The 65793-nt window shown below is 37.4% G+C and overlaps 3 protein-coding genes across 14 annotated transcripts in view; 1 reads left to right on the forward strand and 2 right to left on the reverse strand.

Moving 5' to 3' along the window:
• The window catches only part of LOC106159807 (rho GTPase-activating protein 21), a 95262-nt gene extending 77734 nt beyond the window's left edge, over positions 1–17528 (reverse strand). For 5 of the 12 annotated variants that reach the window (XM_087013405.1, XM_087013404.1, XM_087013402.1 and 2 more), the window contains exon 1: positions 31–815. In XM_087013405.1, coding sequence (XP_086869531.1) covers positions 31–210 — 180 coding nt within the window. In that variant the 5' untranslated portion in view covers positions 211–815. Of the gene's footprint in view, positions 1–30; positions 826–7507; positions 7610–17336 lie in introns of those variants that run through there. The other 7 variants (XM_087013396.1, XM_087013395.1, XM_087013393.1 and 4 more) reach the window with 4 other exon arrangements.
• A 15990-nt stretch (positions 17529–33518) lies between these two features.
• LOC106159818 (protein disulfide-isomerase A4) lies at positions 33519–40689 on the forward strand. The gene is made up of 11 exons (XM_013536223.2): positions 33519–33698; positions 34513–34639; positions 35182–35304; positions 35445–35527; positions 35872–36010; positions 36435–36640; positions 36928–37083; positions 37490–37638; positions 38292–38448; positions 39258–39494; positions 39901–40689. Exons 1-11 carry the CDS (start codon positions 33605–33607, stop codon positions 40311–40313), a joined length of 1884 nt encoding a protein of 627 aa, XP_013391677.2. The 5' UTR covers positions 33519–33604; the 3' UTR covers positions 40314–40689.
• A 2120-nt stretch (positions 40690–42809) lies between these two features.
• On the reverse strand, positions 42810–45392 carry LOC106176975 (lewis-type alpha-(1,3)-fucosyltransferase-like). Its single transcript, XM_013559580.3, has one exon. The coding sequence runs from the start codon at positions 44997–44999 to the stop codon at positions 43818–43820; it is 1182 nt and encodes a 393-aa protein (XP_013415034.2). The 5' UTR covers positions 45000–45392; the 3' UTR covers positions 42810–43817.
• Positions 45393–65793: the final 20401 nt, after the last annotated feature.

Here is a 65793-nt window from a genome sequence, read left to right on the forward strand (position 1 = left end):
TGTGATAAGGCTCTCTGTCTCCACACCCACCTTATCCTCCTCTATCTGCTTGCATATGGCAGGTACCTTTTCCCTACGAAGACAGCGATCACACTTGCACTCGTACGCGTACCACGGTTTAAAGAAGCCGCGTAGGAACTTGAGTCGCATTTTGATGCGTGGTAATCTACAGCTACATAATACAGCAATGCTACATCCACACTTAGTCATATGGAGACACACACATGTGAGTAACCAGAACTGTGTATGACAGGAACTCTCCGTAAAACACAACAGAAATTTTAACGCCTTCTGGTGTAAAACAGTGTCAAGGTTCTACATTATTCCAAGTGTTGGTATATGTCAACGCTTTCAACTCCTGAAAACTGATACTGAGGCACAGTGGTGCTTCCAACCAATTTCTTCAATTTTCTTTCATGTCATTCTGTTCTTTATGTGATGAAAACTCCAAACAGTCCTTACACTGCACACAAAGTGAACTAAAACAGATCAATGTTAAAAGACGAGATGTAGTTGTCCTCTCTTATATCTCTTTTTATTCTAACCTTTCACATCTTTCGGTGTATTGTAGATATGTAAATAAAACTAGTGCAAAAATAAAACACTCCAAAAAAACACAAACAAAGAAAACAATCCAGTAGCACTGTTCCCAGCTGTCAGAAGTGTGAAGTTACAAACATGAAGTCCCAAGCGGACCAAGCTGCTAAACCTGTTCCCTTGAATTCTTGTGATATTAACCAGGGTTAAGAAACTTTCCGGCAGTTCAACAATTCAGAGCAGCTCCACTGGCAAGCAGCTCCAATCTCTCTGGTTATGTTAGGATTGGGATGGTGGGCAGTGCAGATATTAGGACCTACACCTAGGCCAGACAAATGAGAGAAGGGTTTCTAAGGGTGCCTCACTATGAAACCATATTACCAGTCAGTACAAATCAACTCTCGGGGACTCTTGCTGAATGCAGTCAGATTACAGGATAACCCCCCCCCTCCTTCAAGCAATTAAAATACAGAAAAGCTGTTGGTTAATAATACAAGTAAGTTAGAAATCAGAGGAGGCACTTGTTAACCTTTTTATCTGAAGCAGTAATATATAACTAATATTGAAGCACTAATTTAAGGCAATGCAGGTCTAGCAATACAATTTTGCCCTTTTTCTAATTTGGTTATGTTAAATTGTTGCAAATTAAATAAGTGTTTAGGCTCTTAACATTAAGTTGCCTATCTTAATTCAGCTTAATGTCTTCGAAAAAAAATGATAAAAAAAAAAATTCAGTAAATCCAGGTAGTTTTAGCTCAACCTTGTAAAACAGATGTATTTTTTTCTTTGTCCTAATTGTGTGAAATTAGACTCATCTTGTATTGATGTCCAAACCTTCTGTTGCCAGTATTTATCTTGGCAATTTCACCACACTTTCCCTACAATCCAGAGTCAGGTTAATAAGGTCTGGTACAATGGCCAGGAACATGGATATGTATAACTCACTGAGCAAATACACATCTTTTTGGTCTCTGTTTGTTTACCATGTGGCCCTGACCCTGGATTATAAAGAAAATTGCCAGGGGGACAAACGGAAAGAATTAATTTCATCTCTTTGCGTTATGTACAAAGTTATCACAATGACAACTGTATGTAGTGCACCTGATCTTAGGGAAAGTGTGGAAGAAAGCAGTTACCACTCCAGGAATTTTTTTTTTTTTTTCAGAAAAATATCTTAAGGAAACTGTAACGATTATGCACACTGACCTGAATACTTTTAAGACTTTACAGAAGTAAATAGTTTGTAAAATAATTTTATACACTTAAAATAAATCATGGCCTAATTACTCATTAAACATTGGGGAAATAATTCCAAAATAAACAAGACTAAAATAATTTTTCTTTTTTTATCTGACATAAGTACCCAGTGCACCATAAAAACACTGAAAGAATTCTGGATGCTACAACAAAAGCAGCTCAAATGTAAAAATACCTAGAATTCTACTGTGAATGTTGTAAGAGAAGAGGCCCTCTCCCAGCCACTCTGTGGTATATTCCTGGTATTTCTGTAGTAAAAGGTTGGAGATCACTGAGAACTAAAAGTTGAGCAGTTCACCGGGAGTTCTCCAATATCTTGCCGTAGATTTCATTCGTAATCACTGTGCCATCCCAGTAAGTGAATTCTTACTTCATTTTTCCTTTGCTTTTTATTTATTTATTTATTTATTTATTTATTTATTTATTTTGGGGGGGGGTGTAACAGTTTTCACGACAATTGAAATCTAACTGTGCAATAAATTAATGTGTCTAGGGTTAAAAATGGCATAAATCCTACAGCAAAACAGCAGCATTGTGTTAGGTGAGACACCCAGCTCAGCCTCTCCAATATCTGCCTGTAAGCTGTATGTAGCATTCCCACACATCTCTGTGTATAGCCAGTGTATCAGGTAAAGTATCTATAACTCCTGACCCCACCCCCACACTGGGTGTCAAGTCTTGACACAGCTGCCCAAACATCTACTAAAACAGACATAATAAAGTCAGGAATGGCATTCAGGGCGTGTTCACAAATAGGCACAGCTTAAACCACGCAACTAAACTGCATCATCAGCTGTCAATGTGTTCAGTTCACACCTGAGGCAAACTTACAACAAGGAGTGGGTTTTTTTTCAACTGATCAGAACCAAAATTTTGTTTTAAAAGTTCAGGTCAATTTCTGGCTAATTTCTTTAACAGTAACCCTGTGTCTGTTGTGGAGGGCATTGTCTCACCAACCACCTTGTCATGTTAGCTAAGAAAAAAACACTCTTCACCTCTGTCACATACACAGAGTACACGGGGTACACAGAGTACACGGGGGATTCCAACACATTCCTCTCACACAGGAGCTGGTGACTTGACTTGTAACCTTCTGATAACATAAAACTTCCAGTAGAGTTGGTACTCTGTGTATAATGTTGTCATAAATCTTTCTACACAAGATTAGCAGAGCTACTACAATCACAATGTGAGTCAATGTGTATCTTGGGAGAATTCATGTCTGAATGACAGCAAGAAAAACACACATATCAAGGTGGATATTTTACCTGAATGTGACTGTGTCAGTTATCACAAGTCAGATCTTACAAGTCAGATTATCACGTAAATAAATTATATTATATAAGTAATGACAAAAATGCTACTTACTCAAATATCTCATACATGTATGCCTGATTTTTTTCAACATTCTTTTTTTTCCCAAAGATTCTTCATTCTCTGTTACACACAAAAATACATTTTTATACATGAATCGATACCACTTTTATCTAATAACTGATTAAATATCAATTATATTTAGTATTATTTAATATTTATTTCCAAACACTTTCTTCAGAAATAACTATCATCACAATTCTGGGAAATATTAAATTAATCAATTCTGTTCCACTCTGGTGACTAATTACCAGTATTGTAATGTCCTGCCAGAGTACACAGTGTAAGAGTACTAGAACATGTCTATATCAAGTCATGAACCAACTCTGTGACATGTTTGGTAACAGCAGGTAGTGTGTACTGAACGACCTTGTCATCTGTTGTACCAACACAGCTCTCAGCAGTCACAGTGACAACATCACCAGCTTATTACATCTTAACAGCCCTTATAAATATAACTCAGACATTTTAAAGTAATTGTATCTGACTGACTCCAACTTTACAAGTGTCTGTAGACAAGTCAAAGAAAACCCACTCAGAGTGCACTTAAGATGATGTAAAAGATACCCCTAGATGTAAGAAATTCTAAAACCAATACCATATTTTTTCAGTGTAAGAAAAATACAACACCAGACCACATTTTTACCACTATGATAACAATATTGCCAAGGTTACAATTTTACCAAGGTCACAATATATGCTAAGGAAACAATACAGACCAAGGTAACAATATCAGTACAGTAACAATATTGCCAAGGTAACAACATCACTATGGTAACAATAGGATAACAATACTGCTCTGTCACAGTCCAGCACACCTGTCACTCCAATATGACACAGGTGAGAGACCCCGGCACATGAAGTGACCCACAGCCAGGATCTGACCTGGGAACCGACCCACAAACAGAAGACTCCTAGAGTAGAAATAGACGGAGATATGCCACATGACATCAACTGAATGGCTACAATACACAGAGCAAATCCTTTCAGCATCAGTCTCAGTTTCAGTGGCCTTTACTATCTTGCACCTGTGGGAGAGTGGTGAAGTGTGATGACTTTTATTATTCAACTTAATTCAGCTTCCAGTGAGAGTTTATCATGTAAGTGAACGACTCTGCACACCAAGAAAACTGCATGCAAAAGCTCAGGTGTCAATACTAGGGTTGGTGACAACTCTGACTCACTTTTAATAACAATTTCATGGCATATTTTATATATCCCCACTCCCACCAGATATCCAAATATTTCCCTTCTCTGCACATTCATACAGTTAATTTACCTATCATGCTAGAAGAGGCTTTGATTTTTAGCTCTGAAACTATTTTCAGATATTAGCTCCAAGACAAGATTTACTTTCTCCTGAGATGACCTCGGAGACACGAAATCTTTTCATTCAGATATTTCCAATTACATGTTAAGTTCCAGTAACTATGTGTGAAGGCTAGAGTCAACAGGGGCGGAGGGTTTAGTTCAATACACAGCTCCAGAACTGTACTGTGCACACAATGGGACATGTTGCTAATTACTGCTGGACTGATACTGGGACATGTTTGACTATGGGGGGGGGGGGGGGGGGGGGGGGGGGGGGCAAGGAAGGGGGAGGGAGGGAGGGTAAGGGGGAGAGTGAGAGTGATAACACTATTACTTTTTGGTTCAATGGCGAAACAATATAATGAGAGAAAACATGTAACTGTGATCTTTACAAGAATGTCATGCCTTCATAAAATTCAAACTGCTTGCTACCTCATGACAGTTCAACTTCACAGTACCTCCCTTCCCCACCCCCACCCCTAGCCCCACCCCTGACTGGTTGTAACACCTGAAGATGAAGAAGTGGTGTCCTTCACCTGGATAGCAGTTCCATGGCACAGTTCAACAACATCAAAGATGATGATTACACTTGACTGTACTCACGCTTTGCCTTCAACATGCAATATATCCATCTAAAATATCTCAGAGGTTGTACACAATACATCTATCCACAGTATCTCCTGAACTGAATGCCTGGATTGTGTGCCAGACAATTCTCAGACATGAGCCAAGGTTTCAAAAAAAAAAAAAAAAAATCCACCCCAACCCCTCCCCCTCCAGACTTTATTGCAGATCTTGATGAATCTCAGGAACAATCTGAACTAAATTAAAAATGTGGAATTCCGCTTTTCTGTGGAAAAAGCTCATGTCTACATTCTGAACACCTGACATCCTTGGTCATAAGTCCCTCGTGTCCAATATAACAATATCACATTGGAAGCAGGTCTTGCCATATTGGCTCTCTGCAGAGCCAAATTCTTATAATTCTAAATACTGGATCAAAGCAGAAACGCTGACCAATCGCTGCATTCAGAACAGTGGACTGACTAGTCTGGGTATCAAATATGGCGACCCACTAAAAAGTTTGCAGTCTAATCTGCTAAGAGACACTAAATAGAATAGGGAGGTATTCAAATGGGTCGGCCATATTTGATCTGCAGACTAGTTAGTTCACTGCTGTGAATGCGGCCATTGACAGGATAATTATATAACAAGGCAGCAAAGCTGTCAAATGTACAGACAAAAAGCAGGAAATAACAAAATAGGCTACTGTCAATTCTGATGCAAAAGTACATTATGTTAAACTGCAAATTCAACATCAAATTTTAATTATGCTCAACAGGTAATACCAATGTAAGTAAAATGTGAAACAAGCATAAAGCTTCAGGCCCATGGGAGTTCAAGTTCACACTTTGAAAATGTAAAACTTCCAGAAAAAGAAGTCAATTAGACTGCTTTTCCAACTCAGACTGCATTTCAGTCCTGTATTTCTTTTTTGAAAGTTCAGCAATCATAAGTAACATGGTTTTCCCATAATGGTCATCATGGCAGCAGCACCCAAAATTGTGTTTTCTTCTATTCTGATGCAATATTACATAATGGTTAACAGCATAATGACAATCAATTTTTAATAACAAAATATATGTATCATGGATTTTCAGAAAATGTGACCAGCCTGGGTCTTCAAGCCTGTGGAACTTCAAAGTCACACCTTGAAAATGCCAATATGTGAAAAATTAAATTTTCACAAAAAAAAAAACTGTTTATCTGGCAGATTGCATTGCCTACTGAAGCTGTATTTTAGTCCCATGTTTCTTTCCTGTAAGTTTGAAAACAGTAAGTGACATGGTTTTTCTTAAAAGGTAATCATGGGAGCAGTGCCCAAAATAGTTTTTTTTTCAAATTTTGATGCAATGTTACATAATGTTTAACAGCATAATGACCATCAATTTTTAATAATAAAATATTAGTATCATGGATATTCAGAAAATGTGACTAGCAAAGGTCTTCAGGCCCTCGGAACTTCAAAGTCACAACTTGAAAATGCCAAAATGTAAACAAGACAGCACTGTTCTGAAATGTTTTTTCCCCATTTTTAACAATTTTTAACATAAAACAAAATTAACAGTTTACTGCCATTTTTACATGATCAACTAAGAAAATTGATGAGATGAGAAAAGTATCAACAGAGCAGTGTTAAATGTCCAATTTCTTCCATTCTGAGATTCTGAACATAGTGAATGATTGAATCTGACAAATTGCAATGATATGAGTTTATTTCCATTTTTGAAACTTTATTACACAATACACAATAACATGTTTACCATCATTTTTACAAAATCAACTAACAATGTTGTAAAGATGCAGGAAATGTCAAACAAACACTTTCACGTATCTTATTAGTTTAATAATGAGACTGTTAACATGCCTAAAAATTGAATCTGAGGAAATGTGAAAAAACAGCATACCTTCTAAAATAATGGCCCGATCATGCCGATTTTCGAACTTGACCTGCGTTTTAGTAAGATTGATTACTCCTGTGAGTTTCATGACAACAGGTCTATCGGTTTTCCTTGAAATGTGTTAACAAAGTTGCATATATGCTGAAAAGTGAAAAAACAGCATAACTACTAAAATAGTGGCCCGATCATGCCGATTTTCGAACTTGATCTGCGTTTTAGTAAGACTGATTACTCCTGTGAGTTTCATGACAACAGGCCTATCGGTTTTCCTTGAAATGTGTTAACAGTGTTGCATATATGCTAAAAAGTGAAAAAACAGCATAAATTCTACAATAATGGCCCGATCATGCTGATTTTCGAACTTGACCTGCGTTTTATGAATATTAGTCAGCTCTGTAAATATAAAGCCAAAAAGTAAAACTGTCTTCCACTTATGGTGTTAACGCTGAAAGTGCACGGCAACGGCGACGGCGACATGATCGGCGACGGCGACGACAGACGCAGGTGATGGCAATATGTACAGACACATCTGTGTCTGTACATAAAAATTTTAATACCAGTCTTACCTGTCTGCCTGCAGTTCCTGTAAATTTCTCATCTCTAGCTGCAGCCATGTCTTCTTGCTCCTCACCACTGTCTTTATTTCACCATACCTGCCTGCAGACCCCCTAGAAAACAATAACAACAGGAATTAGGTCATTGTGACCTACTAAATCACCCTCACCACTGTCTTTATTTCACCATAGCTGCCTGCAGACCCCTGGAATACAACAACAGTAATTAGGTCACGATGACCTACTTAAACATCCTCACCACAAGGGTCTATTGGAGCAGTGGGTATGTCCCAAAACATATATCATGACGATTTCAAATGACAAAGTTTTGTCTGTTTTAGGTCTAAGTTAAACACATTTTTTCCCACTTTAAGGCAAAGTGAATGTCACATGTCAGTTCATCATGAAACTAAAAACCAAGACAATTACATCAGAGTTCAATCAGCCACCTTACTGTATCTACTTAATATCCATATGATGTGCAAAACCAGAAATAAAAGAAGAATCCCCTCTTTCAATGTTTCAACTTAACTAAAAAGTATGTATTCTATACAACGCACATTATCAATGTATATAGATGTAGTGCTAATCACCATGCTAATAAGTTCTGCTGTCCCTTGCGGCCACATTCCAGAGATGAGGAATGTTACCAGAGGAGAAAGACAGGGGTCAGGTATGTGACCAAGGTTTTGATACCTGTGTACCTCTCTACACCTGTCACTTCTTAACTTACCTGGACACCAGGTGTCATGGCTATGTCAGGATCTGGATAAGAACAATGACTTGGACGATTTCTAATTTTTTTTTGATTTTTTAAATCAATGATAAAAACCAGTTTTTAATCCAACATAAGTTCATTTTTTCCCCTATGAAATACATATTTTATTTTTTCCTTTGCTGAGCTGACACCCCTTCATCATGACCAAAGTGAAGTCAGCTGCCAAACCAGAAAGTGTAAATGAATAATTCTTGTCAGACTTCATGTACTGGAAATTACATCAACCTGTACTTTTCCTTTACACCTCTCCAATTTCAAGTGTCAGGTGATCCAGGTGATCTCAATAAAGAGCCAATCTTTAGTATAAAAGAGATAATATTAACTAGACTAAAGAGAGAATCAATATCATTTCACATTAGTTCTCTAGTTAGTAGGGGGATGGGGGGAGAGTTAGAAGTTAGAAGGGGTATAGGTGGGAAGACACAACAACATCCACAATCTCTTACAATAACTAAAACCACATATTCCAAGTCTCCCACACTATCACTACAAGCTACCATACCAAGAGAATGCAGCATTGGTTAATTAGGTCAGTCAAATAGCTTAATTAGGTCAATCAGCTGTCTGTCAACTTAATGTGACCAATTCATCATGTTAATTAACACTTAGTGGAGGTGTATCAGAGATAATCTTACAGTACAATCAGGAGCAGGTGCTGTGAATACACTTCCTAGGTCTATTCCAATTATCTTGTCATCATCATCATCAAACCTGGCACTTAACATATAAAGGAGGCTTTGCCTGGTTTACAGAGAAATACTGCTTATCTTTTTGTTTTAGCTGGATCCTATAGTTGGCAAATCATCACAATTTGAATTGTACTGAAATGTGTAAATGTCACATATTTTAATTTTTATTTAAGCTCAGGACAGTTTGGAATCTTGCACAAAAAAGGCCACCTGAAAGGTTCTTTTCTCTCTTCTGATTCCCATCTTTTGAATGCTTTCCTTTCTTTCTATTTAGACTTAAATGTTTTGTTCCTTTTTAGCCTTGGTTAAAAGAAAAGTTGCTTATCAAAGTTTGAACATAAACCTCCTTAACCCTGCACATAAGGCTGGCAGTTTTCAGAGTAAACCTGGGATTTCAGTTGTCCTGCAATGGGGACAGGTTTACTCTGCGGGTGTTACTTCTTTAAGTGGAGGACAAAAAATGTCAGTCCATTCATCACACTGGCTGTAAGACAAGTCATTTTTTAAAACTTCCCGAATCAACACCACCTAATGCTTGTCCTAACACCCTTATGTGGCAGAGAGTTCTGGATCACTGCCATCTCACTGAAAATGAACACTAATGCTCCCCATTATATACCTATGAGGAGTTCAAGAAAAGTGTATCCCCCTATATTAACTAAAATTACTAACCACATGACAAATGGCAACTGGACATGAAAAGTTTAGAGAGAAAGAACTGATTTCAGAAATGTTCTTATTGGGGTGATATCAATACACACACAACAGACACGAATACTCTAGATCTGAATTCCACACTTACTAGTACACAGCCAGAATACAAATCTAGTTCTCTCAATCAGTGTTTGACATGGAATGGAAAAGAATGTGGCTTAATTCCTTGGATTCAGGATTTGCTGTGAAGACAGGTACTGACAAGTGTCTTTGGCCAGGCTCTAGTGATGTGGTTCTCCAGTGAGCTTACTAGTAGTTAATTCATTATTGATATAAGCTGGCAAGGTACAAAACACCCTCAAGGCCTGGTTACCTTAGGAAAATAAAGAGCTAAATTGATTCCTATCTAATTATCACTGATATAGTAAAAGATGCTAAATGGGCCAAAAACTAAAAGAACCAGTTTCTCTTGGACTTTATTTCCAGAAAACGAAGAAGAAACACAGGAGAAAAAGAACTAACACTGACAAATCAAAGATCAAATTTTAAATTCTGCTGGTAGGTGTACAAATTATTCTGCTGATAGGTGTAAAAACACCTGTCTGTCTCTGTACACCTGTGCCCCCCCCCCCCCCCCACCACTCTAGACACAAGTTTAACAGGTCTTGTTCCCTTTCACCTGACTCTATTGGTTTATAACTGATGTTATGTAACTGTTGGAACTAGACTTGGTTAGTTTGTGAAAATAGCTGGGGAATTGCGCTGTCCAGAATATAAACCAACTGTAACTACTCCATGAATAGAAAGTATATCAGAATTAAATACCTGGTCCCATTGTAGTCCACTCTATATCAGGAGATATCACATGAAAGTGTAAAGACCAGATTTAATAGTCAAGAAGAGAAATCCACTGATATTGTGTCATCAAGACTAGGCTTACACTGGGAGATTACATTCACCTTTGAGCCAAGAAGTTTTACATAAAATAGTGATGTCAACACCCCATTAAATATACCTGTCACTGTGTAAATATGCCATTTCTATACTGCTGTGACAACTGGCAGTATTGACAAAGTGTCACCTTATGGGGTCTGGTATGGCGTGGGTGGTGGTACATGGGGGGAGATATGGAGTAATATAAACAATGTGTCACCTTATGGGGTCTGGTATGGCGTAGGTGGTGGTGCGTGGGGGGAGGGGGGAGGCGAGGGGTGAGGGGAGGGGGAGATATGGAGCAATATAAACAATGTGTCACATTGGGTTCAGTTTGTATGGAGGGGGAGGGGGGGAGAAATGGAGCAGTTACTATTATTGCTGGATAATTCTAATTTTTTGTTCATATTATACCAGATGTTTTAGGTGATAAGATCAATAGGACTTTACCTAACCTAAATAGTGTGTGTGTATGTGTGTGTGTGTGTGTATGTGTGTGTCACAGTGTGTATGTGTGATGGGGGGGGGGGGGGGGGGGGAGGGTCCATGACCCTAGCATCTTAACCACTTAATCACATCCATAAATATCCAAGTAGTGTGTTTTGCATCCCTGGGTATCAGATCCTATCTCCAGGCCAACTCTGACTATATTATCCATCTTCACCACATCTCACTGATACATCTCCAGATAACTGCCTCGTTACCTCATGATTCACGACACTCATCACGCCTACAGGGTCTTAATCCAGCCTGATTTATCACACTGTTATTACTGCTAAATAACACCAAATACATTCAAACTGATTGAATTTCTTATCATACTATTTCTCACATCTCACTGTTATGTCTATAAACTGTTGAAGTTCATGTGATTCATTTTCATATACTACACTAAAAGGCAGCGGTCAGTTTTTCAATCAGATGGTCTAGGGAAAAGGGTCACACTGAGTGAGAAGGACCTACCCATCTCCTATGTAAAAAAGACTTCAGCAATGACCCCATCTTTTTATTTTCACTTGGGGTCTGAAATCAGTTGAAAAGCTAGCACTAACCATGAATACCAGATTGTGTACGATAAAGTCACTTAACCTAGATATGACGGCAGCAGATATGATTTGTAAACTTCATTTCAATTTCATTGCCTATGTGTCCCTGACAAAATCACATTACAGTAAAGTTATTGACAGCTAGTTCTTCAGACTGGTATAAAATCAAGGGTGCCATGTCTACTGGGTAGGGTTATGTATATATCATGTGTAACTGAATGCTATGGTTATAACATCAAAGAGGGGAAATCTATTTCATGTCCAGACTACCATGGTGTATCATCAACTTGTGTAAGTTATTGATTGATGAAGATAATAAATATATATATAATACTGTCATAAGACCCTTTGTAGTGTCACACCTGAAGTGGGCAGATGAAGGTAGATGGTACAGACACTGTAATTACCTCAGGGGGAAAAGGGGGGACGCAGGAGAGATGGCAGGGAAAACATGGGGGGGGGGGGGGAGGGGCACAGGCATACCCGCCCAATCCATACCTTGTTGCTCTAAGACTTCCATTGCTTGCCAGAAACAGGAAATACGCTGATTTTATTCAGTTATAACTTTTTCTTTATTCAATCATTTATTTATTTATTTATTTATTTATTTATTTATTTATTATTTGTCTCCAGTGCAAACATATCTGCCTCTGCTCATTCCTACTTCTTTACATTCTAACATATGTTTATAATAAAACACCTCCGTACTACATAATTTAATCTGAAAATGTGGGAGGGAAATATTGGAAATGTCTGTTTTATTGACCCATGTATCTGTAGATTGATTCAATAAATCAATAATTCAGATACTCCTACATATCTTAATCTATTACTAGTACTATCATTTTTTTATCTTGCTGTACAAAACATTTCAACCAGAAAGAGATAAAAATATTGAATGACCATAGGATGATTCATGGTCCCTCCTTTCATTACAGTCCATCCTTTCTCTCTCCCCCCCCCCCCCCCCTCCTCCTCTCTCTCTCCAGCAAAAATCATTCACCTTCCACAAGAGACTACTGGGGCTGCAGGCTATCCATGTTGATGTCTACCACCACATAGCTCTTCCCTCCACAGGGAAAATGTACTCAATCCACAGCAGCTCACTTCACTAGCATTACCACTGGGTGCTCAGTCTTAAAATACCACAACTTATGTAATTATATAAACCCAATCAAATGACAGAAATTATCATATACATCTAAATCAACATATCTGCAGGAATCGTTGCTCAAGGTTTACCTTCATGAAGTAATTTGCAAATAAGAAATGAATGCCCAGCAGTTCAATTTTATTAAGCCAAGCAAAGAAAACATTGTACATAGAGGTTAAGATTTGTATGATTAGGTTACAGGACAGTTGGCAAATGCAAGAAAATTGTTGAGGACCCTGAAAAATTATAAATAGTATTTTTTTTTCTTTTTTCACATCAAAAGCCTGTGATAAGCTAGCCTATTTTGAGCTATTTTCAGGAAGTGGAATTCTGACCAAAAAAGAGAAATATCTCACCACTTATCTCTACCCTATCGACTACAAGTAAACATTGTGGCCAGTCTATTTGAAGTCTATAAGTGCCTACAGTTGTATGAAGGTTCTTCCTGTTTTTTACAGTCTATTAAGGAAGTGTGTGCATTCCATGGCTATCAGGTCATTATGTCCAGGAAGACAGCAGTACAGGGCAGTGAGAGGGTCAGCACGGTAGAACACATCTTAACAGGAACCACACTGAGAATTTTGGGAGTAAGATGGGTCAGTGTTTGGAAATGTCATCCAAGAAGTTATAATGAGAAGGAGTAGAAACGGGACATCAATTATCTCTCTCGTCCAATCAGATCGCAGCATTCTTTTCAAAGCGGCGTCCTTTGAAATTCGATCCTCGTAACTGGTCTAATCCTCCGCTCGCCTCCGCGTGACTCAAGACGGAGAAGCTGAACCAGTGCGTATACGTCTTGATTTATTCATGTTTAATGCGAATATTTGGAAGTTATACTTAGAAAAACGCCAAGTCGAGCGATATAAAGGTGAGTGAGAGTTGATAATCTGCTTTGAGCATTGTTTTATGTTCATACGGTGGCTGTCAGTCAAATTTGTCAGTGCAGAAAGCAGCGTTAGTTCGAAGATCTGAGGCCGATTCAGCGGGACCTCCATGTTTAGGACTTTTTTCTTCTTAAGTGCGTGATGTATGCACATAATTTATGTTTTTCTGGTTAGTTAAGCACGTGCATCATTACAATACATCCCTTTAGTATTAAATGAGTCAATCCTTTAGATGAAAAACATCGTTTCAAATAGACAACTTTTCATCCTATTTTTTCAAAATGGCGGGTCCCTAAATTGGTTAGAGACAGTTGGGTGACAGTTTGGGACAATTTTTGGTAATTTAAACGTGGTGTATGCAGATAATTTATGTTTTTCTGGTTAGTTAAGCACGTGCACCATTACAATACATCATAGTGATATTAAATGAGTCAATCCTTTAGATGAAAAACATCGTTTCAAATAGACAACTTTTCATCCGACTTTTTCAAAATGGCGGGTCCCTAAATTGGTTAGAGACAGTTGGGTGACAGTTTGGGACAATTTTTGCTAATTTTAACGTGGTGTAAGCACATAATTTATGTTTTTCTGGTTAGTTAAGCACGTGCACCATTACAATATAACATTGTGATATTAAATGAATCAATCCTTTAGATGAAAAACATCATTTCAAATAAACAACTTTTCATGGGACTTTTTCAAAATGGTGGGTCCAAAATTTGATGACAGGGAACTCTCGGAATTTTTTTCAATTTTTCATTGCAATATGATGTTTGCAGAGTTTCGTTTAGGATATAGAGTTATATTTTGTAATGAATTCCGCACTTACTCATTTCAGGTTGAAGAGAATGCAGGTGAAAGATCTTTAGTTTTGCTGGCAGATGTACATGTAGCCATAATTGAACAGTCAAAATGATTGTTTCCAGCAGCAACTTGATGAGGCACAAGGCTCTGTTTTCTTACCACCACTAATATTAAACTATAGTGCACAAGAGGTGCAAGTTTTAAAAGGGAATTTAGTGGTCCAAGTTTTAAAAGGGAATTTAGTGGTCCAAGTTTTAAAAGGGAATTTAGTGTTCACTGGCTAATTGTCTAAAGTATAAAATAAAATAATCACCACATCAAAATAAAAACTAACCATTTTTGTATTGCTTTAATCACTGTTGGGTGTAACAATATTGATATATTTTCATTGCTGGTACTTTGTTTTAGATAATATACAAGTTGCTCGAATGTTGAAATAAAGCAATATCAATCAATAAAAATATTTCTTTGTTTTTTTCTTCTAATGAATTTAAACTATCAGTCTACTATTAGTTGGCCTCATGTAATAGACAAAGATATAAACAAAAATATGTATTGATGAAATTTCATTTAGAATCATACTAAGTGCAATAACTTATTTACATTTCCCCAATTTTCCTGTTTAAGCTCTACCTGGTATATAAGCAATAATGTGCCAAAAAAGAAAGAAACGAGGCTGGCATACGGAAATTGCAAGTACTACTGTTTTGTGTACACGGCTGTGAATTGAATGTGTCATTCCTAGATGAAGGTAAATTTCCTTTACACGCCTTTACACGACAAAAATAATTTAAAATAAATATGAGACTTCTACAGGTGCAAATTTTAGCGTTGAAGGTGGGTTTGTGAAATTGTTCTCATACATTCTTGATGTGAAACTAAATTTTGTATAACTGATCGGCTCTAGATCAAATGAAGGTGTATCTTGCATAATTTGAGTTTTATTTCCCGAAATGGTTGCATCCAGGCTTGAAATCTCTCTACACCTTTCTGTAATCCCACCATGTTTTCTCTGTGAGATTATTAGAGACTTCGCGAGGCTTTATCCCAATTGGCTGAAGCAACCCACGTGAATGGTCTTTTGAATATGTATTAGGCACAAGCTCTCCCTAAGACCACAAGCTGGGTAATTATTAGGATTAAGCCCGTTACGAGGATAGGATGAAAGGAAACCCCTTGTTTCTACTCCTTCTCATTATAACTTCTTGTGTCATCTCAGGGGGAGGAGTTTGGAGAATTGGGCTGGGACCAAGGCTTTTCCCAGCAACCATCCAACATCAATTGGATGGCGGCCGCCATCAACAGTTGGCCAATATTTTTAAAAACGTCTGGACAGTTTATGGATATTTTTTGAAAAATGATGGCCTGGACTCTTTGAAATTTATGTAGCAAATTACAGGTGATAAATTTGGACGGCCTATACCCTGAAACCTGAGAAAAGCCCTAGCTAGGATATCTAATGTGAAAAACTTATGTATTACCTGTAAGCTAAAGCTTATAATACTAATACCATTATCTCTAGTGAAAGGCATCTATCTTATACCAGAACCATTTGCCTGCTAAATAAGGTCATGATTAAACTCTTCCCATACAACAAGGTATATCAAAAGTGGAAGAGCTATGATATCATCAAGTTTCTCTATAAGTCCACAATACTTTATCCTTAATTCTCAGTTTCTCTACCCTCCCCTCCAATCTCTACTTTAACACCACACCTGTCCTATACCTGAGTGGTCAACCTACCTGGTGGTCTCAGTCTACCTGTCCTATGTCTCAGGTGTTCTATATCAAAGTGACTATAACACTGTTATTGAAGACCAAAGAAAGAATTACATAACACTGGGAAATAAGACTCTATATGAAGTAGGAGAGACATGGACACTACAGGCACCACTGCCCCAGGGTGACTGGACCATACAGAGACATGGACACTACAGGCACCACTGTCCCAGGGTGACTGGACCATGCAGAGACATGGACACTACAGGCACCACTGTCCCAAGGTGACTGGACCATACAGAGACATGGACACTACAGGCACCACTGTCCCAGGGTGACTGGACCATACAGAGACATGGACACTACAGGCACCACTGTCCCAGGGTGACTGGACCATACAGAGACATGGACACTACAGGCACCACTGCCCCAGGGTGACTGGACCATACAGAGACGTGGACACTGACCAGTGACACATCTGTTATAAGTGACCATAGATGGAAATTGAACACATGGGGAATATTTCAGTGTCAAAATAATACTATAATTTCGTATTAAAGAATTCTACAAAATCAACGTGGTTTCATTCTAATCATAAATATAATACAATATACATTTCAAATTTAAATAAAAAAATACAAAATTCCACAATCTGACAACTTTGTTTTGAAAGTAGTTGTACCAGTAAAATTGTACACAATATTATACAAAGCAGTTTTAATAAACTGGGCCCACTCAACACACAAATATTGGAATAGACATTCAAAATGTGCTGGATACCATTTATCAATGCTCCTGCCCATTACATGTGTAAGTGAAAATTATGAGGCAATCGTTCTTAAAAAATAAAATGACCGACTACCACGGAAATTAACTTAGATAAACGGGATTCGTAGGTGAGGCATCTTTAAAGAAGTTAAACTAAACCCTAGAAATCCCATGAACAGGAGGGCTAGGGGAAATTAAATATTTTATCTGGTACGTAGGTATTTAACTTTCAGGTTGGTTGTAACTTGGGGTATAAGGGAATGGGGAATACTAAGTTTTATTCAAACTAGGCGGTCTGCCAGAGGAAGTACAACACGCTTTGACGGCCGCCTAGGAAGAAGTTTTCCAGATATTCCAGAGTATTTTCTGTCAAAATAAAACACTCACATCAACATGATTCACAAGTTACTCACCTGAACTATCGTAAATATCACATATGTTTTGCAAATGTTACGGAAGCTCTGTTTTTATCATCAACCTGCACTGGATGTTTTCATTGCACGGTCCTCTCCCCGTGAACCAAAATGGCGGCGGCCACTATTGTAACACGGCTTCCGGTTGGCTGAATTCCTTTCAACATCTGCGCGCTTTCTACTACGCTGTGTGGATTCGGAAAAATAAGATAAAAATGGAGCATCAGAATAAACTTCATGTGGCAGAAAATTACAAATTTAGAGCTTAATAACATTCAGGGCTTTTCAGATTGAGCGTTATGTTAGTAACGTGTAGATCAATAACTTGGAATCCAATGAAATTACATTTCACGGCGATAGTGGCGCCCTCTGTACACAAGAACCATGTGCACGGATAGGGGCAATTATAATTCTTAACCGAAAGGAAAATTAAATTGTATTATTTGAAAAATAAAAAAAATTGAAATTGAAACCGTCAAAATAAAACGAGGATTTCTAAAATTCATTAAAATCTATCTGTGCAATGTACGGTTCATTTGGAATTATAGTCTTGAAAGTTAAATATCTATTGCAATCGCAAAATAGCTTCGTCATAAATAAATAATGTTTCTCATTGTATGGAAAGGGGGTAATTACAATGTATTATACGGACCTTTATGAATGGGGGCGTGTTTTTTATTTAATCTGTTCAAAAGTCGGCTATGTTGTCAGCAAAATCAAATCATAATTAGTTAGTAAAATTTTCAGACATCATTTTTAATCTTATGCCAAGCATTTAACTCAAAATTGTGTTGAATATTAAGCCAACAAGTTTAAGGATTGAATATAAAAAGTGTGTATGCGTTGACCGTTTGTTAAAGGTTTTATACAGGCCCTCTGCCGTCCCCTTTCCTGTCTAAATTTCAGAAATCATCTATTTTAAGCGCCCAAGTAAAGTTACACATGTTATACCCCGGACCTTGCCCGGTGTCTACGTATCTACGTATTCTCACAGCAAACGGACTGAAGAACTCTGTCTGATCAAGTTAAATAACTCCATTTTCTGCCACCTTTCGTATGGATCAGTGCGCATGTGTTTGCTGGGTTACGTCCTTCATTGTGTTAGTTGTGACAGAGAAGCAATCAGTCTCTCGCTGCGATGAGCTGCCGTCTTCCCATCTTTACTACAAGATTTTTGGAACAGTTGCAGCATTAAAATTTAAAATAAATAATCTGAAAGAAGAATTTTGCATTATTATTAAATGATGATAGGAATTTTGGATTAAGAGATTAGTTAAATACTGAGTAGTGATATTGCCAGTCAATTTATGTAGAATCTGATAATATAATTGAAAATACTGATTGAATTCTTTGCCTTGCACTGGGCAGTTTCACATTTGTGCCAAATGCTTTTTTGGACTCCATTGTACAGTGGTAAAAGTTCTTCAATTGCCATGAAAGTTTTTAATCAGACTCTGTATGGTGCTGCTATCTGCTGGTGCTATCGGCAACAAATTAGTTTGCCTTTGTTTCTGAGTGAATCTACCGTCTAAAATCACTATTTCTGAAAACATGTGCCCCAGACAGCCTCAGTGATCTGGCCCACGTCTGGCCCAGATCTGGCAACGTCTGGCAATGTCTGGCAAAAGGTATGGCCCACGTATGGCTTGCCACATGTGGGCCAGATGTGGCAATGTTTGGGCCAGATCTGGCCCAGACATTGCCACATCTGGCCCAGTTCACATTTGCTCATATGGCCAGATGTCGGCCCAGATCTGGCAATATCTGGCAAATGTATGGCATGCCAGATGTGGGCCAGATCATATTCAAATGGGCCAGATTAGGGCCAGACATGGACCACATATGGCCCAGAATGTTTTTTTTTTTTTTCTTTTTTTTAAATTATTTTTAATTATTCAATAAGATTACTATAAACAAGGCAGCAAAGCTGTCAAATGTACAGACAAAAAGCAGACAATAACAATGCACAAAACAGGCTACTGTCAATTCTGATGCAAAAGTACATTATGCTTAACTGCAAATTCAACATCAAATTTTAATTATGCTCAACAGGTAATACCAATGTAAGTGAAATGTGAAACAAGCGTAAGGCTTCGAGCCCATGGGAGTTTAAGTTCACACTTTGAATATGCCAGAATGAGAAAAATGAAAATTTCACATAAAACTGCTTAAATTCAATAATAAATGATAACCCATTTGAGCTGGCTTTCTTATTTGAACTGCATGCCAATCCTACCAATCATACTTGTAAGTTGAAAATACTAATAAGTAACACAGTTTTCTTTTCATAATGTTTGTAGTAGCAGTGCAAAAAGATTTTTGTCAATTTTGATGTAACATTACATAATAAATTACAGAATAATTATCACCAATTTTTGATTATTGACGATAAATAGCATGGACAAGTAGAAAATTTGATTACCATTTGGCTTCATGTCCATGGGAGCTTCGAGTCCCACAATGAATATGCCAACATGATAAAAATGAATATTTCACTAAAATGTATAACTTCCAGAAAAAGAAGCCAATTAGACTGCTTTTCCAGCTCAGGCTGCATTTTAGTCCTTTGTTTCTTTTTTGAAAGTTTGACAGTCATAAGTAACATGGTTTTCCCATAATGGTCATCATGGCAGCAGCACCCAAAATTGTGTTTTCTTCTATTTTAATGCAATATTACATAATGCTTAACAGCATAATGACCATCAGTTTTTAATAATAAAAGATCCGTATCATGGATTTTCAGAAAATGTGATTAGCATGGGTCTTCAAGCTCGTGGAGGTTCTTAAGTCACACCTTGAAAATGCCAATATGTGAAAAATTAAATTTTCACCAAAAAAAAAAAAAAAAAAAAAACAGTTTAACTGCCAGAAAAATTTACCAAACAAACTGCATTGCCCACTGAAGCTTTATTTAAGTCCCATGTTTCTTTCCTGTAAGTTTGAGAACAGTAAGTGACATGGTTTTCCTTAAATGGTCATCATGGGAGCAGTGTCCAAAATAGGTGTGTCTTCAAATTTTGATGCAATATTACATAATGTTTAACAGGATAATTACCATCAATTTTTAATAATAAAATATTAGTATCATGGATATTCAGAAAATGTTCCTAGCAATGGTCTTCAGGCCCAAGGAACTTCAAAGTCACACCTTGAAAATGCCAAAATGTAGACAAGGCAGCACTGTCCTGAAATGTGTTTTTTTCCATTTTTCACAATTTTTTAACATATAACAAAATTAACAATTTACTGCCATTTTTAAATGATCAACTAAGAAAATTGATGAGATAGGAAAAATATCAATAGAACAGTGTTAAATGTCCAATTTCCTCCATTCTGAGATTCTGAACATAGTGAATGAATGAATCTGACAAACTGCCATGATATGAGTTTATTTCAATTTTTGAAACTCTATTGTACAATACATGATAACAAGTTTACCATCATTTTTACATAATCAACTAACAATGATGTAAAGATGCAGGAAATGTCAAACAAACACTTTTACGAATCTTATTAGTTAAATAATGAGACTGTTAACATGCCTAAGAATTGAATCTGAGGAAATGTGAAAAAACAGCATAACTTATAAAATAATGGCCTGATTATGCTGATTTTCGAACTTGACCTGCGTTTTAGTAAGATTAATTACTCCTGTGAGTTTCATGACAACAGGTCTAGCGGTTTTCCTTGAAATGTGTTAACAGTGTTGCACATATGCTGAAAAGTGAAAAAAACAGCATAACTACTAAAATAGTGGCCCGATCATGCTGATTTTCGAACTTGACCTGCGTTTTATGAATATTAGTCAGCTCTGTAAATATTAGGCCAAAAAGTAAAACTGTCTTCCACTTATGGTGTTAACGCTGAAAGTGCACGGCGACGGCGACATGATCGGCGACGGCGACGGCGACGACAGACGCAGGTGATGGCAATATGTACAGACACATCTGTGTCTGTACATAAAAAGACATACAAGATTCAAGATTCAAGTATTTATTCTGTGCTAAAACCCTAAACAAAATTATTACACATTATATAACCTTGCTGGCAACTAACATGTAACAAATTAAGGGTCACTCCTTGTCTTTTTGTACAAAACAATGTATATTTGAAAAAAAAAAAAACTACACTGCAAAAAGGTAAATATACAGACACTTAACAGGAGGAAATGTCACTTACATACATGTAAAGAAAACAGTTATAACAACAATTTTTTTTTCAACACAAAGCTGCTCATCTAATCTGAATTAACACAAATTACAAAAATTGTAATTAATTATGCATGTACATGGGGGGGGGGTTTGAGGGGGAAATATTTTTGCACACATTGTCATTTTTAAACTAATTCAAACATATCATTAATAATAATAATCACTAATGAATATAGTTTTGTAATGAATAAATCTTGAATAATGAATGAAAAAACATTGTTTTTTTAGATGATGGTGAGTTATAACAAAATTATAAATAACCATGCAGTAACTGTAATTCAACTTGCATGCTGGCTACAGTACTGTACATACATGTTAATTCTGAAAAAAAAAATTGTATACTCCAGCACAGATATAGATGTACAATTAAAAGAGCATTACATGTGCACAAAAACAAACCCCAGTATCAATGCTTTTGAATTAAATCACATCATGAATCAAATCACTCAATGAATTGAACCAGTTTGCAATGTTTGCGCTTTTTTCAAATCCATAACACTAAGAAATGATACACCCGGCTCCTTGACAAGCTTATAATTATTAATGGAATCAACATTATATGGAACAAGTAACTCTACCAAGTTAACAACAGTTCATTCAAATGTCAAGTCAAAACACAACATCCCTTCCTTTCTTGGACAGAAACGGTCCTTTCAAAACATGTTTATTGACAGTTCAGTCTTTAAAATGTCCTTTCAAACATTTGCAGAATAGCATATGAACTTTTATTCCTTAAACCACACTGAAAATTCTCAAAACTTATCAACTCTTATCAAATCCCATGTCCTTTCACTACTACTGGTCTCTTCCTTTACGTCACATTCAAATGTATGATGTTCCCTTCACTTTTAAAGGTTTCTCAGACGTGTATGAATAATACTGTTTGTTTACTAGTCCTCCACAAGAGCCACATTTATTTTTCTTGGATTTCAGCATTCTCCATGTATTTTCATCAATGATATTACAATATGCACCTGAATCTGGTAATACACTGAGATTAACACCGCCTCTATTTCCTCCATGTCTTCTGTGTATATTGCATTGGTTCCCACACCAAATGTATATGCACTCCTGGATTATCATGTTCAAAGCTGTCATTTACATGAATAATAGTTTCAGTTTTGCAGACTTTTACAAAGTGATCCAACGTTCCATGTTTTCTCAGTCAGGGAGTTTCTACTTCGTTTTTCATGTCTAAACTCATAATGTTTAGACTGGCTTGGTTTGTCAAATGACTTCGGTTTCATCATACTCACAGTTTCTGGTGTTCCAATTTCATTCAAAGCGTTAACTGTCTAATGTATATTCATGTTTCTAACCTGTGTTTGGGAGAGTCCTGAAAATATCTTGTATAGGTAGATCACAATCCGCTAGGGGCGCTACAGTCGTAACTGTCCACGGGCAGTGAAGTGTTAAACTGAAGTCGGCCTGCTGACAGTTCGCCTATGGAACCCCTTTTTTAAATCTCTCTTTTAGCGCTGCGTAAAAAAACTAATACAAGCCATTAACTAAATAAGTTGTAAATCAAAGAGTAAAATCCGGTCACATGATTTTCCCATGTTGCAGTCTTTGACAAGTTTCGGTTCTGCTTGTTTTAAGTTTTGCCTCTACAAAATGCTAAAAAATTTCAGGTAAGTGCTGGTATCATCTTTTTGAAATTTATATCCAGCAAAGTTTATGAAATTTGCTATATTATGTAGAAAAATCATGAAATTTGAAGGTTGCGAAGTATAGTTAATTTAATCCGCAATATTACATGATGTGAAAATTACCACAGGGAAATAGCTCTGCCCTGATTAGTCACAGGCTATGTGAGCCAGACAATAGGCTGAGCACACAAAGACACACAGGGTGCTCTGCTGCGCCTGAGTGATCACTGCTGGTCAGTGGGCACAGGTTTTGAGCTGAGAAGTGTGGACACTTTTGGTGGATTTTTGCAGTTAAAAAACTTCAATATCTTTGTTGCTTGTAGGAATATTTAAAAAATTCCAAATGATTTCATCCGGTTTTTGCATTACCTTTCAGATGATATAAGTATTTTAATTTTCTGATCAGTTTGAAAATTTTTCTGATATACCTATCTTGTACACCTGTCCCTGCTTAATACAACATAAGCGCGCGTCTCCTCTGTCATGTATTTTTAATTTTCTATCTTTGTTCATTATTCATGCCGTCCGTTGGTTTTGAAAAGATCAATCTTTTCCGTCAGCGAAGAGGTTAAAACTGTCTAGCCATCGCGTCGAGCGTGACTTCTGTACAGTTCGAATTCCGTAATTTCACATTTTTCCTCCATTTTTTCAAAGAAAGTTGGCTCACAGTTTTGCACTAGTGTAAATCCTCGTCGCCAGTGTTGATGCCTTCGAAATAAATCGCATCACGAATCAAATCACTCAACGAATTGTATCAGTTTGATACGCTTGTGCTTTTTTCATATCCATAACTCTAAGAAACGCTACATCCGGGTCCTTGACCGGCTTAGCATAAAAAGCGGAATCTTACAACAGCGGAACGAGTAGTTCAAAAAAGTTTTAGAACAGTGAATTCATTCAAATGTCAAGTCAAATTAAACAAATAGCACACTTATGAGGGGACTTTGAAGAAAAGAGAGAGAGATAAATTAAATCAAAATTTATCAAATGACGTCAGTTCAATGCATTCAGCTCACTGGTCAATAAAAAATAAATAAATAGAAAATGAAAATTGAAAATGAAAGTACCATATCTGGCCCAAGTCTGGGCAGCATCTGGCAAAATGTGGCATAAATGCCAGACTTTGCCAGACTTGGCCCAGATCTGGCAAGTGTCTGGCAAAATGTGGCATAAATGCCAGACTTTGCCAGACTTGGCCCAGATCTGGCAAGTGTCTGGCAAAATCTGGCCCAGATATTGCCAGACGTTGCCAGATCTGGGCCAGACGTGGGCCAGATTACTGAGGCTGTCTGGGGCGTTTTGCTGAGGGTAGGCTAGGCAATACACGGCAAACTTCTTAGTACGTGTGTACAACATAATTTGTTTAAAAACTCTAGCGATATTTGGTCAGGAGTTGCTTGAAGCATAGCACATCGTTGCTGTCTATCGGCATCAGGCCGTTAGTTTGTCAATTATCACGAATTACCCACGAATCGCGAACCGATTCATTTTCCTATGGCAATCTAGCAACTCATAAAAAGTGCACGCATGCGCAGTGGGCTAAGCGTGACGTGATGCAGTGCATTTCTGGGGATGAAATCGCTCAATTTTGTTACGCCTTAATAAACTTTAAATAAATCATACTTTTTCGCAACAAGGATACAAACATGTACTGTGCTATCAATAAAATGTTTGTTAAAAAGCGTTACATCATCAAAGGGATATAATGCTGGAATAGGTAATTCTTGTATAATAATTCATTTCATAGGTGGATAGGCCTACAACGAACATTTAGCTAGAATATACATGACTCATCCATTTAACACAAATTGTACAAGCTACAAAACTTTGCTCTTGGATATAATCGTTTTTTTTTTTTTTTCTTTTATATTTATCCGGGTCTGAAGAGTGTGATTAACCGTACGTAGCCGCCGCGACTGATCTCAAGAATGCGAAGTACCAAGTTAATACGGCCACGACAATGGCCACCTGCTACGTTCAGCCCAAGAGCCACTTTGCCATGCGTACGTGCCGACTCCGAGTCCCTAGAACCATAAGCACTCTGGGAAAGAACTGAAAAGAAGCAATCAAATTTGTCGACTAGTGATTTTTTTCGCAATATAAGCACATAAAGCTAAAGTTAACATAAAACACAACACATACAATGTTCTTTATTTGCATATTAAAGATATAAACGTTGCATTAAAATCACTTCATTAGGGTAAGGTGAAAACGTCATCTTTCCTCGAAAAACAAGATTAGCTTGATATAAGGAAAAAACGCATGCGTGTGAGTTAAATATTTGATATTTACAAAGAAACGTGTGATGGCGGGTCTAGAGCATTGAGATGAAATATAAATTATTTTCATAAAAATTTAAGCAATAACCTCGAAATTATTTATATTAGACAACTGTGAAGCAAATCTTTTCATATTCAGATATTAACTCTGCAGGTTATAACTATTGCAGTGCTCAATAAATTATTATTATTATGACTTACTCGAAAACACAAGAGCTATCAATCCAAGCAGTGGATTACAACACAGCAGGTCAAATATGGAAAGGATAAGATAATCTGGCGGCTTTGGATCAGCCGCCTGCGTTATGATCATATTTGTTGACACGGGTTGGTTGATAACAGCGTGCGGTGGCTGTTGTTGACCATAGTTAGCACCAGAGGGCTGTTGACCTGGAGGCGGTTGTTGACCATAGTAACCAGGGGGCTGTTGACCATACTGGGGCCCATAGTGGCCTTGCTTCTCAGACATGATTCTACGAAAATGGAGATATTATGTTTTTCAGTTTTTCTTCAATGTGTTACTTTTTTCTTCAAAATAAAATGATGCTCGTGCTTGGTTAGCAACGTGCGTCTAACTTTTGCCATTTTCAGGCAGTTGTACTTAACAAGTTACGATAAAAACTCAAGTTGAAAGTATGGAACTCGTAATGGTGAAATTTGGTAATTTTTCTCGTCAGTCGGGAAAGAAAAAATATACGGAAAATTCATTTTACAGATTGAAAAAGTATGAAAAATTGAGTGACTTTTTCATAAGGGAGCGGATGTCAGAACATTTAAATTGTTTTTTATCTCTGTAGATCGCGCTCTCAGTGTATCCTATTATTTTATGCATATCAATACCGAACTATCCGTTTTTCAAATATTTAAAGTCGACCTACATTTAAAGTGAGCATCGATGGAGCGTGGATTCTCAGTTTCGAATATAAACCACTTGTACTAGTAGTAGTCTTATACGACTAAAAAAAGTCGACATACCAAGAGATAAACCGAATTTATCACTCGATCAATCGTAAAAGCTCTGAATTTTTGGTCGTGAATTTGACCCACTTTTCATTTGCCTGCCCCATTTATTTACAGCAAAGAAGGCAAACAGAAAAAAATGTTCAATATAATTTTTAGGTAACATGAAACGATGTCTTTCGGTTTATCTCTAAATTACACTATTTAAAATTATAAGGTGGCACAAAAGATACTTTCGCTTTTATTTAATCACCATTTATTATCCAATGACTTTAAGTCAGAGCAAGTCAGAACAAGTTGATCCGCGGACTTACAGAACCGCGGATTAACAGAACCGCAGACTAAATATGGCCGAACCACTTAAAAGCAATGCCGACTAATCCCCTAATGTTCTGCCGTCGATACAGGGACATAGCAATTAAATATCGGAGCCGAGATTTAATCCGTTTAATGGCGCGTGTGGAGGAGGGGGGAAACCATCAGGGGATCAGGCGGCTTGCTTTTAAGTGGGGTCGGCCATATTTAGTCAGGGGATCAGTCAGTTCGCGGATCATCTTTTCTGAATGCAACTTAGTAAGTGCTCTTCTTCCTTGATTTAGATAGAAACCAATTTAATAAATCGGTGATAAATTCTCAAAACTTCACCCATCCTTTCCGTACCCCCTATCCTATCCTTGTTGAAATTAACCCCTAAGGATAATGAATATGATTTATTTTCTTAAGGCTAAAATAATCATTCAATAAATGAACTGCTGAAATTATTCATGGTATTAGAATTATTGAACACACGCCAGAGATCCACTGATTCGGTTGGCAGTCGATGTGGAGCAATCAATTTGTAATACACTAGCAAATAAACATAAAAATATTTCACAATATACCTTTTCAATCTTTTTCAAAAGACAAGCCTATTGAAACCCCGAGTAATGTTAAATTCTATAAAAGGAAAATTTTGCAAATGATGAAATACTGTTCTGTTGACGCTGAAGAGCTAGGTCACGGTTCAATGTACGGGTAGTTTAGGCCTATAAAGTTATACCAGCGGTATGCTACATGTACAATGTACACGCCCGTTCGAAAAAAATCCAAATTTTATACTTTATACTTTTTACCCTTTATGTGTTAGGGACTGAGTTCGATTTTCAGATCGCGGGAATCTCAGATTTTTATTTTAGTTGCCAAGACATGCACAAATCGGCTAATAAGTCGGTGGTGATCTTCTTTATACCCCCGTCACACTAGAGGCGGAATGAGCAAGAATGCCGTCGGAAAGACAATTCTTTGTGCGCTCCTGGATATTCGAAGAGCATTCTAAAAATTCCGAGTGCATTCTAAATATTTTTACCCATTCTTGTGGCATTCCGAATGTTTTTGTCATGTCAAAAACTTTCGAAGTACATACCAAGTGGAAATTTATCGAATGGTATTTGAACAGTATTCTAACTGCACTGTGACTGCATTCTAAATATTCTCACGGCATTCCGACAGCATTCGAAACATTCTGATAACATTAGAGAAATATTCGAACTGACAAGTTACTTGAAGCCCCCGTCAAACTTATTCGAAATCAGTAGGAATCAAGCCGGAATTACTAAATTTTAAAATTCGTGCCATATTCGAGAGGGAATTTAAGATTATCAAAAAATATTACGGCTTTGTAAGAATGCCTCTGGAATACTAAGCATGCACATCGAACCCGCCTGGAATGATTCTTGTATATTCCAGGTATATTACTTCTCAAATGCAGCTCGAATGTAGTTGGAATACTGTAGAGATATTGCGATAAATTTCCTCTTGGAATGCACTTCGAAAGTTTTTGACATGACAAAAACATTCAAGCCGGCCACAAGAATGGGTAAAAATATTTGGAATGCACTCAGAATTTTTAAAATGTTTTTAGAATGCTATTCGAATATCCTGGAATGCACAAAGAATTGTATTTCCGACGCCATTCTTAATCATTCCGCCTCTAGTGTGACGGGGATTTTAAACTCCGCCAGAATGTTTCGAATGTGCCTCGGATAAGCTGAAATATTAATTTTGCCAGCAATCGAACTACACTAGTGCGCCGTTCAAAGTATATTCTAAATATTCTTACTGCCTTCTTACAGTATTATAAATATTCCTAGTTTTTCAACTACATTCGAGCTGCTTTTGAGAGCTACACAGTCGAAAATGCACTCATCATTCCAGGCGAATTCAAGCGCATTCTGAGTATTCCAACGGTGCTCTTACAATAATTAAGGTCAATTTGAAAATTTCCCCCGAATGTGGTTCGAATTTTAAAAATTCTTCGTTCGGGCTCATTTTTCTTCATTCCTGCTGATTCCGAATAAGTGTGACGGGGGTATTAGTGTCTTAATTGATCTATTGCGGACACTGGCCAACACTGTTAAAAAAAACCTACTAAGTGAAATGAACAGCCCTTTTCACTAAACTGTAATATCATCTTTTTTCACCTCAGCCATATTTTCTTTACGCTGTTTTCACTGTACTGACTGTAGGCTTATTTCTGTCTTTGGACAGGTTTCTCCGATGTTTGTTGGACACATTCAGATATACATGAGACAGGTTACAGTAACTAGACCTGTAGCCTTTACAGACTATGTTGCTCGTTCATAAATGGCTGCTTATTATAAAAAAGAGAGAAAAGGTTCCCATCAACGTTTTTCATTACCAAGGTATGCCCCATTCGGATATTTCGCATCTCTTTTTTCAAACGTGTTTGTTTTTCATTCCATGCCAGAAGGATTCTTAATTTTAGCCTCACCCAACAGGGAGTCTAGACATCTCACAGCTCATTCTGTTAGTTGTGACAGAGAAGCAATCAGTCTCTCGCTGCGACATCACACAGCTCATTGTGTTAGTTGTGACAGAGAAGCAATCAGTCTCTCGCTGCGACATCACACAGCTCATTGTGTTAGTTGTGACAGAGAAGCAATCAGTCTCTCGCTGCGACATCACACAGCTCATTGTGTTAGTTGTGACAGAGAAGCAATCAGTCCCTCACTGCGACACCACACAGCTGTAGGCCCGGTTGCACCAACAGCTCATGAATACGTCAGGCGTAGCAGTTACTCCAGAGTTACTACAGCGATGAGCAAAACGTACGGCAGAGAAAAGCCACAACCAAACAACAGACGTGCGCCAGAGAACGCCTGCACCCCCGTCCCCCATACATAGGCGTACACAGAGACGCGTGACGCAACTCGCCCAACACACACACACACACACACACACACACTCACACACACACAAACAGACGCAGCACACACACACACACACACACACACACACACACACGCACACACAGACGCAGTACACACACATACACACACACACACACACACACACACACACAAACAGACGCAAGCGTGGGGAACACTACACTGGCAGCACACCACGGACACAGGGGGGCAACTAGTCCATAGAAATAAAAATACTGAATATAGCCAATACATGTTCTTAGCTAAGATCACTTTTTAAATTAACTCGAGCTTATCGGGTACGTTCTCTTTTCAAGTTGTGAGTAGAGGTATTACATGTAAATGTGATCGTTTTAAAGTGATGAGGCACGACCATAGAATATCAACCCTCTAATCTATTTGAATAAAAAAAAATGTAAAAAGAAATTCAAATATTTCGGAGCCTCTTCAAACCGGGGTGGCTTTCCACAGTTTACTAGACATTAAAACACACATAGTGAGCGGAATAAATCTTAAACAAAATGTTGATTGCGTACAGGCACGTAGACAGAAATTGCAAGAAGGGGGTTCTTTTTCTGAAAAAGTGAACCTTTTACTATGAAACCTTCATGTACCTACATATAATTTAACCCAGAGGGGACCTTTTCCCAGCAAAAAGGGGGGTTTGTTTGAACCCCCACCCCACCCCACACACCCCACCCCCACGGCTACGGGCCTGGCGTATTTGACTCAAGATTTTGCAAAGATTAATTCATAATTTAAGTTTCTGGGAAGGCATTAAAATAAGCCCGAGAACTTAAAGGATAACAACTGCTCGTACGAGATTCATATTTCACGAGAAATATACATTGTAAATAACTCATAGAAATATAACAAATTTTATTTTACCACCAAAGCAGGGCTATTGCATTTATTCTGGAAAATGTGCTTGTCGTAAAACCATGTGAAATTCATGCCTGTAGATGGCTATACACTGTACATACTCCGTAATAATCTCTGAAGATTATTACAAAAAAAATTATAAAACAAAAAATAGAGTGACTTTAAACGTCGGGATGGATTCATTCATCATTGGTCGTTTACCCCAGAAAAATCCATTTTTAACCAAAACGAACAGATGTTATCCCTTTCAACTTTGATTGATTACGTACCGGTCGACTGCCAGAACTTACCATACACCCTGGCACCCAATTAAAAGTGCACCCTACGCCCACCAGAAATAACGCCCACTCGTCCACCTTGCGGTGCTCTACAGTAGATAGATACAGGGTTGCTACTTAATATGGAATATTTTTTATCATTGTTATTTTTGAGTGCTGATTAATTTTTTTTTTTTTTTTTTTTTTTGGCTTGGGTCATTTAAAAAGCATGTCACTGAGTGACAAATACATCTAGTCTTCTGTTGTGAGATATTTTGGTCAATGATATCAAATCTGACATAAGATGCCATTCAAAAGAAAGGAACACCCCTAGAAAACCATATCAGCAGTTTGATGTCAGTATTAACTTTAAGCTAAGATATTAAAGAAAATGATAGCCTCCAGACAGTGATATGTTACACAGTCAAAGAACTCACTACAGTAAATCATGAAAAGTCAGTAACTGCGAGTATGACCTCCAGCAGCCGCTTGCAGCGCCCTCATCCTACATGGCATACCCTGTGACACGTTTTTGAGAGTTTGGATGGGGATATCATTCCACGCAGTGATAATGTCTGTTGCAGTTCATCACTATTTACCGGCCGATGACCATAGCTATTTATTCTGTGAGTTATTTTTGTCCAAAGTTTTTCAATTGGGTTCATATCTGGAGAGTTTGCAGGCCAGGGCAGTTGCTGAACCCATTGGTTTTGAAGAAAAAAAGTGATTCTGCGGCCTCGATGTGGGGTTGCCCAGTCGTCTTGGTACACAAAGTTGTTCCTGAAGATGACTCTTACCGATCGAAGCATTGTTTGCTGTAGAATGTCTCTGTAAGAATCCTGGATGAGGTTGCCTCCTAGAAAAACCAACTGGTTCTGGGCACCGACGTGAAATGCTCCCCAAACTGAGACGTTACCATCCACTGCTTGCACCCTAGGCAGTACACAATCGTCGTTTTATGCCCCTCGTACACGTCGGTGGACACGGATTCGACCATCAACCCTAAAAAATCCATATCTGGCCTCATCACTGAAAACGACGTGATTCCAGTGTTTTGGCTGCAAACGCACGTGGTCCCCAGCCCATTGCAGACGTCGCTGTATATGACCTGCTGTTAACAGTGGTTTCCCTACTGGCCTTCGTGCAAAATAACCGACTTTCAGTAATCTCTTGTTCACGAGGGACCTTGAAACGGGCGTTTGAATGACATTCTGCCTCTCTTTTCTGAGGACACTGGTTGTCTTTGTACGGCCAGCACGGCGTCCTCTAAGGAGAAGGCGATCCTGTCTTCTTGGTGTGATACGCGGACACCCTGGTCGAGGTATTGGAGAAGGTGCCACTGTTGCAGCATTTCTTTGGAGGACTTTACAAACGGTTCCTGATAAACCTTGAATTACCTGGCAATGGCTGTTTCTGGCCATTTTCTTTAAGAGCAAGAATCCTAAAGTAAGCTGCGTTGCTTAGCTGTCGAACCATATCTTCGCTAAGGTACCTGTCAAGTTTCAGAGCGATCCCTTTGTTGCTTCTCTAAACACACTCCAAAGATTGACCAAACCCATGCGTTTTTATACAAGGGCAGAAATTACCGAAAAGACCACCCCTCACATTTCTGACAACAGAACATGCAGCTGTATGCATATCATTTGTTTCGAGAGTTTTGTGGTAATTAGGTAACACTCCTGGCTGCACATGGAGTGACACCTCAGTTTTGGATTTAAAGTAGTTAGAGAAAAAATTAAATATTTCGTAGAAAATTTACTCGCCAAAAAATAATATTCCATATTAAGTGGTAACCCTGTAGATTCTTTATTGATACACCTTCACAAATAATTAGGTACAATCAAAGACAGTACAACTAACTATAACAAAACAAACAAGTAAATGAATAAATAAACATGATTTTAACGTCTATACATGTACATGCATGTGTACGTTGTAGGCACCGTTCACCTAGATGACGGCCGGCGGGGGTAACGGGATTTACCTTAGGCCTACAAGTTGCGAGGGGAGGGGATGAGGTAATTAATTATTTCATCGTGGTGACTTGTGAACGTACAGTGTACCAGTACATAGTGTTAACTATTCCCACGTTATAGGTATCATATCAGTGCGTGATCACAGCATACCCCTACATGTCTGCAGCTGGAGATAATCCCCTTCACTCATGGTGAACCCCCCCCCCCCCCCCCCGAAATATTAAATGAATAAATAAAATTTAACAGTTGTTACCCTACATTTTGCCCGCTTGCTTCTCTCTCTCTCTCATCCAAAATACAATCTTATGTTTGATAAAAAATTGAATGACTGAAAGAAAGTGGGCAGAGCTGGCATTATTAGGCCTATTATTTTTTTTAATTTGGTTTAATTTTTAAAAAGTATCAAAGGAGATGATGAAATACCTAAGGTTTTATGTAGAATTTCCCCCATATGCCTCTGAAATTAGGTTTGTAGTTTTTGGTTAGTTTTTTAACATCCGAAGGCCTCGGACAAACTGTGGTTTACTTAATGCTGTTGACCTATTTAAAGTTTACGCTTTAAAAAAGAAGTGCAAAAACTTAACATGGCAAGCTCTCATTGGTTCACCCTGCTCTAAGTCTAAATTCTTCCGCCTTCCTGATATTTAGAATTTGTCCGATTTTATTGTTTTTCTCAACGTGTTATGTACAATATTGATATCTGATTCATTCAGTACGATATGGCTTTGTTGTGTGGATGATCAAATATAGATAACCAGTTGCGGAAATGCGCTCTTCACTTCCGGTACAGGAGAAATATCCTTCCACGTTGTTGTTCGGTCCATGCAACACATGCAGGTGTAGTGAAAATGAAGATCAAAGTTTTAATATTGTGTTTTCTTTTACTTGACGTCTTTTCTGTACTTGCCGATGATGAGGCAACGAAGACTGATGATGAACCAGGTAAATGTGCAAGTAATTTATTCTGCATATGGGTTCTTTAAAATTCTAAAACACAGTAAACTGGGAGTCAGAATTTGCCGGTTGCCAAGTTTTCTGCCTTTCCTCGCTCTTGGAAACCTCTTTGACCTGTCGTTACTGGACAGGCGATGGAGTCACAGTATAGTTCAATACTGAAAGTGACAGCAGTCAGTTGAACAGTGCTGCGCGTCCCCTGTTACCGGTGATCTAGCGTGCTAGCCTTTATACGACACTGCTCACTGCTCTGCGGAGACGTCAGCAAATTGACCACCAGTAGCAATCCAGCAAATTATAGATTTATTTATGAATTTTTGACAGCACGTTTTCTCTGAAAAATACTAGAGATAATCAATTCCGTTTGCAGTAAACTGGACATTTCCTTATGTAGGATTATTTTTTGCATTTCATAAAATCCGTCAACTCCGGTACCCGTTACATTGCTAAGTTAAAGTTACAGGTATATTGATTATATTGACTCCATATCAGCACACCTGTGAAAAGTCATGTGACCAACAAGCAACTTTATTGAATGTTTTTGGTTTGACCTCATACCAGTGGTTTACTTAAGATCATTCCTTCTATGTGACATGTGGTGACTGTACAAAGGGGGAGGGGGGGGGGGGGAGGATAACCCAACTGGGCAAGTGAAAGGTTGAATCCACATTTGACAAGGAATACTGATTCCAGTGACATCAAACCACACACTCATACCAGTGGAGGCCACATTTCTTCAAAGATCATCTTTCTGTTTACATTTTGATGCTGATGGTTATATTTTTATATTTGTTTCTTTCAGAAGAGGGTGAAGACATAGCTGATGATGCAGAGGAAGAGGAGCCCGCTGTCTTCAGTCTGAACGAGAAGAACTTTGATGATGCCATAGCATCTAATGACGTGGTCTTAGTGGAGTTTTTTGCTCCATGGTCAGTACAGTCTCAGATATTATGACTTTAATTTGTTTAGTTCATTTATATTATTCATTTAATAAATGTTACACCTCTGAGGTCACGTTCATATTTGCATGTGATTTAGTTTACCTGAAAAACATTTGAAATGTAAATTTTTAATTGTCCAATTTGAGTTTGGTGCATTCTGAATCCTTTTATTTTCCTAATATGGGAAAAAAAGTCATGGCAAAGATGTTATAGTGACAAATATAAGTGGAGCATACAATAACACCTGTAGCCTCATCTTGTGATGATGGTTATGCTGTAGATGGCAAACTATTAGAATGGGCAATAATTTTGAATATAGATGTAATATTGAACAAAGTCAGATTTTTGTCTTTACCAATGCTTATGATTTTGTATTTAAAAAAGCTATATCAAGACTTATGATGGAATAAAAAGCCATGTTTCTGTTTCTTTCCCAAGACTAATGATCCTGTAGAATAAACGTCATATTTACAATAATATTCATGTTTATAATGTATAATATTAATATTTATTCTGTGTTTTTCTCATAGGTGTGGTCATTGTAAGAGTCTGGCCCCAGAGTACGAGAAGGCCGCCAAGCGTCTTAAGAACAACGACCCTCCAGTGGTACTGGCAGCAGTGGATGCTACAGTAGAGGCAGACCTGGCTCAGAAGTAAGGGACACACAGCTAGTGATTGTTGATTGTCACAGTTAACACAATGCTCTGTCACAGCCAATAATTATTCTGTTGTCACAGCTAACACAATATTCTGTTGTCACAGCTAACACAATATTCTTTTCTTGTTGTCTCAGGTATGATGTCAGTGGCTATCCTACACTGAAATGGTTCAAGAAAGGTCAGCAGTTTGACTATGATGGACCCAGACATGAGGACGGTAAGGAGAACAGTTTTTACTTTGACATCAAAATATCTAAAATTGGTGAAATTTTAAAGTTGTTTCACCTACACCTCATTACATCCTTATTTTGTGACTTATGCCTGTATACATGTGAGGCAGTGTACTTCAAAATGATTGATTTGAACAGAAACTTATTAAATCCAGTAGTAAATCCTGATTTAATTTTGTCTATTATTTAATGCATCCAAGCACACAAATGAATTCAACCGTACAAAAATCAAAAATTGGGAACATGATTAAAATTGATAGTATGTTTCATCCGCTCTTCTCCACTCCATAAGAGAAATAAAAGTAAAATCATTGACCACTATTTTGTCCAGGCATTGTCCAGTACATGCAGGAGAGAGCTGACCCCAAGTGGAAACCCCCTCCAGAGGCTGTGGTCACTCTGACCAAGGACAACTTCCATGATGTGGTGGACAAGGAGGAGCTTATCTTGGTGGAGTTTTATGCCCCCTGGTGAGCGTTACATGCAGTTGATGATAATGTCATGTCAGTTTTATGGGTTATTTATATTTATATGGGGACAACAGTCATTTTTAACCACTGGATTTTGCTGCTGAAATTTGATAAATGTGCCCCCTGATTTTCAACAGAAAAAAAAATCATAAAAAATTCTCTCTCTCTCTCTCTCTCTCTCTCTCTCACTCTCTCTCTCTCTCTCTCTGACACAACATAACATATGCAAACCATAACAAAAATAAGAAGACAAGAAAGCAGGAAACACCTGGAGAGGGTCTTGGGGTGGGCGGGGGTTTTATACAACCTCTATTTATGTGGTCTTACATTGTAGACTAAACTAAGTCTACTTAGACTTGAGATAACTCAGTAATTTTTGTTAATATGTTAGCTGTATTTTATCCCTTCCCAATTGAACCTCCAGGTGTGGACATTGTAAACGACTGGCTCCGGAGTACGAGAGGGCAGCACAGGACCTGCAGAAGAATGACCCTCCTATCATTCTGGCCAAAGTGGACGCCACAGTGGAGACAGAGCTAGCCAAAGAGTACGGCGTAGAGGGCTATCCCACACTGAAGATGTTCCGCAAGGGGAAAGCTATGGAGTATAAAGGGGAGAGAAACCAGTTTGGTAAGTGACAAAGCTATGGAGTATAAAGTAGAGAGAAACCAGTTTGGTAAGTGACAAAGCTATGGAGTATAAAGGGGAGAGAAACCAGTTTGGTGAGTGCCAAAGCTATGGAGTATAAAGTAGAGAGGAACCTTTGTTGTGTTCTTTGTTTTGTCTGTGATTTTACTTTAAAGGAAAGGCTTGATAACAACTAGAACTTGGTCTGTATATTTGTTTGCAGTGATGTTATATGTTGTGGCCTTTCTATATTCTGACATTTGACCACCTGTGTTTGCTGTTGTCTGTAGGTATTGTAGAATACATGAAGACACATCAAGGTCCTGGCTCCAAGGAAATGAAAACTTTGAAAGAACTGAAAAATTTCATGAGTGAAGGTGATGTGACAGTTGTGGGATTTTTCAATAGTGAAGAGGATGAACTGTACAAAACATACCAGGAGTCATGTAAGTGTGACTGAGTGTGTAGGGTTTGAAGTGAAACCATAGTATATCTGAGAACTCAAGAGTTATTTGAGTGTACAGACTGGCTTGTCTTGGCATTGTGACACCTGGTGGAGGTTACAGTGTTATAACATAGGGTAATATGTAAAATTCAGACATGAGCTTTGGTTGCTGAAATTCCTCAAGGTTATGTGTTGGGTCACATGATAAATGTTCAGAATATATATTTTTTTAATTTGAAACTTAGGCTCCTGTCTTGAAAATAAATACCTGAATTAACAATAATGTGCATTTTTATATCTCATGATAGGTAAAACGGGATGTTTTTGAGAAAGCAACTCTAGCTTGAGAAGTTGTATTCGTAATTGGATATAATCCTGCTTTCAATTAAGAAATCACTTTGTTCTAGGTGATGAGATACGGGAAGACTACAAGTTTGCCCACACTTTTGATGAAGCATCAAGGAACCATTACAAAGTAAATGCAGGTTCCGTGGTGGTCTTCAATGCAGAGAGGTTCTACACCAAATATGAACCCAAGTGGCACATACTGAGTGAGGTAATAGAGCTGTTTCTAAACCAGGGATTTTCCCAGGTTTGGGGGTACAGGCCATTCACAATTACTACCTGTAATTTCCTACAAAAAATTTCAGAGTCCAGGTATGCCTAAAGCCATCATATGTCCCAAAAAATCCATATGTAGTCTAGCCGTCTTTGAAAATATGGGCTGTCTGGTGGTGCTGGCAGCCATCCAAATGTCAGCTGGCTGGTTCACTCGGAAAATCTTTCACATCTGATATGAATGGAGTAGTAAATGAGCTATAAGGATAAGAATTAGAAAATATGTCGATATTTCAAATCTGGTTGCAGCTGCAAAACCCTACTCTGTAGATAAAAGCAGTGGTTATCATTCATAAAATATTTCACATTGATACCTCCTGATGTGCAGTCTAAAACTAACCAAAAAAATAAAGATAAATGAAAATTGACTTTTAGATATGAGTTAAAGGTATAATAGATGGTTCAATATTAAAAGCAAATCCTTAATTTATATGCTCCCAGTTGAAAACTTGTCTCTTTGAATATTGTTCATGAAGATCATACCGTCACTTACTGGTAATTAATATCTGCACATCCAGTACATGAATTCTGGTATTAACTCCACAGGTTGCTGATTTAAGGTAAACTAATACCTGTGTTGTTATATTCCAGAAATCTCCATCAGTGAAGGATCTTCAGGCATTCTATGAAAAGCATCAGCTGCCACTGGTAGGTCACATGACCCGTTCACAGGAGTCCAAACGCTGGACAAAGCGCCCTCTATGTGTGATCTACTTCACTGTGGACTGGAGTATTGACCACAGAGATGGTGAGTTTCTGGTCATTTGATACCGTCACAATACCAGGGTGATTAACATGCCCCTTTCCTCCTTTAAGCCATCTTTTCACTGGACAGCGTCCTTTCTGCATTCCATAGTGCGGCCCTGTTTGAGAGTAAAAATAATACTTAACATGCTGACAACTGCCGGATCATTGAGTATTCAGTCTGCAACCAAAGCAATGTTTGTGCCTCCTTTCTACATCCACACCAATGCCAGTTTCATGGCCGCAGAAAGGACGACATCCAGTGTAAAAGGGGTTTTGGCTAATTCCTGTATCTGTCAGAATGTTAGGTATGGTAACGATGTTTGCACATTTGTTTTCACGTTCCTTATTTGTTTGTATTTACCTTATTGTTATAGCTTCAAAGTTTTCAATAGGTAAAATTTATATTACCAAAAAACTGCAACTGTAATAAAGAATGTGTGTTTGTCCACTTCAGTTTTAATATTGACACAACCATATTAGTTTTGTTGGAAGACTGGTTTGACCCCAGCCAAGGACATACCAGTCCTTCATAAACAGTACCTGCTGTCTCCCTGCTTGGCACTCAGCACTTGAAGGGGTTGAAGCAGGGGAAAGTTCCTGGTCTGGCAGTGAAAGATATTGCTATTTTGTTAGTTTTGAGGGCCTGATACAGTAATCAGGCTGTAACACAGGGAGGCGAGAGCATCAGCACCTTATCTGTATTTTGACCCAGAATAACCAGGGGTCCATTGTAAAATTTCACCAAAATTGTATTGAAGTGCAGTATATAAGAGCCAAACTTGACTTTCTTTAAACTTGTGCGTTTTCCAGCCACCAACGCTTGGCGTCTGCGGTTTGCTGACATTGCCAAGGAATACCCTGACATCACATTTGCTGTGGCTGATGAAGAGGATTACAATGGTCATCTGAAAGACTTTCAGCTGGACGACTCTGGTGAGGAGCTGGCCATTGGCTGCTTTGATTCTAAGGGGAAGAGATATGCCATGGAACCCACGGAGGAATATGAGGCAGACGACTTCAAGGAGTTCTTGGATAAATTTCAAAAAGGTTGGTGATAGAAAGATGTAGCTTATTGCTCTGGGGATTTTTTTTTTTTTTTTTTCAAGTGGAAAGCTATTTAACAGAAATGGTAAAAATGTGGAGAAAAGGGTGAAATATTTCTAATTTTTTCATGAAAAGATGTAGACAAAAGGTCAAATGAATGTTGATCAATGTTCAAACCATTTGGTTCTCTCAAAATTTTGTATAAAATAGAAACATCTGCAATAGGTATGTTAATTATTACTATTACAGCCTTGTTTAAACACTAGATTGCAATATTTCGTTTTGTTATGTATTTTAAATCCTTAAAATTAGAGTTAATTAACATAAAATGAATTTTTTATAAGTAAGATTAGACCGTAGATAACATTGGAAAAGTCCTTCTAATTCATACTTTCACTTTCTCCACCAGGTGCCCTCAAGCCCGTGGTGAAGTCCCAGCCTGTAGTTAAACAGAAGGGTCCTGTCAAGGTGGTAGTGGGGAAAAACTTTGAAGAAATTGTCCTGGATAAGAAGAAAGACGTTCTCATTGAGTTGTATGCACCGTGGTGCGGCCATTGTAAAAATTTAGAGCCAAAGTACAAAGAACTGGCCAAAAAGGTGAAAAAAGAGAAAAACTTGGTGATTGCAAAACTTGATGCCACGGCTAATGATGTGCCAACAGAATACGTCGCTGAAGGTTTTCCTACTATTTATTTTGCTCCAGCTAATAATAAAGACAAACCAATAAAATATGAGAGTGGGAATAGAGAGCCAGAAGATTTTATTTCATTCATGAAGCAGCATGCCTCAGCTGCTTTTAAAAGTGACAAGGATGAACTTTGACCTAATGAACTTGTTTAAGAAGGTCAAGGTCATGGGGCATAAAAAAAAAAAATTATCTCTGGGTTGCATATTGCCATTCTTGTGCCTTCACCAGTTATGATGCATTTAGAGACACGTTTCAGTTTTAAGAAGACAGTTTTGAAAAAAAGTCTTGTGTGATGTACTAATTTCTTGTGAGGACTTAAAACCAGAGAGAGTGAGTGAGTTGGTCTTTACAGATGTTTCAAGTTTATTTGCTTATTTATTTAATTTTAATGGTTAATTGTTATTCTTATTTAGTTGTTAGGTTTTATACTATGTCTAGATTTTTGTTTTTGTAAGCTCAAATCATGCCAAAAATTGTTTAAGGGGACCAAATATAGTAACTGAAAATTGACATCAGACTGTTTTGTCCGTTCAGCAAAATATAATTGTGGATGTAAAAGCTGCAGAAGTACAGTTTTCCAAGAATTTGGAAGAATTAACTTAGCCAAGGATAAGGAACAATCCTGCTTATTCTATGAACAGTATTTAATACTCCAACCATATTTTATCTTCATGAAAAGCAGTCATCACAGCTTTTCATCCATCTACCAAAGTATTAACCTTACCAGCATCAAGGCTTTATTGCTACCTAAGTGACATACTGGCATAGTGAATAAATCATGAGGAAGAAATGGTTTAGGGATAATAACTCTTCGTATGAGATCTATATTTCACAATAAAAACATTGTGAATAACTCAGAAATATAATATATTCTGTTGTACTACTAAATATGTATAGCTGTTATTCTGATATCTGAGCTTGTCTTTTGACCACGTGACCTCCATTGATGGCTATACTCTGTAAAAATCTCTTAAGAGATTTTAACAAAAAACCAAACTTTTTAGAAAAAACCAGGGACTAACTTTGAATGTAAAAATGGATTTATTAACCATTGGTAAGTATGGGGAAATTGTTGTTTACTTTAGGAAAATTCATTTTTTGGCCGAAACGACGAGTTATTATCCCTTTAATATGCTTGTCTGTAATTAATGTGTGATGGCCATGGCTGACAGTAATGACAGATCAGTTAATTCAGTTTATTACCTTCTTCACTGACCATTGCCTGGGCATGTGATGAATACGTAGAGAATTAAACCGATTAACACCACAGCAGCGCACTGTTATGGAGGGGGGTGCGCTTGTACTTCTTGCTGAAGATAAAAATCGAATATATATACTGTAAATCGAATCATGGCGACACCGTGACGTCTGGACACGCGAGACCGCCGTACTGTTATAGAAATTCTTCGCCCAAATATGTTGTATTTTGTTGTTTTATCATACACAGGCAGGAAGGAATAAATACATTTTCCTTTGTCAAAATTTTCACCGAAAGTAAACGTTAAAATTTGCAAATACTCCGTATTGTAGCGGTGTTATGATTAAATAGCAAAATATAACAGGCGTCACGTCTGTGACCACCTGGGCAAGCAGTGTTAGACCAGAAGTATGTGAATGCAGTTGTCAGCGCTCTGACACTTACTACAGAAAAATTTGCCTGTCTGGTGAATCTGCCTCAACTATATGACTATATGTTTAAGATATAAAGGCAGCACATGTGAAGTGAAACCGCGCCGTGCTATAAATCCACAAACGACGCGTGCGAAATACGCGCCAAGTGTACTTCTGTCTTTTAGCGAGTAGAATTTTTTGCTCAAATTATGGATGTATATGTGTTTCCATGCTCAAATGAAACGGACCGTCACGCGTCAAATTTGACTTTAACTAACAACTTCCACGTGGAGCGTGAGTGAACGGCATCAGGAAGGCTGGGTCGGTGCATATTGTCTCTCTGTGTTATCTGACAGGAAACAAAAGCCATCTTTTGTCCTTGAGATTTAACTGACCTCTGCGACAATTTCAGCCCAGATGACCGGAAAGACAATTAAGCTGATGAATTTTGATAATAGTGGCAGTCACGCGCTGTGTACATTTTGTTGATGTTGTGTACACATGATACAATTACTGGCGTTCTGGGTCATGCCTTAATGATGACTTCATTTACTTTTAGCAGAAACTTTTTGTGACGTCAAACGAAATCTTAAATAGACTTCTTAGGAAATTCATGGACAGAGTAATTCAGCTCATGGTAATATGCAGCTGAGAAAAGATTTAACAGGGTCATTTGTATATAAGATATATCATTGCTAACACTTTTTTAGAGAAAGCAATTCGGTTGAGATATGCCAACTGTTGTACATATTGAACAATGTCGTAGACGCTGGCCCATACAATGAGAGAGCGCACGATACCACATTAAAAAACATACCTTTCAGCTAAGACATATGAATCCGTACGTTCTAGCTTTCAGATAATACAAGATTGTTGACAATGCCGCTCTAAACTGCCAATCGAAGACGGGGATAAGGCGCCTGAGGTATGGTGTGTGCCGCGTGCCACAACTACCTTGAGCCTACTCGACAGAACACTAAACTGTGCGAGGTCGAACAAACAAGGCACGAAGAAAACAATACCCTAGAAAATAAAGTTTATTCATTTTCCTGAGAAAGCCTCAAATTTGACTGCATTTGCCCTTTGATCCCATTTTACTAAGTCATGTTTCCATGCATTTTGATTACCTATAAAGTTACAGCAATCCTTCGCTACCAGTCATGTGAGTCATTGTAATATTTCCCTGAAATTCCATACAATAATTGATTTCCTCCCCCACCCCTTTTTAAACTCAAAGGATATTGCACTACATCGAAATAAACCACCTCGGGATATGTTTGCCCTGTGAACACCCAGAGATAAAAAATATCGCCATCAAGGGATGGGAAGATAATAGACTTGCATTGCTTGTCCTAGGGTTTCATATGGACCCTTTGCTCCCAATGGGGGATGTGGGATTGTGTAAGATATCCTGGTTGTGAACGTACATATGTAGCTCTAACACTGACAATGTGTATGTAGTTTGTAAAAAACTGCTTTTTTTATGATAGCTTTTTAACAAACTGCTCATAATTTGATTACTTCGCAATAAACTGCTCGTAATATAAACTTTGTAACAAACTGCTCGTAATTTGATGACTTTGTAACAAACTGCTCGTAATATGATTACTTCGTAATAAACTGCTCGTAATATAAACTTTGTAACAACTGCTCGTAATTTGATTACTTTGTAACAACTACTCGTAATTTGATTACTTCATAACAACTGCTCGTAATTTGATTACTTTGTAACAAACTGCTCGTAGTTTTATTGCTCCGTAACAAACTGCCCATAATAAGATTACATTGTAACCAACCGCTCGTAATTAGATTACAATCTAACCATTCGCGAGAAAAGTGATTACCTTGTAAGAAACAGCTTGTAATTTGATAACTTTGTAACAATCTGCTCGTCACATTTTTACTTTGTAGTACTCTGTTCGCTCTTCTGTAGACATTCCCTGATGCGTGTGCAGCATAATTTATTTTACAGCGACCAGTCGTATTAGCCGATAAAACGTCCCTTCCTCAAATAACGAAGTAATCTTCTATACTCCGCCGGTCATAAACTGCATATCATCAGGGGGTTTGCATGTACCGTACCAACTACGTATATCCTGGGCACTGTAGGATTTCACTGGTTCCGTTGGAGAATGAAGCTTGGCACAAATATCACAATAACCACGAATCCAAGAAGAGACTTGAATGTCCGCCTTTGATTGCAACAACTTGGCATATTCAACGTCGTCTTTATCTAGTTCTTTCAGTCTGTGTGCCAGCTCTTTGGGAGACTTAAAGTCGTGTGTGTCTATGTGCCAGGATGAAGGGATGCCTAGACGCGTGTAGTTGGCACCTGAACGTGTGACCGGGATAACGTCCAATGGGAGGATTTTATATAATTTTTCTGTGATATAATCCGTGGCAAAACTATTTTCAAAAGAAAGATAAAATTTGTAAGTTTTGTTTAACATATCGTTACATTTAGCTTCCCTGTCGCGTCCACATTTGAATGGCCCGCAACGCCCATAAATGTCCACGCTCATATATTTCTGTAATTCCTTCACATATTGCATACGTCGACTTTCAGCATTACAATTGCTGACTGCCCAGGCCGCTAATTTAGTTTTGCTCTTGGCAACTGATAGAAAATCCCTTTTCTTGGCTTCATCGTGTTTTTTGTCCAGTATGGGGAATCCGTATGGACTGTAGATGTCGCTGTCCATCCTGTAAGTCATCGTCCAGTTGAACGTCCAATCACTGTATAACTTCGAGTGACATGGACTCTCGTGATTGGTCCATATCCAGCGCGTTTTGGGATTCCGTTTTTCTGGTTTTTTACCTAACGCCGGACCCATGAAAATGATGGCATCGGCATCATAGGCAGCACTCTTATCCTCCGTCACCTTACAGTTACCCACGGGACACTTCAAACCTTCGAATGAGGTGTGATATTTTTTCAACCCGAGGTAGTTAAAACCAGAAGAACTAGGAATCCAATATAAAATAAGTTTAGCATCCTCTGATGCGTCGGAAATCCTTGTTTCTGGAAACGTTGGACTTTCCTGAAATCCGTTCTTGCCATGATTTCTGTAGATTGGCTGTGGTAAAATAAACCTTGACACAATTACGGTTTTATAGATTTCTGTTAAAAGAAGCATACCAAAGAGGAGTGAGGATACGATGATTGTAACCAAGCCGTTTTGTAACACTATCTTCACATTAATTGTCATGGCTGGACAGAAGATCTACATAAGTACCAGTACGATGAATGCCGCAAATGCCTCAGTTGTTTGTTGTTCGACTTTGTAAAGGTATATTCTTTTAATAGACATGAATTGCTATGATTTGCAATGATTAACAAGCGAAAGTCATCACGTTTGACAAACTAAAACTATAGAGTGAACTGATAATCTTCTCAAATATCCTTTATCCAGAAGATGACAGACTTTTATATAAATCTTTCGTGACGAAGATGTCCAACTATCGAAATAGATGGCAGTCTTTTGTATAAATGCTTCTTGACGAAGATGTCCAACTATATTAGTCAAATCCCACTGTACGAATTAGGCTTGAGAAGGGTTCAGAGTATACTCATCTGAAAGTAAAAAAAAAAAAAAAAACAACCGATGTTACCTTCCTATTTTATTATCATAACATTAAACCCGCACACCAATTCCCAAAGATCTTCCCTGTTTTCAGTTATTCAGGTAACTGTATTTTTTTCCCTTTATTTTGTAACTTGTTTTGAAATTTACACGAAGATAATGTCCCATGTACATTCTAGGATATTCAAAAGAAATATGATAAACTTTCATATATGAATATTAATAAGTCATTAGGAAATAATGGTGTTGCATGAGCCATGAGGTTTTTATTAATAAAAAGACAAACTTCCGGTCTTAGCACCGGTCACGTGGTCGGCATTGCGCAGTAGTCCTTATCGATTCTGCACAATATAAAATTTGATTCTTATTAATTTGTAATAAGTCTTCATTTCAATACTCTTTTAACATCATTGCTGTTAAGAGCATCAACATCCATTATATTAGAATGAATATGAATATTCTAGTTTTGAATGTGTTGATAAGGTTTTCTTATTTAGTTTTTATAGTTACCGATTTTATATATAATTCATGTGGTAATAATTCTCAGTTATTAATTAACGTTGTACGCAGCGCTTAGACGCATTAGGTTACAAAGTGTCATTATTACTAATGTTTAATTTTACATATTACAAGTATTATTCATTATTATTGTATTGTTACTTTAAATTCAAATAATTCATGGGCTGCTTACCACTTGACTTCTGTGGAACAGATTGATATATTCTTAAAACGGTTTTATATAGATATTGTACAATTCACAGTGCTAATCTTCTTAGCATAAAAATGCTGACACCTTGAATGCATTTTTCCACGGATTAGATTCCCATTGCGTAGACGTTTTTTGACTGAGTATAATTCGTGAACAGTTACATATGAAAATTAAAGAGAATGTAGATGCACTTTTTAGTGGGAGAGGGTGGGGTCAACAAGTTTTGGTTCGGATTTTCATATAGGATGTAATAAAAATGACATTAATAGGCCTACTGTGGGCTCAAGATCGACTATTCAATATATATTGCAAGTGTCAATAATTTTTGCTTAAAAATTCTAATAAACTTAGAATGGAGTATTAATATGTTATGGAATGTGCCATGTAAGAGATGAGTTTCGTTATTTTTGTATGCTACAGGTGATGATGATGATGTAGAACTAATATTCATATTGGAATAGATAGGAGTTTGTGATCCCGATATACGCTCAACAAAACCAGTATACGCTGCGGTGTAACCAAATTTAGCTGGATCTGTCATGAATATTTGATGCACGTGTAGGTACTTCGTCAGCTTTAATAGATGAATGGATCGTATAAGTTGATTTATGTGCGCGACCTAGCTATCATCTTCCATCTTAATTTTATATTGTGTAATACTTGTATCTGCCTATATATGGTTGTTACTGCTGATAAATTAACACACACACACACACACGTGCAAGCATTAAATCATGTTTCCATATTTCATCTAACTTTATATTGCAAGTTAATTATTACTGGAAATAAACTATATTGTGGTTGTTACTAATGCTAAATTCACACACACACACGCACACACGCACACACACACACACACACGTGCACTAAATCATGTTAACCTAACGCTACATGTAATAAAAAAACCTAAGGTCTACTGCTATTTTCAAACCACTTGATCTCCTGTTGGTAAATTATAAATAACGTCACAATAAGCCGAAAAGCGTATACCGGTACCATAAACTGCAACCTATTATTCCAAAGATAACAAGAATTCACACTACAAGTCCTCTCAAAACCTACATGCTGTTAGTAAAAAGAATTTACCTGATACTTCAGCGTATATCTTTCTTGAGCCCATTCTGTCGCTAGGTGAGGAATGAACGCCTCTGACATTCACTTGACGCGAAATAAAAACAAGGCAGCAAAGCTGTCAAATGTACAGACAAAAAAAAACAGAAAATAAAGATGCAAAATAGGCCATTTTGTCAATTTTGAATTTTAATCATGCACAACAGGTACCATGGTCATTAACAGGAGCGGACCTAGAGATATTTTCTGACAATATTCCAAAGTATCTATGTTGATCCATCCTCCATTTTTATGGTCTTCCAACAGAAAAAAAAATATATATATACCAGTCAATATAAACTTAATAACCTGACCGTCTTCCGGAAGACCCAGAAGATGGTCTCAATCCACCCCGTCAATAAGATTACAGTTTCAGTACCATGAGAGTTCAAATTCACATGATGAAAGTCTCAATATTTGAAAAATGATGACAGTGCATAAAATAATATTACATAATGTTTAAAGACATTGTTTAAAAACAATACAACTGCTTATGTGGAAATACAGAAAATGTGCAGAGCCTCAGGCATATGAGTTAAAAGTCACAAATGCCAGTGTTTGAGAAAAAATTAAAAAGGAAAACATAACAAAACTAGAAAAGCACTCCGAGAGCGCAGACCTCTGCCAAGGCAGCAATTTATTATTATTATTATTGATTGATTATTGATCCGGACCACCACCAAAAACTAATCATTGTCCTCCTTGACCCACTTCTGACAGTTCCTGAAAATTTCATCAAAATCGGTTCATAACTTTTTGAGTTCCGTTGATGACAGACAAACAGGGGTGAAAACATTACCTCCTTGGCAGAGGTAAATATAATTCCAATGAAGCTGCTATTCAAACTTTTAATCTTCGAGTTTGATATATATATATATATATATATATATATATATATATATATATATATATATATATATATATATATATATATTTTTTTTTTTTTTTTTTTTTTTTGCAATATTAAACAAAATTTACCTGCATAATTATCACTGCTTCCTTATTATCAATCTAGCTGACTGGCTTAGAGAGCTTAACCTTAGGGAGTTTACAGAGAAATATCAACAAGTGTGCTTTATGTAATCTCATTTAATGGCCTATAAATTAGGCAAATGGCTTTATAACTCTGAAATTAGCCTAGTGATACCCAAGGGAAATTTATAGACTGACCCTCTCAAAGGTCTTTAAGGTCCATAAGTCACAACTTATGAAAAGCACAAAACAATAATGCACAAAATAGGAGACTACCAATTCTGATGCAAAAATACATTATGTTTAACTGCACAGTCAACATCAAATTTTAATTATGCACAACAGGTAACACCGACGATAGTAAAAGCATAAGGCTTCAGGCCCATCAGAGTTCAAGTTTATACTTAGAAAGTGCCAGAAAGAGAAAAATGAAAATTTCTCACAAAATTGCATAAATCCAATAATAAATGATAACCCAATTGAGCTGGCTTTCTAATTTGAACTGCATGCCAATCCTAAAAATCATACTTGTTAGTTAAAAATAATAATAAGTAACACAGTTTTCTTTTCATAATGTTTGTAGTAGCAGTACAAAAAGATTTTTGTCAATTTTGATGTAACATTACATAATAAATTATAGAATAATTACCACCAATTTTTTATTATTGACTATAAATAGCATGGACATGTAGAAAATTTGATTGCCATTCGGCTTCATGTCCATGGGAGCTCCGAGTCCCACATTGAATATGCCAGATCGATAATAATGAATATTTCACTAAAATGTATAACTTCCAGAAAAAGAAGCCAATTTGACTGCTTTTCCAACTCAGGCTGCATTTTAGTCATGTGTTTCTTTTTTGAAAGTTTGACAGTCATAAGTAACACGGTTTTCCCATAATGGTCATCATGGCAGCAACACCAAAAATTGTGTTAAAATATATTGTATTTTAGTCCCATGTTTCTTTCTTGTAAGTTTGAGAATAGTAAGTTACATGGTTTTCCTTAAATGGTCATCATGGGAGCAGTGCCCAAAATAGGGGTTTCTTCAAATTTTGATGCAATATTACATAATGTTTACATTACATAATGACCATCAATTTTTAATAATAAAATATTAGTATCACGGATATTCAGAAAATGTGACTAGCAAAAGTCTCCAGGCCCATGGAACTTCAAAGTCACATCTTGAAAATGCCAAAATGTAAACAAGACAGCACTGTTGTGAAATGGGTTTCTTTCCATTTTTATCACTTTTTTAACATAAAACAAAATAAACAGTTTACTGCCATTTTTATATGATGAACTAAGAAAATTGATGAGATGGGAAAAATATCAATAGAACAGTGTTAAATGTCCAATTTCCTCCATTCTGAGATTCTGAACACAGTGGATGATTGAATCTGACAAACTGTAATGATATGAGTTTATTTCCATTTTTGACACTTTATTACACAATACATGATAACAAATTTACCATCATTTTTACATAATCAACTAACAATGTTGTAAAGATGCAGGAAATGTCAAACAAACACTTTTACATATCTTATTAGTTCAATCATGAGACTGTTACCATGCATAAGAATTGAATCTGAGGAAATGTGAAAAAAAAAGCATTACTTCTAAAAAAAATGGCCTGATTATGCTGACTTTTGAACTCAACCTGCGTTTTAGTAAGATTGACCACTCCTGTGAGTATAATGATAATTGTCTTATCTGTTTTTCTTATATTGTGTTATCAGTGTTGCATATATGCTGAAATAAAAAGTGAAAAAAACAGCATAACTTCTATAAAAGTGGCCTGATCATGCGGATTTTCGAACTCGACCTGCATATTATGAATATCCATCAGTTCTGTAAGTTTCAGGCCAAAAAGTATAGCAGTTTTTCACTTATCGTGTTATCAGGGTTGCATATATGCTGAAAAAAAGTGAAAAAAAAAAGCATAACTTCCATAAAAATGACCCAATCACGCTGATTTTCAAACTTGACATGCGTATGATGAATATTTATCAGTTCTGTAAGTTTCAAGCCAAAAGGTAAAATGGTTTTCCCAGTTATCGTGTTATCGGTGCTGCATATATGCTGAAAAAAGTGAAAAAACAGCATAAATACCCTAAAAGTGACCCGATCATGCTGATTTTCGAACTTGACCTGCGTATTATGAATATTCATCAGTTCTGTAAGTTTCAAACCAAAAGAAAAAACAGTTTTCCACTTATCGTGTTATCAGTAAAAGTGCACGGCGACGGCGACGACGGCGACGACAGACGAAGGTGACGGCTATATGTACAGACACATCTGTGTCTGTACATAAAAAAAAAACATACTCTTTATTATAGCTGCGTTATGATTAAATAGCAAAATATAACAGACGCCACGTCTGTGACCACCTGGGCAAGTAGTGTTAGACCAGTAGTATGTGAAGGCAGTTGTCAGCGCTCTGTCACTTACTGCTAAATTTGCCCGTCTGGTGAATCTGCCTCAACTATATGACTATATGTTTTAGATATAAAGGCAGCACATGGGAAGTGAAACCGCACCGTGCTATAAACCCACAAACGACGCGTGCGAAATACGCGCCAAGTGTATTTCTGTCTTTTAGCGAGTAGAATTTTTTGCTCAAATCATGGATGTATGTGTATGTTTCCATGCTCAAATGAAACGGACCGTCACGCGTCAAATTTGACTTTAAAGGGTTTGCTTCATGCCGTCAGAATGGCCTGAACGGAACATATTCTTCAGAAAACATGCCCAACTAACGATATCTTTATCCAAATACACAAATTAAAAGCTCATTTTGTAAATTTTTGGCTTTAAAAAACGTCCTATTTGCTCGGCCTGGGAGTTAATGAGTTACGTGGTCACGTGGTCCAATGACGACAATCGAGCCACTGGAGAACAGAGCGTGCTTAGCTGTCAAACTGAGCTGCATTGTCTACCTGTAAGATGACTTCTCTGGCTTCTGATAAAAGTTTATACTCATTCAAATCTCCTACCCGAGGGGTCTAAATCCTCGTGAAGCTGTGTAAAACCATTTCCCGTCTAGTCATTTCTTTAACAAGCATTTCATTATGGTTATCCCAAGTTGTATAAAACACTGCATTTGAATGAGTTAAGGGAAATGTTGATTATTGCATATGAGGTCCATGTTATTTGTGAAATTCAATTTATTTTATTAAACCGCTGACACTCCGTCTTGCATACTTTTATTAAACTGAGGTAAACAATGCCCGTTACCTTTACAAGTCCTATCTTAATCATCCATCTAACTGGAACTTCCTTTACCTCTTAATTAGAGGGTTAAATGGCATTCAATTTGTCTTGCTTGTATCGAACGCACTCTCTATCTAAGCTTTACTCCAGTTATCTCAGGTAAAAATCTACCTGTGCGTTAGTTACAAAGCGCAGCTCCCGTAGACCTGGGGGTACTAGATAAAATCTGAACACCAGGTTTATCGAGGAGCTAGAGAAAGAAAGGAAGAATTTTTCCTGCACAACTTCATAGGAATTTTAACACGGACTTGATCCAGCTTAGACCTCCAAACTAACAGGGTGACATGGGCAATTTTCACAAACAAATCATAAAACTATATTTCAGTTAACCGCCTTTAAAATAAATATACCGTTCTGGGTAAATTAAAATAGTTATTAAATCGCAAGAATATTTTTGACTTAAATGATGATTTTATTATTAATGGAAATTAAGCTACTATATGAGGTACATGTACATTTGCTGTGATTACGCTGTCTTTCATGTTTTGCGTAAGTCTACATTTTGCTGTATGTGCTTGTAATCTTTTTAAATATGTGCGTACAATTTTTGCAGGTCTGGTTACCCCCCTGTTATGTGATGAGAGTATTAATTTGGCAATTAGTTCCTTAGCTTATTTGAATAGAATTGCAGTGTAAAATTTTCAACAAGATCTTGGCGAAATAGCTCATTACTCTTTGTAGGTATTTCCCCCGTCAAAGTTTGTCTAAAATTATCTTTCAATCTTTACTCTTTCAAAGACAGTATAAAGTTACCTGACATATTTTCGTGTAAACTTAATGACAAGCCAAGTGTCTCCAGTTCATTCCGTACTCAATTTTACCCAAGCAAATTTTTTTCTTGAGTAGATCTTTATAGCACGGTGTTATAAGCTTACAAATTTGCAAAAAAAAAAAAAAAAAAAAAAAAAAAAAAAAAAAAAAAAAAAAAATTGCGTACTGACGCAGAATTTGCGTTTCAAGTTATAAAATAATCAATCTTTTAAATTATTTAATATTTCAGATGAAATAATCTTCGAGAAATGGATTTTTACATGAACATTGTCCTTTAACTAACAACTTCCACGTGGAGCGTGAGTGAACGGCATCAGGAAGGCTGGGTCGGTGCATATTGTCTCTCTGTGTTATCTGACAGGAAACAAAAGCCATCTTTTGTCCTTGAGATTTAACTGACCTCTGCGACAATTTCAGCCCAGATGACCGGAAAGACAAGCTGATGAATTTTGATAATAGTGACAGTCACGCGCTGTGTACATTTTGTTGATGTTGTGTACACACGAAAAAATCACTGGTGTTCTGGATCATGCCTTAATGATGACTTCATTTACTTTTAGCAGAAACTTTTTGTGACCTCAAACGAAATCTTATTTGGACTTCTTAGGAATATCATGGGCAGAGTAATTCTGTCCATGGGAATGTATGCACCTGAGAAAAGATTTATCAGGGTCATTTGTATACAAGATATATCATTGCTAATACTTTTTAGAGAAAGCAATTCGGTTGAGAGATGCCAACTGTTGTACATATTGCGCCGTAGACGTTGCCGTAGACGTTGGCACTTATAATGAGACAGCACACAGTACCACATTCAAAAACACACCTTTCATATGGACCCTTTGCTCCCAACGTGGGATGTGGGATTGTGTAAGATATCCTGTTTATGAACGTACGTGTAGCACTAACACTGACGATGTGTACGTAGTTTGTAACAAACTGCTTGTTTTATGATAGCTTTGTAACAAACTGCTCATAATTTGATTACTAAGTAACAAATTGCTCGCAATATGATTACTTCGTAATTAACTGCTCGTAATATAAACTTTGTAACAAATTGCTCGTATTTTGATTACTTTGTAACAAACTGCTCAAAATATATACTTTGTAACAAACTACTCGTAATCAAATTACAAGTAGTTTGTTACAAATTACGAGTAGTTTGTAACAAGCTATTCGTAATTTGATTACTTTGTAACGATCTGCTCGTAATTTATCTTGTAACGAAATGCTCGTAATTTGATTACTTTATAACAATCTGCTCGTAATTTGATTACTTTGTAATAATCTGCTTGTAATTTATATTGCTTTGTAACTAACTGCTCATTATAAGATTACTTTGTAACCAATCGCACGTAATTAGATTACAATCTAACCATTCGCGAGTATAGTGATTACCTTGTAACAAACTGCTCTTTAAATGATTACTTTTTAAATCTGTTCGTAATTTGATTATCTTGTAACAAACTGCTCGTAATTTGATTACTTAGTAACAAACTGCTCGTATTTTGATGACTTTGTAACAAACTGCTTGTAATCTTATGTCTTTGTAACACTCTGTTCGCTCTTCTGTAGACATTCCCTGATGCGTGTGCAGCATAATTTATTTTACAGCAACCAGCCGTATTAGCCGATAAAACGTCCGTTCCTCAATTAACGAAGTAATCTTCTATACTCCGCCGGCTTCGTGTCATAAACTGCAGATCATCAGGGGGTTTGCATGTACCGTACCAACTACGTATATCCTGGGCGCTGTAGGATTTCACCGGTCCCGTTGGAGAATGAAGCTTGGCACATATATCACAATAACCACGAATCCAAGAAGAGACTTGAATACCAGCCTTTGATTGCAACAATTTGGCATATTCAGCGTCGTCTTTATCTAGTTCTTTCAGTCTGTGTGCCAGCTCTTTGGGAGACTTAAAGTCGTGTGTGTCTATGTGCCAGGACGGAGGGATGCCAAGACGCGTGTAGTTGGCACCTGAACGTGTGACCGGGATAACGTCCAATGGGAGGATTTTATATAATTTTTCTGTGATATAATCCGTGGCAAAACTATTTTCAAATGAAAGATAAAATTTATAAGTTTTGTTTAACATATCGGTACATTTAGCTTCCCTGTCGCGTCCACATTTGAATGGCCCGCAACCCCCATAGATGTCCACGCTCATATATTTCTGTAATTCCTTCACATATTCCATACGTTGACTTGGAGCATTACAATTGCTGACTGCCCAGGCCGCTAATTTAGTTTTGCTCCTGGCAACTGACAGGAAATTCCTTTTCTTTGCTTCATCGTGGTTTTCGTCTAGGAGGGGTAATCCGTATGGGCTGTAGATGTCGCTGTCCTTCCTGTAAGTCATCGTCCAGTTAAACGCCCAATCACTATCTAAGTACGTGTGGCATGGACTCTCGTGATTGATCCATATCCAGCGTGTTTTGGGGTTCCGTTTTTCTGGTTTTTTACCTAACGCCCTACCCATGAAAATGATGGCATCGGCATCATAGGAAGCACTCTTATCCTCCGTCACCTTACAGTTACCCACGGGACACTTCAAGCCCTCGAATGAGGTGTGATATTTTTTCAACCCGAAGTAGTCAAAACCAGAAGAACTAGGAATCCAATATAAAATAAGTTTAACATCCTTTGATGGCTCTGAAATCCTTGTTTCGTTCTCTGGAAACGTTGGACCTATCTGAAATCCGTTCTTGTCATGATTTTTGTAGATTGGCTGGGGTAAGATTAACCTTGACACAATTACGGTTTTATAGATTTCTGTCAACAGAAGCATCCCAAAAAGGAGTGCGGACAAGATGATTGTAATCAAGCCGCTTTGTAACACTATCTTCACATTAATTGTCATGGCTGGACAGAAGATTTACATAAGTACCAGTACGATGAATGCCGGAAATGCCTCAGATGTTTGTTGTTCCATTTTGTACAGGAATATTATTTTAATAGACATGAAATGCTATGATTTGCAATGACTAGCAAGCGAAAGTCATCACGTTTGACAAACTAAAACTATAGAGTGAACTGATAATCTTCTCAAATATCCTTTATCCAGTAGATGCCAGGCTTTTACATAAATCTTTCTTGACGAAGATGTCCTACTATCGAAATAGATGGCAGCCTTTGATATAAATTCTTCGTGACGAAGAGATCCAACTATCGAAATAGATGGCAGTCTTTTATATAAATGCTTCTTGACAAAGATGTCCAACTATATTATACAAATCCCGCTGTGTGAATTAGGCCTTGATAGGGTTCAATGTATACGCATCTGAATTAAAAAATAAAAAAGATAATTAAAAAAAATAATAATAATAAATTTATTTTGAGTCTAAAATTCATTATAACATGTTCAGAAGACTTTACATATACATAAAACAATTACTTAAGAAATCAATTATTAGGAACAGATAAATGGAAAATTACAGAGCTTAACAACAAAAATATTTAAGAGTATTCTAGATAAAACATACAGATTCTTACATAAAAGCACTTACAGTACATAACTAAAATATGATTGTTAAGAAAAAATAATCAATTCCAGATAAAAAAAAACAGCCTTATTTGCACACAGAAAAGATTATAGGATGTTACCTTCCTATTTTATTATCATAATATTAAAAACGCACACCAATTTTCAAAGATCTTCACAATTGAAATAATTTTTTAAATAAAATTTTAACTTGTTTTTAAATTACGACGATATGTACATTCTACGATATTCAAAAGATATATGATAAACTTTCATATACACTCTTGCCCAAAATGGTTGGTACAGGGAAATTTTGGGATGTATACCGCCCTGTTTCTTTCATTATTATTAATATTATCAAATTAATACTGTTTATATTGTTAAATATGTGAAGCTGGAGGATTGGTAGAGTCAAGGAGAAACAACCAATGCAAATGTGAAAAAAGCGTTAATTTATTTAGGGTTTTTTTTTTCTCATGCCCCCAAAAAGAGTACTTTTTTACGTAACAGTACCAAGTGGAAAATTAAACATAAATTTATACTGTGGTTGACAATTAATATGAAATTAGGGGAAATTGTCAAGAAACATCTTCAGAGTTCATCATTATTCTAAATAGCGGGTATGCTTACCCTGAGCTTGGATAATGGCCTCCAGACGGCGTGGCATACTGTGAACTAGAGTTACAGCTCTTTGGAGAGGAATTCTGGTCCATTCATCTTGAAGGGCATCTCGCAGTTCATCTAGATTTGTAGGGGGAGGGTTTCTCCTCTGAATTGCACGACCAAGTTCGTCCCACATGTGCTCAATTGGGTTTGCATCTGGGCTTCTTGCTGGCTGTGGCATCAGCTGAATGTTGTTTTGTCGGATATAATCTGCAATCAAGCGGGTTGTGTGGGGAGTTGGATTGTCATGTTGCAATCTAAAATTGTCTCTGTATATCCCTCTTCCGAACGGCTCCAGGTTCTGCTGGAGAATGTCTCTGTATCTGCCAGCGTTAACGTTCCATCCAGAGGAAGCAATGGACAAATACCGTTGCTGCAAATGGCACCCCAAACATGTACAGAACCACCTCCTCCAGCTATGAGAGTGCGTAGGCTCCCTGGGGAGAGGCTGTTAACTGAAAATATTCAGGAAACAATAGAAGATGTTTCTTGACAATTTCCCCTAATTTCATATTAATTGTCAATCACAGTATAAATTTATGTTTAATTTTTCACTTGGTACTGTTATGTTTTAAAAGTACTCCTTTGGGTGGGGCATGAGAAAAAAACCCTAAATAAATTAACGCTTTTTTCACATTTGCATTGGTTATTTCTCCTTGACTCTACCAATCCTCCAGCTTCACATATTTAACAATATAAACAGTATTAATTTGATAATATCAATAATAATGAAAGAAACAGGGCGGTATGCATCCCAAAATGTCCGTGTACCAACCATTTTGGGCAAGAGTGTATGTGTATTAATAAGTCATTAGGGAATAAAGGTGTTGCATGAGCCATGAGGTTTTTAATAATTAAAAGACAAACTTCCGGTCTTAGCACCGGTCACGTGGTCGGCATTGCGCAGCAGTCCCTATCGATTCTGCACAATATAAAATTTGAATCTTATTAATTTGTAATAAGTCTTCATTTCAATACTCTTTTAACATCATTGCTGTCAAGAGCATTAACATCCATTATATTAGAATGAATATGAATATTCTAGTTTTGAATGTGTTGACAGGGTTTTCATATTTAGTTTTTATAGTTACCGACTTTATATATAATTCATGTGGTAATAATTCTCAGTTATTAATTAACGTTGTACGCAGCGCTTAGACGCATTAGGTTATAAAGTGTCATTATTACTTATGATTAATTTTACATATTACAAGTATTATTCATTATTATTGTATTGTTAATTTAAATTCAAACAATTCATGGACTGCTTATCACTTGACTTGTGAGGAACAGATTTATTAACGGTTTCATGTAGATAATGTACAAGAAACATGCAGTGTTAATCTTCTTAGCATAGAAATGCTGACACTTTTTCTGCGGATTAGATTCCCATTGCGTAGACGTTTTTTGACTGAGTATAATTCGTGAAGAGTTACATATGAAAATTAAAGAAAATGAAGATGCAATTTTTGTGAGAGAGGGTGGAAGTGGAGGGGGGTTGAAATAAAAGCGGTTGACTCCTTCAACAAGTTTTGATGTGTAATTCTTATAGGATGTAATAAAAAATGACATTAATACTGTGGGCTCAAGATCGACTATTCAACTTATATTGCAAGTGTCAATAATTTTTGCTTCCAAATTGCTATAAACTTAGAATGGAGTATTAATATTTTATGGAATGCGCCACAATAGAGTTCAATATTGTTATCGTTGTATGCTACTGCTAATGATGATGATGTAGAACCAAAATTCACATTGGAATAGAATGATAAGGGTTCGTGGTCCTGATATACGCTCAACACACCAGCGTACGCTGCGGTGTAACCAAATTTAGCTGGATCTGTCATGAATATTTGATGCACGTGTAGGTACTTCGTCAGCTTTAAAAGATGAATGGACTATATAAGTCGATTTATGTGCGCGACCTTGCTATCATCTTCCATCTTAATTTTATATTGTGTTATATTTGCATCTGCCTATATATATATATATATATATATATATATATATATATATATATATATATATATATATGGTTGTTACTGATGATAAATTAACACACACACACACACACACACACACACACACACACACGTGCAGGCGTTAAGTCATGTTTCCATATTTCATCTAACTTCATATTGCCTACATAACGTGTAATACTGGTGCTTCCCTAACGAAAAAGTCCTATAGGATCCTATAGAATCTTATAGGATCCTATAGGACTTTTTCGTAAGGGCTATCCCTAACGAAAAAGTACTATAGGATCCTATAAGATCCTATAGGAAATTGGGCCTAAAGGTCCAGCAGGGGCGGATTTAGGCCGTCTTCTGGATCTTCCGGAAGACGGTCAGATTTTCAAGTTTACATTGACAGGTGTCTATTTTTTCTGTCGGTAGACGGACAAAAATGCAGGAAAGATCAACAAAGATAATTGAGAAGACTGTCAGAAATTACCTTTGGATCAGACCCTGACCAGGAGGTTTATTGAATGCCATAAACACTACATGCGTCTCTTAACCTGTCTGCAAAAGACGTGTCTGATAAGAAAGGGTATCTATCCCTCATAAACTTACCTAGACCATGGCTGTCGCTTCCAACAATTACATATATTGCACTTGTGTTTTGCTTACAAGAGGCGGGCGCTTCAATACATTTGTGCACAGGCGCAATAATATCTTATTATCTTAACAATAACCCCAGCTGCGGGTGAAGTCAATCACAAGCATTGTATTGTAACATACAAGAATAATTATCAAGACTACACGCTTTAATGTCTCATACAATGATCGACCCGCGTTGTGACTGGAACATGCGGGTTTGTTCCACTTCCTGTTCATATTTCCCACAGATAACAGTTCGTGAAATATGTGAGCTAGCCAGCTGAAGATGATGATTGTACAGGCAGCATGTGCCATTTCCGATATTTTATAAGAAAGAAAAAACAAACGATAGCCTGAATAACTGCACCTGTAATAGGACTATCCAGTGCGGCCGGACTGTATTGTCATTATTTTTAATATTTTATTGTATGAGTTGCATTTTGTTTGGTCTGCGCAGTGAAATCTTTGCATTCACCGTGGCTTTGATACCCGCCCTGTTCAGTGTCTGCTAATATCAGAGAGTAAAATGACCATGTATTTTCAATGCAATGAAAACCCTAAATTGGATAAATTTCCAATTTTGACTTTTCGGCCAAGGAATGGGTCGAATCGGCAATTATGTAATTTTATAATTGATATATCGGTTGTCTTGAACCTTCAATTTCCTCCAACCACTCGCTGTCCCCCCCCCCCCCCCACCCCCACCCCCATCTCGTGTTTTCCTTTCAGTCCCTGTATCAACTTAGCCAGTTATTTTTATGGTCATTTGTGATATATAAATCATCTACACTCATACAAGTCCTTGGCTGTCTCACCCGGTATCAGTAAGCACCGGTAGATTTCCGTACGACCGCTCACCTTCCCCGGCACCACTATTACGCCATATTCTGGTATCTTTTGTTGGAAAGGCGCTCGATCCTTACCTTTAACTCTCTTAGTGAAATTAACTCACACTTACCAATATGGCTCCTCTAGTACAGCCCCTATCTGTTAAAGCTATTACACCTTGACCGGCTGACTGCCTACATACAATGGCCTCGTCAGATACATATGAAGCTTATCTTTAAAAAAAAACGAGTAATAAAAGAGCACGAAATAGATTAAACACAGTTGAATATATCTGATATTGGACTTACATTTAGCAACTGACCGACGTCGACGCTGCGGTCTCAACCTGTGACCTTTCACTAAGTAATTGACCTGGATGGACTGGTCATTTGATGTATTTTATGTACCAGGGCCAGAGGTAGTTATATTTCTTCTACTGGTAGATGACTAATAGCATTTACTCATACAAGATAGAACAAAATTGTCACTAGATGTATGACCGTTTCCCCGAGACTTCATACCTCAGAACTATCTGCTCAAATCCTAAATATTCGGAAAGTTATAGGTCTATTGTTATTCAGCAACATCGTTGTTGTAAAGGCCTATGAGTATAGACTAGGGTAAAATATTAACTGTCACATATACTACTGAATCACACGATGGTGAAAGGATCTTTATTTAAAAAGGGATTAATCTTTTTTTTTGTCTGAATTAAATTTGCTATCACATAAGCATACATACAGACATATATACATTCATACATACATACATACATATAACCTACCCTCTACCAGGGCGACTGATAGATTTTTACGGATATTCACAGATATGTCTCTAGCTAGATAGATTGTCATTTTAACTAAGTCACCCTGTACAGAAATCTCAAGGTTCATTACATGGCTGGTAATTGATTGCATTACTGCTCAGGCACTGCCACTTGGGAGGTCCAGTCTAAGTCTGCATGACAGCAATCAAGACAGTTAATTGCTCTGACCTTAATCACTTGCTCTTCTGACACAGATAAAAATAGCCCCCAGTGAATAGCTTATTACTTCAGCTAACTGTGGAATCCCCTGAAGTAGTTGCAGAGGTATAAATACTGGTGCAGTAGCAGCCTGAAAGCATTGTTACGGTATGGAGCGTGAAGAAGCAGATCGGATAGTAAGCAAATTTTGGAATTTCGAAGGGCTGACAGAATATCAATTTGAAGCGGTGAGTGCTGTAGTCAGAGGGAAGGACGTGTATGTTGGAATAAAATGTACTGGGTGGAAAAAATCTCAAAGTTTAATAAAAGTACTGATGGAATAAAAGTACTGGGTGGAAAAAATCTAGAAATTTAATAAAAAACCTTCACACCACTCCTCCCCCCCCCCCCCAAAAAAAAAATGAAATAAATAAATAAAAATAAAGAAGAGAAAGAAAAAAACTAGCTATTTATCAGTGTTAAAAAAACTTTCACCAAGTAAAATTCACTCAGTATTATAATTTATTTATCTTAAAAACAGGATATCTAATTTATTTTCAAAAAATAAAAAAATTTGCCGTGAGTTAAATTTAATAATCGCCAGGGTCCGAAGACCCAGATATATCGCACCTAAGCCGCCTCCGATAGTCATACAGAGACGTTATTCAAAGTAGGCCTAAATTTATTCTCAGATAGGCCCCTATAGGCCTAAGGTTTGTTTTGCATACCTGTAAACTCCTAAGGGTTTAACTTACATAGAAGTGTGATTTAACATCGTTTATATCATAAATCGGCATGAAATAATTGACGTTTGAAAACAGACACAACTTCTTTGCTGCACTTGAAATGACCTTCTTAGCTATAAATATGATCCTATCACCTTGCGACATTACATCATTCGATCGATATAGGCCTACATGAGTAGTTGTCACTGTTGAGGAGAAAGTAGGCCTACGTCTATTTATAGGAACTGAAATCAGATGACGCATGTATCGTAGTGTTCAGAGAGCGACTTCAGCTTGACCTACTTTCCAGTGCGTATTGTGGAATCCTGCATAAATTCCACATTGTGTAGTCATAGTTAATCAACATGTTATTATCTAATTTGCGTCTGTCCTGTATACATTTAAATATTATTTTCTGTAAAGGCCCATAGGTAGGCCTATGCTTGAGACAGATGCATATCACCTGTTAATATTGCACAACAATTAGTATGTAAATAAGTAGCAGCCACATGTACACGTATTTAAATAAGAAGCAGCCACATGTACACATAGATTCCCTGTAGATAATCTGTATATAACTTGAAACTTGTCCATAATAAAGACACTTTTGATCTGAGACTGAAGATGTGAGGTTGTTCTGTTATGCTTCTCTGTGCACGTAAAGTGAAAGACTGAGTCGAATCTGGAGTCATGTCGGAGCCCATAGATTAGTTAATTCGTTAATGGAAATTGATACACTGGAATTCAGTACAGTTATAAATTAAAGTTAAAGTCATTTTAGACGGTTCACAACATATTTTTGGCGAGCTCGAGCCAGTAAATTTTCACAAAAAACGTGCACGGAGGAAAATAACGAATAACAATGGCAAAGACTACGACCAGGAACTTAGACCAAAAGCTGGTGGAAAGTTTGGAAATGATCACAAAAAGCTTACAAGGAAAACAGGTAAGTGAAATTTGGAATCAAAGAATAGCAGATAGTGCTGAAGGTATTAGGATATGTGATGGGTTGGATTATGGTGAAACTAGGGAATATTTAGATCAAGTTGATGCAATTTTGCCTAGCATAAGGGACATAGACGGGAATGTAGCTAAATTAGTTACTAAGACGACCAAGGGAGCTCTCAGAAGAGAAGTTGAAATATTTTTAAATAAGCAACCAGCTAGAATGAGTACTACATGGGGAACGGTTAGAGAATTTATTCAGCGTATGTTTTTATCAGTAAACGAACCTGAGAGATTGAAGGTTGAATTAGAAATGTTAACACAATCGAATAATGAGTCGTTAACAACATTCAACAGATTATTTGCGGAGGCAAGTAGACGAGCATATGGTACAGACAGGGTACCAGATGTAGAGAGAATTATTGTTAGAGCATATACTAGAGGGTTAGCAGATGAAAAACTAGCTGAAGATATGATTGTTAGGGGTCGTCCACATACCCTTGAAGAAGCAATACAGAGGACTGAAAATGTATGTGCAGGGAAAGAGATTTTTGAAAATATCATGGGACAACAAAAGTCACAAAACAAAACAAGCACACCCACATATGCCATATTAAATGATCAAACTGAACACGCTACCAGGAAGGAAACACACCTAGAAATATCAGCCGTAAACACGACGCTAAAAGAAAACAATGATTTTGTATCACAGTTACAAAGCGCAGCCGAGGCAGTTTCCCAGGCAGAAGAAAACTTACATGCACGTCTGAACAAAATAGAAAACACAGTTTTCCAAACAGAAAATCCACACGTAAACGCTGGCTGGCACACACAAAATACGCACAACAAGGGAAGGTATCGCATACAACAGCGTCCACAAACACATAAACGCAAAACTCCCATATGCTTTTACTGCAACAGACCAGGTCATAAAAAATTAGAATGCGGACAGTTAAAAGCACAACAAGATACGAGAAAAATTGATGCAGCAAGAATCACCTCAAATAAGTCCAGCGGTAGACTGGGTTTAGCAGTCACCATTAGTGGTGTTAGATGTAAGGCTTTGGTAGATTCGGGGGCATGTGTTACTTGTTTAGGATTAGATCAGTTCCTGAAAATTTGTAAAGCGACTGGAAGAAGTCGATTATTAGACAACTCAAAAGAGATATACACAGTGTCGGGAGAAACACTTGCGGTGAAAGGGAAAACAAATGTTAAAATTGATGGTGTTGGTGTTTGTGAGGTGATAGTGATTGACAAAATTGAACATGAAATGATCATCGGTATTGATTTGCTTAACCTAGGAAATGCACGAATAAATTTCGCTGAAAAAAAGATGACAATGTTTGAGAAAGAATGGCCGCTAACTGACTATAGCCGTGAAGGTCTTATCGCGGAAATTGTTAAACTCCCGCCGTCATCGGGACACAAAGAAATAGATGAAGTGATACGTGAATATTGCGACGTGTTCAGCACTAGTGAAAACCCATTAGGAAAATGCGACATTATGCCGATGATAATAGACACGGGAAACAACGCGCCGGTCCAACAGAGGGCATATCGCACACCGCTCGCGAAAAGAGAGATAATTGATAAAGAGATAGAATATCTTCTCAAAAACGATATTATCAGACCGAGCCACAGTCAGTGGAGTAGCCCCGTAGTGCTATCTCCTAAAGCCGACGGATCCATGCGATTTTGTGTAGATTACCGCAAGGTTAACGCAATTACCAAGATTGACAGATATCCTTTGCCGCTCATTGACGATATTTTTGATAACATGGAAGGCGCGACGGTATTTTCAGTCATTGATTTGAAACATGGTTTCAATCAAATTACTCTTGACGAAGCGGACATGAATAAAACAGCTTTCATTTGCCATCGCGGTTTATTTGAATATAAAAGGGTGCCGTTTGGGCTTTCTAACGGTCCAAATCATTTTCAGGCCGTCGTGGATCGAGTTTTATCAGGCTTAATCGGCAAATGCTGTAACATCTACATAGATGATTGCACAGTTTACTCAAAGAATATGGAAGATCATGTGAAACATTTACGTTTAGTTTTGGACAGGTTCAGAGAGGCCAATCTGAAAATAAAATCTGATAAATGTGAATTTGCAAAAAACGAGGTCAAACTTTTAGGATACATAGTGAACAAAGACGGAATCCGCAGTAATCCCGAGAAGCTCAAACCAATAAAGAATATGCCGGTTCCCAAAACTGTAAAACAAGTCAGATCATTTCTGGGGATGTGTAATTATTACTCAAGAACCGTCCCAGACTTCGCGAGAATAGCGTCACCGTTATATAAATTAACCAACAAAGACAACACTTTTGAATGGGGTAGTGAAGAGCAAAGGAGGTTTGAACGGCTCAAAGATCTCCTGATGTCGAATAAAGTGATGGCCCATCCCAAAATCAATCAACCGTACAAGCTATACACTGACGCGAGCAACAAAGCCATAGGCGCGGTTTTAGTGCAAACTGATGACGCGGGAAAAGATCGTGTAGTTCACTATATAAGCCACAAACTGTCCAAGACACAAATGAATTACAGTACGATAGAAAAAGAGGCTTATGCAATCATGTACAGCGTGAACAAATTGAGACCATATTTATGGGGCGCAGACGTGACAATTTACACTGACCATAAACCGCTAAAAGCAATGTTTTCATCTAAAATTCAAAATTCAAGATTACAAAGGTGGGCTGCAGTTTTGGCTGAGTACAATGCAAAAATCGAATACGTGAAAGGCACGACAAACATATGCGCGGATTTTTTGAGTAGGTTACCTGAGGAGAGAGAAGAATTAAAAGGGGAGATGGCTATCATGGATACGGAGGACGATTGGGTAGACCCAAGGATGATTCCTGATAGCATGCCCATTCATAACATCCCTTTTGAAGCTGACGGCTTAAATATTGAAGAGGTACAGAAGGGTCAGGTGGAAGAGTTTTCAGATGAAATTGAAGAGGCGAAAAATGAGGAGTCTGACTTTGAAATTTACCAGGGTCTGCTCTACTCAACGCGGCCTCCGACACACACTGAACCCGAATATCCCCGGTTGATGTTACCAAGACAATTTAGAGAGAAGGTGATTGAAAACTGTCACAAAAACGTGGGGCACATGGGTATCCACAAAACACTTTGTAGGGTAAGAGAAGCGTATGTCTGGCCGGGAATGCGAAAACACATAACACAAGCCTTAAAACGATGCCCGACTTGTCTAGTGCATAAATCCCGCCCAGTGAGAACAACTTTAGGTGAGTTGCCCCTCCCCTCTTACCCATTCCAGATCGTGGGGATGGATTTAATTGGCCCCTTTGTAGAATCACCGAGAGGGAACAAATACTGTTTGAATGTGATAG

The sequence above is a fragment of the Lingula anatina genome, chromosome 5 (assembly GCF_051362555.1).
Source record: "Lingula anatina isolate TDL-2025a chromosome 5, LinAna3.0, whole genome shotgun sequence".
Taxonomy (NCBI): domain Eukaryota; kingdom Metazoa; phylum Brachiopoda; class Lingulata; order Lingulida; family Lingulidae; genus Lingula; species Lingula anatina.

Bases quoted from the DNA above. Each gene is read 5' to 3' on its own strand.
- LOC106159818 (XM_013536223.2), top strand. From the start codon at position 33,605: ATGAAGATCAAAGTTTTAATATTGTGTTTTCTTTTACTTGACGTCTTT. The intron at 34,640-35,181 runs GTCAGTACAGTC...TTTTTCTCATAG, and splicing joins GTGGAGTTTTTTGCTCCATG to GTGTGGTCATTGTAAGAGTC. The intron at 36,641-36,927 runs GTAAGTGACAAA...TGTTGTCTGTAG, and splicing joins AGGGGAGAGAAACCAGTTTG to GTATTGTAGAATACATGAAG.
- LOC106176975 (XM_013559580.3), bottom strand. From the start codon at position 44,999: ATGACAATTAATGTGAAGATAGTGTTACAAAACGGCTTGGTTACAATC.